A 72089-nucleotide genomic window follows, 5' to 3' on the forward strand; every position below is an offset into this window, starting at 1 on the left:
AACCATCACACCATGACTGCTGAGAGCAAGACGCTAAAATAAATATTCACACTAAGTGAACTCACAATCTCTTTATCTGATCTAGGACATAATAGCTCAAGGAGACGTCCTTGAGTGGGTGCTCGTTGTTTTGGTTTGGGGTTAATGTAGAGTATGAGGCAAGTCATGGGGAGAGAGGGAGGGGATTGTGGGAGCGGGAAGGAGGGTGTGATGGGGGCTGGAAAGAGACTCCGGGGAAGCTGCTGTTACACTACAAGTCACTGCACAACAGCTGAGTTCCTGCACACAGATGTTTCAGGACACAAACTGAGGAGGACACAAGAGAACGAGAGACATGTTAACCAAGGACCCAGGATCACCAAGGACTCTGGCCTCTGACCAGCTAGGATAAGGTTGTTGAATATATACTGTATATATTTTTTACTGATTGATCAACAACTGAGGTTGAAGGCTGCTGACTGTTGGGGTAAGAATATTGATCCTTCTCTCTGTTTTTTATCCGTTGACCTTTGACCTCAATTTCTTTCACTTTTTGGCTTAAACGTTTTCAAGAAAACATAGACCTATGATCAGCCCCTTCCTCCAACAGGTGAACATATTGCGTGTGTGTGTGTGTGTGTGTGTGTGTGTGTGTGTGTGTGTGTGTGTGTGTGTGTGTGTGTGTGTGTGTGTGTGTGTGTGTGTGTGTGTGTGTGTGTACACCTACTGTGTATATGTATGCATACCACACTGAAAGGAGGTACTAGTTCAACAGTTGTTTTAGTCAGTACAATCCAGTGCACACTGACAGACACAACCAAGGTCATGGTTACCAGGGTTTGTGTTAAAGGTGTGACACCTGAATGTGAAGAGAAGGATGTGGAACCAAATGGAAGATGGGAAACAGTCGATTTATGAATTATTAGAATTATATCATTTTAATTGAATTCAGAAAATCTGTGTAAAAATAAGAAATACGTCATTTTAGTTTCAGTAGTTATTAGTACCTTCAACATACTTATTACATGTCAACAAGTATTTAACTACTAATTGAGTACCATACAGTACAGTATGTTTTAGGTTTTCAGAGGAACAATGTTTTCAAACTTTATTATCTAACGATGGTAAGTTAGAGTGTTGTGTTCACTCGTAATTAAAGACAGTAGAGGCTGAGTACTTCATTATCTAAAGATGGTAAATTAGAGGGTTGTGTTCACTCATAATTAAAGACAGTCGAGGTTAACTAGTTTCTTGTGATATATCACATTCACACACACAGTGATTTAGATTATCATTCAAAACTGAGTTATATGGTTCTTCGGTGCAAGGGTTCAATTAACAATTGGCGGTAATTAAACTACGGTAAATTCAACCACTGGAATTTGTGACGTGTACATGTGTGTGTTTCTGTGCAGAACAGAGTATGTGTACATGTGTGTGTTTCTGTGCAGAACATGCATACAGTATGTGTACATGTGTGTGTTTCTGTGCAGAACATGCATTCAGGATGTGTACATGTGTGTGTTTCTGTGCAGAACATGCATACAGTATGTGTACATGTGTGTTTCTGTGCAGAACATGCATACAGTATGTGTACATGTGTGTGTTTCTGTGCAGAACATGCATTCAGTATGTGTACATGTGTGTGTTCCTGTGCAGAACATGCATACAGTATGTGTACATGTGTGTGTTTCTGTGCAAAACATGCATACAGTATGTGTACATGTGTGTGTTTCTGTGCAGAACATGCATACAGTATGTGTACATGTGTGTGTTTCTGTGCAGAACATGCATACAGTATGTGTACATGTGTGTGTTTCTGTGCAAAACATGCATACAGTATGTGTACATGTGTGTGTTTCTGTGCAGAACATGCATACAGTATGTGTACATGTGTGTGTTTCTGTGCAGAACATGCATACAGTATGTGTACATGTGTGTGTTTCTGTGCAGAACATGCATACAGTATGTGTACATGTGTGTTTCTGTGCAGAACATGCATACAGTATGTGTACATGTGTGTGTTTCTGTGCAAAACATGCATACAGTATGTGTACATGTGTGTTTCTGTGCAGAACATGCATACAGTATGTGTACATGTGTGTGTTTCTGTGCAGAACATGCATACAGTATGTGTACATGTGTGTGTTTCTGTGCAGAACATGCATACAGTATGTGTACATGTGTGTGTTTCTGTGCAAAACATGCATACAGTATGTGTGGAGCAGCAGGAGGGTAATTTTTACAATGATCGCCGTTTACCAATGATGACATCATTCCATCGGAAATGGCGGGCGGGGTTTCTCTCTCGCAGGGCCTCACACTGGCTCCCCCTCTGGCCTGTATCTATGCAGATCACTACCCACAAGCCCAAAACATGTTCCATATGAGCAGCACCCCTGCTCTCACTGTACATGTCCCTTACTATGAATCATGGGAGCGGCTGTTTCTGTTTCATATTGCAGACTGGGCTTGTTCATACCAGCATACTAATGAATATGAATATGACTACATCTCTTTCACTTGGTGTGTGTGTGTGTGCGTGCGTTTTGGGTGATACTTGGTTATACTTGTGCCAGTGCCACATAATTTACATCTAGTGGGGAGGGGAGTGACTCACAACTAGATGTGTGTGTTTGTGTGTATGTGTGTACGTGTGTGTTACTTGTGCCACATGGTTTACACCTAGTGGAGAGTGACTCACTACTAGATCATGCAGACTGTGTGTGTGTGTGTGTGTGTGTGTGTGTGTGTATGTGTGTGTTACTTGTGTCATATAATTTACATCTAGGGGGGGGGGTGACTCACTACTAGACCATGCAGATATAAATCAAAGTATTTCCTCTTCAGTGTCCATGTTTCAGGACACTCTCTCAAGACATTCTCCCAGTAGACACTTTATGTAATGGAAAGCAAACTATAAATACTTGTGAGCAACACATACTGTAGACAAGACACAACAGATCATTGTTGCTAACAGACAGAGACACAGCCACTCTACACAGTACACGGGCCACACATATATAACCACGCCCCCCACGTGCACACACACACACACACACATTATGGGCAGAGACACACAGGCAAAGGGCAGATGTCCAAAGCCAATATTCCTAATGTGAAACACTGTGATTCTACCTGTCTATCTTTTTATGCTCGCTTATGCCTGTATTTTTTACTGTTGTGAAGCACTTTGAACTGCAACCTCTGTATGAAAAGTGCTATACAAATAAAGTTATTATTATTATTATTATTAATATTCTCACGCCCCCATTGGCACAAACAGGAGGTAGATCAGGCGCAAACCACCAGCTAACCACATACTGTACATAAGACAACTCAACAACTCTGTACATTCTGTCTCCAGGGGTTTTACATTCATAGTTGACCAGCAGGCTCACACTGTTTTTAATTTCAATATGACATCCTAGGAACCATAATTGCAAACCACTTTTGCAGCAATTACAATGATTAGAAAAAGCTTGCCTGGTGAGGTTTGAGTAAAATAAGTTTGGCCTTGGTGTGCAAGTCATTATTAAGAGTTTATCTGGGTGATTTCAGGCTTTGGGTATTTAGCATCTGTATGGATGGATTCCAGAGTTTATTCTACCAGGGTCAGGATCTGACCTCTCATAGCAGCAATCGGTTGTTGTCCAGAGACTATATTAGCCTCCCCTCAGGATTTGTGTCCTTCCATTCCCCACCTCTGAATAATCAATGATAGAATTGGTATCCAAAGAAAAGCAACAACAACACTTCCCATGGGTCAAATAGCAGATGGTGGGACCATTTCTCTGTGAAACTCACTTGTTTCTGTCTTCAGAGGCAGACCGTTGTTTCGTGTTCAGGTTCCTCTGACACAATTGTGCTGGATATGATGTCACAACTCAGGAATTCCTGGGCCAAGCCAGACTTGGAACCGAGGCAAATGTTTCATCTGATGTCTCTGACAGCAGAGAACAGAGGTGTGTGAGGGTGAATCCTAAAATGATTGCCCCTCATTATGCTGTTAAGAGTCACATCTGGCCTCATGCTGTATTTTATCAAGGGTAAGGTCAATTTTGATTCCCGTTTTCTTGTTACTCCTCTTGTTTTAGGTAGAACAAAAAGTGTGTCATAATTGTGAGCAATCCAAAAACATATTTCAATGTTCATGTTTCCCAGACATTCCTGCCTACAGTGTCTGGTGCCAGAATGAGTTTATCCCCTCGTAGTTCACTATTTGTTCTACTTTGTGTTCACCTCAATCAACTGAGGTTACAATGATGTTTAAGAGACAACTCAGACAAGTTAAATAAGTTGTACAAAACACTGTTAAAAGTTACATATTGAAGCAGGGAGGTTTGTGATCATGGTTTTAAACTGTCCACAGGTTAGTAGAGTATTGATTTTTAGCGTGTGTTTAAGATCATTCCAAGAATTCAGACTGTGCTCGGGCAAGTTAGATAGGATCCAAAGATCCAATCCAGCATCATTGTGATGTAAGGTGGTAACAAGGGCTTTATAGATAAACAAATCCTACCAATGTCTATTAAGCCTTTCTGCCAGAGAAGACCAACCCACCTTATCATACAGGATACAATGGTGAGTACCATAGCTATCACTCACCAGTAATACATCTAAGTGCAGAATAATAGGGGTTTAAGAGTGGAAGGAGTAGTATTTCTATAAATTACATTGCCATAATCCAAAACTGATGAAAACAATCCTCTTTCTACTAATCATAGGGAAGCTGGTTCCGTTTCTGTAAAATAAGCCAATTCTTTATTGCAGTTTGCTGACAAGATTGTCTATATGGTATTTAAACGTAGTTTATCAAGCCAGATGCCAACATATCCATATTCAGTAACTCTCTCAATGTTCTCCATTCACAATGGATATATGCACACTATTATAATAAACATCTCTGGCTCTAATCTATTTGCATTAACTAACAGTTTAAGATTCACAAGCGCATCATAGAGCAAAAGGAAAGTTGCAGGTTCTCAATGGCTATTGTATCAGCAATACAATACGCAATAGTGTCATCAGCATTAAGATGGACTTGACAGCCACTCAATGAAGAGATAACAGCATTAATATGAATGGTGAACTCCTGGTATCAATGGCTTGCAACGTGTCAAATACATCACTAGGAGAGAAGGGCTTAATCTGACAACATTTTATGTGAGAAATAGGGTATACATTTCTTAATTCAATGCACTGCCTAGTTTGAAGGTAAACTGAGAAATGTGGTTCATTGTACATAGCCAAGGGCGTCACTTTATTTTGAGTGTTGCATTAATCCACACTTTAGGTCCTGGTTGTGGGTTTTCAGGTTAAATCAAGTTGAGTTGAGGTGGGGGCATGTTAGCATCGTCCTCCTCACAGGCTCTTTGCTAGTAACGGGAGCAGACTTTTGAAAAAGCTTGAGAAAAGTTACTCTAAGTTTTTCTGAAGTAGCACGTCCTTCTATCCTTTTGTTTGTTCTTCTTTAGCTACTCCACAGTTTTTTGATCCATTGAGTTAACTTTAACGTCTCTTCTGTCTTTCTCTGTAAGCTTTTAAATTTACACTGTTGCACCACAATTTGCCACAATGTGGTGGTGTAACAGGACCCAAGAGCAGACAAGTGGAGGCGGGCAGGACAGCAAGCCCAACGTTTTTTAATGAACAAGAATAATAATCAGAACAAGGGGAAAATTTAAACTAAACAATAAAAACAAAACTTCTCAGTAACAACTGGAAGAGGGGGGAACAAAGGAAAACACAATAACTAACATCTAACACAGGAAAACACTTACTTGAAACATGGAACGTGAAACAAGGACAGCGCAACATCGACAATGTAACAGAGATAATGGACCGACACAGAACAGGAAATAAGGAACTCAAATACACAGGAACAAACGAGAAACACCTGGGATGATTACAACTGGAGACACCTGGAAGGGGAAACAACACAATGAACTACAACTATGGACGACAAGACAAACACCAGACACTGGGATAAAACAAGTTAACCTAATACAAGACAAGAAGAGTAACACTAGACTAACAGGGGAACATGAAGAAGAGCAAGAGAGAGAAGAGGAGAGAGAGAGCAAGAGAGAGAGAAGGGAAAGAACACTGTTACGAAGGATCAGATTAAACCGAATATATATATTTATTAATTGATATATATTGCATAATATTTGTATATCGTTTGATATCCCTTGTGTATTCCTTGTACATATACACGGAATATCCCTTTAACCTAGTACAGACCATAATATTTCGTTCTCTTATTGGACAGCGGTCCCTTAGGCGCCACTGCCATACCCCCAAGGTCTGGTTCAAAGTCACCGCCAAAGACTTGCCTGGACATGAACGGCTCTGCGCAAGGATACGAGACAGGAATAAAGCTGGTACTAGTTTGTTCACCTAACGTATAAATACGGCGCAGGTGAATACAGAAGTTAAGTTACCCAATAAGTTGAAGCCTCACCCACGATACAACGTGCGGTGAAGTATGGCCTGTTTGGCCCCAAATAGAGCATTGAGACCGCGTGCGAATTAATAACTGAAGTATCAGAGTTTAACGCTGTACCGTCGAGTTCGACCTATTCTATTAATTCAGTAATAGTCTATTTATGTATAGTGTATCGTGCGGCTACCGTTCTACAGTGACCAGCATCACCAACGTTTCCTCGTACCAGCTAGTGTGCTTATCCAGGCTGGGCAGCTTACCCTGGCGCCTTCACCCGAGGAGCCCTAGACGAGGACCGTGTGGACATGTACACTGGATAACCTACCCGACGACTACATAGCCCTTTTCGGCTGGATTATATTTGCTTTGGTCCTGTAATTGATGGAGCGGAGAATCGTCTACACCCACAATTGTGTGGGATTTACCCTGTGAGGAGCAACATCGAGCCCGCCTCTCAGAAGCCTGAGGCTGGCTAGCTTTCTTCCATGCGGAGCTGCATGCCGGAGAACAGCTGTTATTCGTCTGCGGATCAAGAGATTATTGCACCGTCTCCTGTACTTGGAGTCTCCCTATTCTTCGTTGACCCAGACTCTGCTACCGACAAATCCTCTCCCCTTGCTGGCCTACAACCGGAGGGACCCTACCAGTATCTCCCGCTGCCTTACTAGTGTACCATAGATATAATTCCTAAGATACAGGTGGTATTCATTATCTCCTGCGTAATATGATAATGGACTTACGTTATTGATTTGCTCACGCACATTCTTTCGCCTTATAAGCGCAACCCTACGTAAAGTATTGTTATATACTATCATTGCTGCTAATAAATATTATTATAACCCAGTTTTGTGTGGAACCGTGTCATTGTGGGAAGTGTTCATCTGATATACCTGTGTACTGTATGGCCAGTAGTAATGTACATAAGACAGTAGTGGTTTAATGATACCATACTTATATAATACAGTCAGGGAATTGTACCCCTCAGTTACAATTGGTCCTTCGAGCCGGAGGGTAACTAGCGTAATATTAATATAGTAGTATTAATATTGACATGGCCGATAATGAACACTCCACAAACGGTTCTCCTAAAATAGATCGCCCGCAGCGTAGACGGCATCCACCTCAGTACTTAGAGGACTACGCTGCCAGTATACTACCTAGCTTTCTACAGACGTTAAACGCGGAAAAAGTAGATAGTAAAATTATGTCCAACCCTACCGACCAGGTTACCCCGCCAGTAGAGACCCTAGTGGGTTCTAACGTAACTGACCAAGCTCACGGGGGGGACCAGGAGGGACCTGACATGACTTTACCCCCCGCCAACGTCGACGAGGTAGTCCCCGGAGAGCTCCAGGATAAAGAAAGCCCTCCAGGGACGGAACCCGACCCACCACAAGAAGAGACGCGCACCCAGGAGATGGATCTCCTCGGTACGCGACAGGAGAACGGATCTCCAACGAGTACTACCAGAAGCCGATCACCTCAACTAGCGTCTTCCCCCAGCGAGGCGGACAAGATGCTGGCGCAGGCCTTTATCGCCAGCCTGGCAGCCTCAACCGAGCGCGATCGACTCCAAGCACAGACGCTTAGCGAGCGCGAACATTCTTCCATGGAAAGAGAACGCCTTCAAGCGCAGCAACGGAGTGACGAAGACCGCATACGCCTAGAGATTAGACGCCTCCAGACGGAAGAGAATATGGGAAGAGACCGCGCCGAAGCCCAGCGCGCCGCCGCCGAAGCCCAGCGCGCCGCCGCCGGTGCCCAACGCGAAGCAGAGCGCGACCTCGCTCTCACCAAGCGCGAAGCCGAGCGTGACCGATTACAAGCGCAGATAATGGAGCAGCTGATTACCAGGGTAACCCCCCCTCCCTCCGCACGGGGCTCCAGGGCCTCGTCAAGACAAGGGTCTAGGGCACCCTCCCCTACCCGATCAAGCGACCCTGAGCCCGGCCAACAGAGAGAGCCTATACCCTTCTCCGAACCCCTTCCCCGACCGGTCCAAGCGAGACCCAGCAACAGGGAAGAACCGGCCTATGCCGCGGAGAGGCTAAATAGACGATTACAGGATCTAGATGACCTGGCAGAGGAAGAAGAAGAGGGAGAGGAGGAGAGTCAAGCCCAACAGCATCACCGTACTCCACAGGACCAGGAGGTCCAGTACAGCCCAGACTTTACCCCCGCGGCTCTGCGCTACAGACCCCCGACTCAATTCACGGGTGAGTGTTGTGGCTGAGTAGTCGTTAACACAGCAGGAGATGATATTTCCAATTTCAACAAGCAATTTATTTAAGGAAAGAAAGTTTAACAGCAGAGCTATGGATCTAGCAGACGGTCACCACAGCTGAACAAAAACACTCTAACCTCCCAAACCCCCATGCCCCCCAGATAATACCTTCCCAGCCCTGCCCCAACATGACAGATATGATGACGTGACATATTATATCAGATATGACATGACGTACATTAAGATGACACATAGATTTAACATCGAAGAGAGATAAAGCTGGAGTCTGGAGTCAAGATTAGTGAAAGAGAAAATGAGTGTGTGTGAATGTGAAAATGAGTGTGTGTGTGTGTGTGAATGTGAAAGAGTATATGTGTGTGTGTGAATGTGAAAATGAGTGTGTGTGTGTGTGTGTGTGAATGTGAAAGAGTATATGTGTGTGTGTGAAAGAGAGAACAAGATGTGATGTACAAGATTAAAAGCACAAGATGTGATGTACTCGAAATGTCTATCTGTCCCTATCTGTCCCATACTTAAAGTTGTTTTAAGAACATCAGCCGGACTGTCGCCCTAGTGTCTTTCAGCACTGCTAATTGACCTATATTAAACTAGTCCACTCCATATACACATTTTCCACAACATTCCCCCATTTGGGGCTATTCCTAGTCCCACCCAAATCATATAACCAAGAAAATGTGAACGTCTAACTAAACGAGAAACCATATTTATATAATAAAAGTTTAAATGCCTAATCTAAACAAGAAACCTAGCCATATAATAAATTTTAAATGTCTAACTAAACAAGAAACCTTACTTCATTCACTGGACCCCTAACGGACCAACAAAGGCTGACTACCGTTCTCACAATAAACACAAAACCGCTCAAAACAAGAGTAATAATAAAACATAAAAAAAAAAAATACCCCAATTTATAATCCTAACCTGACAGACAAATCCCCCCAACCTCCACCGCTTACCAAATGAGCCACAGTTCCGGCCGGAAACCGCGACTCTCCTCAGGGAAAGGAGAAGTTGACCGTCAGAACTAAACATAGAACATCCCTCCCCAAAAAAATTACATTGTCTCTTCCATAACATTGAGTCCTAGTGTCCATCGCTCAGCCCCCCTTCCATGCCCACGCCATAGTCTCTTCACCGTATTGCCAAAAGTCACATTTTGCCAATACAGCAACCACCACGCCACACCTCCAGTCCCCGTAGAAACATGTCCCCATGCCGGGACGGGAGGCGCTGGTCCCGACCTCACAACGTGTCCCACCCATCTTCACACCTCCAGGCCTGTCGAAACATGTCACGACATGCCAGGACGGGAGGTGCCCATCTTGCCCACTGCGTCAGCCCCCCCCTTTGTCCGTTCAGTCCCCAGAACCGATCCCCAGAACACTTCTTCTCAATGCTTCCTCAGGCTCAGAACCGACACTCCGTACCATTCCATACCGATGCCCCTTCCCATTCCGGTTTGACCAGGACCATGAGTAAAATAAACCAAAATAATAAAAAATAAACCATCACTCAGACCATCCCCCGTCACTCTTAAAGGAAAGAACCAATACAAAATGTCTTCAAAAAACCTTTACATGTTGTTTTCTCTTTTTTTCTTTTTTTTTTTTCTTTTTTTTTGAAGTAAAAGGAATAAAACAAACAAAACTGAACCAAACAAAAAGAAAATGTCCCTTCCTCACCATACGCCTAGTTAAAGGAATAAAACAAACAAAACTGAACCAAACAAAAAGAAAATGTCCCTTCCTCACCATACCCCTAATCCTCTATCCCCTCGTCTCCCTTTAAGGCAGCATAGAGCTGAGGGCATGGCCCGATTGGTGGCTCAATCTCTTTCTGCCCCACCATCAGCATTCGGCTCGTTACGTGTGAAGTTACCAGCCTACCCAAGAGAGGCATACCACAACAGAAAAGGAGAACCAATATCAACCCTGCCACCCCAATGGATATCCCCGTCTGCATCATTATGCTTCCCCACTGTCCCAATCCTTCAAACACCCCACTCCCCCACCATTCTTCATTCCGGCCAGAATTCTCCCTCAACTCCTCCCTCAAATCCTTCAGCTTAGCCATGGCCTCGGAGAACTTTCCCCCTGGCCCCACATTCGCTGGAATGAATGTGCAGCAGTACTGTCCAAACATGGAACAGACTCCACCCTTCTCCGCCATTAACCAGTTCAGAGCCTGTCTATTCTGCCACGCCACCGTACTGGTCGCGTGCATCTGGTCCCCCATTGCATCCAACGCCTCCTCGGTGTAGTTGAGATACCGCTGCTGATTGTAAAACAAATAGTTGATCCACCCTGTGTTCTTATTGACCGATATCCATGGCAGAATAGACTCAAACCCTGCCGCAATCTCATTCTTAGCCATGAACTCGGCTGGAATGCCCCTTGGCTGTCCTATGCTGTCCAAATACACCCTTGGGTCTGCCTTGTAGCTAGGGGTGGGAATCATCAGTTTCATCACGATACAATACGATATCGATTCTTTGGACAACGATACGATATTTGCCGATATCACAAAGTCTGCCACGATACGATACGATACGATTCAATTCAGGTGCCTGCGATCGATATGAGGCGATATTATGTGCCCATTTAACACAATCAGTCACATTTTAGATCAACTAAAAAAAGGCTACGGAAATATCAATTGATGTATTTATTTTTGAGCTCTTCCAGACATTTAAATGAAAAACAATCTATTGTTTTTAATACAAATAGACCTCCCGTTCACTTTTGTTTTTATATATTGAGCTTTAACACACACACAGACACACACAGACACACACACACACACACACACACACACGCAGTCCCCCACAGCCCCCACCCCTCCTCCTTCCAAGTCCCCTCTTCACTCTCCTGTTCTCTCTCACGGTTAGCTGCTTAGCTTTTAAGCAGCCAACGCGACGTTCATTTAGATATTTAACGCGACGTTGGCATAAAGGAATGCCTGTTATATGCATTTGACCCGTTGCGGGGAAAAAACTGCACAGACTTATATCTGCTCGCAAAATAGACGCTCTGTAGTGCTTTACAGCAGACGCAAACACTGCTGTAATGTGTACACGGAGTTTCACAATATTATACTGGGCGCCGGCGGATATGACTCGCGGGGATTTTCAAAATAAGAGTATCGCAATATGAATCGATCTTTTTACGTTGCGTCGATCCTATTTGATTATTGATAATAGATCGATATATCGATCTGGATCGATGTATTGTCCCACCCCTACTTGTAGCTACGCTTTGTTCGAGAGATAGGAGACTCAGAAGGTCCTTCCGTCACTGATAATGGTAGGACCACCATTGGCATGATCGCCTGAACCCGAGCACATCTACCTGACCAATCTAAAGGAAGTGTATTCCTCAACCTCCTACCGCCGCAGAGCCAGTATTGGTCCGCCAGTGCTATATCCTGGACATGAAAAGGGCAAGCTACAGGCCGTGGGTTGGTATCCACTCCCTTCAACACGACCCCGTGTCCACACTTTCCTTCTTTCGTGCAGTTAGTCGTGATGCTCCAAATAGTAGTGCACCGCCCCTCTGCCACCTCCCCTACGTCCCGGGTCCCCTCCTTTTGCAAGCACTCAAAATCCTTGGTCAGCCATAGTTTAACACCTCTGGGTATTGGCAACCCCGTCGCTACCCCCTGCACACGTACATCCAATTTCCTACAACGTTCCCGCATAGTGACATCCTTGAAATCCGTGACGTTTCCTGCCGCCTTAAAACGACTAGAGCCGAGAAACCCCAAACACTCTGCCTCGCACCAAGGGCGACTATTATGGGGCCCCTCCCATGCCTCTGCGTCCCTGTCACACTGAGCCCAACTGAACTTCGTGCCCTTCACCAGCAGCCTATCCGGACGTGCCTTGGAGCAGACATAACAATCCTCTATCTGATTCTGCGCGCTCGTGTACTGGACCCACTTAAACCACTCATTCCCTAAAGCCGCCCTGTACATAGGGTCAGCCTCCGGGTCTTCCTCGTCATAGTCATAGTCGCCCCCATCTTGTTCCCCGGGAGGAAGCAAACCCCTCAACCTGGCCCAGAGTGAGCCCACTGAGTCCCTCAACGTTCCGGCTGTCCTCTGGAACATATCCTGTACCCCTACCTCTTCCGACTCAGTGTCCTTGACCTCCCTTTTTCCCCTCACCCCTGTCCCCTGTGCTTGGTTCGGGACAGGCTCAACCCTCCTTTCTACCCCCACCGCAGTTGCGCAAATGGAGACGTCAGCTCTCCCGTCCACGTCTACTACCTCCGTCAATGTAGCGTTGGCATATGCACGCACTATATGCCTCTCAGGACGGTCTATGCGCACCGTGCATTCAGCGGCCCAACATGAAACGGATCTTAAGTAGTATTTAGAGGCAGATGGTAGCGAGCAGAACTTCGTTGCCTCTTTTAGCGTCGCCGTCCACCGTCCCACCTCTAAACTCAATCTCATTCTGTTACGCTCTGCACTCCAATGGATGATGATTACACACATATTGTGATACTGCTGAGGGCGTATTGCTGACACCAACATTGACACCGCACATTTCACAACCCGATCCTCGTTAGTATAGTGGTAAGTATCCCCGCCTGTAACGGGGGAATGGTCAAAATCAAAAACATGCCCTTGCGGTCCTCCGGGAAACACCCCTTTTGATTGTAGTCTTATCTTCTCCCCACCTTCCTCGATGGGGGACAGAGGGGGCGCCTGATTCTGAGCCTGGTCATGAAAGCCTGCCGGTACTTGAGCCTGAGCGGGACCCCGTGGGACTCTTACCCACTCAAACCCGTCATCCTCAAGGACGGGTCGACCGTGACGGTTCTCAATGACGTCGTTGCCCACTGCTGCCAACATCTGCGGGAGCATCAGCAGGCACTGCACCTTCCAGTTGCCGTCTCGGGCCCTCCATGTCGGGTTCTGCATAACTGCGATCGATTGTATCCCCCAAGAGGTCGCCGCTGGCCTTTATGCAGTGATTGAAGTGGAACCAGGTCGCTGATCCTTTGACTTGGACTGCCGTCCCAGTTGATCGGATCACCTCGTACGGGCCCTCTCTCCGGGGTGATGACCACTTTCTCTTGTGGACCTTTACGAAGACCAGGTCCCCAGGGATCAGCCTCGGTTTGGTGGCTTCCTTCTCCGCCTCCTTCACCCCCCTTTTCTCCTTTCTCTGCTCCTGTCGAAACACAGCTTCATGTATTTTAGTCACTTGCTGAAGATATTTTTTCAGATCTTGCTCAAAAATATCTAATGCCGGGCCCCTAGCCAGGTGTCTAAATGGCGGTGCTGGCATGCTGCGGCCTGTAAGCATTTCATGCGGTGTTAGCTGTGTTTGGCGGTTTACGCTGCTTCTAATAGCCATCAGAGCAAGCGGCAAAGCATCAATCCAGTTAAGCTTAGTTTGCATACAGATTTTCAACAGTTTGTTTTTAATGACCAGATTGGCCCTTTCCACCTTTCCCTGCGACCCGGGACTATAGACACAGGAAAGGCGCTGTCTTATACCTAATTTCTGCATCAGCCCTTTAACCACCTTGTTGATGAACTCGCGGCCATTATCGCTTTGTAATATCGTGGGAATTCCAAATCTCGGAACGACCTCGCGACACAGGAACTTGATCACTGTGTCCGCGTTCTTGTGTTTAGATGGAATGGCCTCAATCCAGCGACTAAAGCAGTCCTCTACTACCAGGAGGTATCGTTTGCCCTGCACTGGCGTTATCATATCCGTGTAGTCCATAATCAGGTGTCTGAATGGTCCCTCAGGGAGGGGTGTGTAAGCCGCCACTGTCGGTACTCCTTTGCGCACATTGCCCTGTAAGCATGTTAAACACCTGGCTAGTGTAACGTCAATTTGTGCCTGAAGCTTTGGGGACCAAAATCCCATTTTCGTGATTCGTCTCAGGGTCTCTGCTCTTGCACAGTGATCAACACCATGAGCCTCAGGTATCACCAAGGACAGAAGATCGATGGAGGCGACTATCAAACCGTTATGACTCCTCCACAGACCATCTGCCCCCCTTACAGCCCCCCTCTCCGTCCACGACTGTTTCTCGGCCTGCGTGGCTGAGTCCTGAAGATCACTCAAATTATCCTCAGTTACCTCACTCGTCAGTTCGGCCGCAAACATCAGAACAGCCGTGGACGGCACCGCAGCCGCCGCCTTCGCGGCCTCGTCCGCCGCGTTGTTTCCCGTTGTCACAAAGGACAGGTCTTTTCTGTGTGCCTGGCACTTTACGATAGCAATGCTTTTGGGCAACTTTACAGCCTGAATAAGCGCCACAACCTGCTTGTGGTGAAGGATCGGTGAGCCGTCCGATTTCTTAAAGCCTCTTGCCTTCCAAATGGCCGCGAATAGGTGGCATACGCCATGCGCATAAGCAGAGTCTGTAAAGATGTTAACCGTGCGATCTTTAGCTATTATGCATGCTTCTGTTAGTGCTATTAGTTCTGCAAGCTGGGCCGAACATGGTTGCATGCATTGTCCGGCCTTTCTTGTTAGTGTTTCTCCGTTAGGTTTGCACTGTACGACGGCGTATCCTGACCTTAAATTTTCCCCCTCCCGATAGCAGGACCCATCCACAAAAAGTGAGAGTTCTGCTATCGCGAGCGGGTCGACTCCCAAATCAGGACGGAGTTTCACGAAAGCCTGTACCTCCACCTCGCACTCATGCGGTTGACCCTCGCTCGGGAGTGGTACCAGATCCGCCGGGTTACTGCCGTGGCATGTTTTTATCGTAACGTCCGAGTACTGCAGGAGCCTCATGTAAGCCTGTTGCCGTTGGCTGGTCAGAACAAATTTGCCTCTTTCAATCAAGTTTGCCAATTTGTGATGTGTCCAAATGCAAATGTCATATCCCATTGTCACGGCCGTTGCTTTCTCATACATCAAATGTGCTGCGGCCAGGGCCTGATAACAAGGTGGCAGACCCTGCTCTACCGGCGAAAGAGCTCTAGAGTAATATGCTATCGGTTGTTTTTTCCCACTCCCCCCCTGTGTTTGAGTCAGGACAGCTGTCGCATGCTGCGCTCTATGTGAGACGAATAGGTGGAAACACTTCTCATAATCCGGCAGCGCCAGGGCAGGGGCCTGTAACAACAGACGCTTAATGTTTATGAACGCGTCCTCCCCCTCCTCGGTCCATGTCAAGGGAGCGCGAAGCTTGTCTGTACCCGCCTCTTTTATCATCATCCTCAACGGCGCTGTCGCTATCGTATAGTCCTCCACCCACTCAGAGCTATACCCAGTCATCCCTAAAAACGTCATCATTTGTCGGACCGTCAACGGCCTAGGTGCCTTGGATACAGCTTCGAGCTGCGTGGGTGAGATGTTTTTTATGCCCTTTTGAATGACGCGAGACAAGTACTCAACTTTTGGCTGGCAGTACTGCAGTTTTGAACGGGATGCCTTGTGGCCTCCCATGGCCAATCCACTCAAAACTTTGATGGAGTCCTCATGGCACTGCTGACGTGTATCCGAGCAGATTAGAATGTCATCTGCATACAGTAAGACCGTGCTGAGTAGTGTGTCGCACACTCCTTGCAGGTCTTCCTTGAGCGCCTTCGAGAAGTAATGTGGCGAGTGCGCGAACCCTTGTGGCAACCGGGTGTAAGAGTATTGTTTCCCCCTGTGGGTAAAAGCAAACAGATACTGAGACTCTTTTTCCAATGGAACACTGAAGAATGCCTGCGTGAGATCAATGACCGTATAGTACTGCGAGCTACTCGGGATGTTTGTCAGGAGGGTGTGTGGATTAGCGACTTCCGCCTCTGGTCCAGACACCACGTCGTTCACCGCCCTCAAATCGTGTACCAGTCTGTACCTAGCCCTGTCCGCCTTTAGCACTGGGTGGATAGGTGTATTACATCTGGATTTGAAAGGGACGAGCACTCCTGCCTTTAACAGTCCCTCAATCTGATGTGATATAGCTTCCTCCGACTCTGGCTTCATTGTATATTGTCTGATAAAGGGTGGTCTACAACCCTTCTTTAACCTGACCTTCACTGGCTGTGCCGACAATATTAGACCCACATCTGTGTCGTGTTTTGACCACAACTGTTCTGGGGTGCGCGCCAACATGTCCTGTTCCAGCAAAGCGTCCGCCTCTGGAATAACGCAAGGGTCTCCTGGTAATCTGATTACTTGCGGTTTTGCCAAAACCGAAAAGGAAATCATTATTTTTATGAAACTCCCATCTGCGCTGTTCCAAATTAGCGGAGATTCCGTGGAGACCCACCTTTGAGTCTCGGATTCCTGTATCATTGAACCTAGATGTTCGGATTCGTAACCAGGATTTATTCTCAGAGTGATGTGTGGGGCGGCGTCTCTTAGTCTATGTTGTTCCCGTAGATACTTACTTGTGTTAACCCTCAACGCCGCGCCCTGTCTCCCTACAATTACCGTAGATGAGTTAATCTGCACCTGCTCGGGCTGTCCCTGCAACCATGCCTTGTTCCTAATTAGGTCACTATTCGTCAAATACTGTAGTGTGCAATGTGCCTCCATGTTTGTTTGTCTAGACTGAGGCAGTTGGGCCTTCAGAAATGGCTCCCAGGGGTCACAGACCCTTTGCAGCTCTGCATCTATGTTGCCCAGCCAGAACACAGTGGCCTCTTTCTCCCCTGTCCCTTGTAACATCATTTGGTACACGTCTTGTTCAATTTGAATCCCCTCAGGCGTACATAGGATTTTACAGCCTAGTTTACACATTGCATCTCGTCCCAAGAGATTGCGCGGGGTGCTGTCCGAAATTAATACAGGTATTGTTATGGTCTTGTTGTTAAACGTCATAGAGATTGGATCTGACGTGGGTATTAGTTGTGTTTTTCCCGAGAATCCGACCGTCCGAACATACTGTCCAGACTGGGGTAAGTGAGCGGCGTATTTTTGCTTTATGCAGGAAAAACCTGCTCCAGTGTCTGCCATCATCTCTGTTAATTTGCCCTCCACTAGGACCTGCAGAATAGGTTCTTGCTCAGCTCCCTTGGAAACCACAATCATTTGATTTCCCCCCGTCGCATTCTCTGGGCACCCCTAGTGATTACCCCCCTGATTTCGGGGCCCTCTTGTCTCCCCCTGGTTGTAGGGCCCTTGTGACTCCCCCTGGCGCACGGGTCTTCCATACTCCGAGCCGGGACGGTATGGTTGCCCACATCTCATTTCCCTGTGTCCCTGCATGCCGCAGTTCCAACAGTGGAAACGGGAAAACTGTTGTTCGTTCCCCGGTCCCTGTGTAATCCGTGGGCCTGATTGCCCATTCCCTGCCTGCCGCCTGGGCGCCTGGTTCTGTGAACTATAGCCATAGCTTCTCACTACCTGAGGTGCAGGCGGGGGTCCCTGGTCCTGCATGGGTGGAGAGGTAGCAGATGACACCATTACTGCCTGCAGCCTCCTTTGGGGCTGCAGTTGTTGCTGAGTTAACTTCCTTGCGTCATTTCTATCCTGATCCCTGACTTTCTGCTCCTGAGCCCTTTGCTTCTCCACACTATGTGTCACATGTGCACAGAACAAAGGATAAATCATGTCCATTAACCCCACCACGTCTTCCAGTCTATTCTTAACCACCTCTGGAAGCCCTCTCATCACACTTTCTCTAAACATCGCTCTCTGCAACGGGTCAATTTCTGGGTTGTGTCCTAGCTCACCTCTCCACTCCTTCAGTACTTTGTTCACATAGGCGCCAGGCCCTTCCGTCTCCATTATGGGGTTGCCTGCCAGTTTTGCCGGATTAATACGTGATGGATATTGATTCCTGAGTTTGTACCACAACGCCGCTCTATGCGCGTTGAATATGTCTCCATCATGGGCCTGCGTGTCGCATGCCACTCGCATCGATGTATCACCCATGATGTCCCGGCAGGCACCAACTCCTAGCAAACGCGTCAACAGGGCTTTGACGTCACCCACTGCTAGCAGAAAAGGTGACGTATTTTCCTCAAACTGCGTGATCCACCTGGAGGCTCCTTCTGAAAGGTCCGGTAGTCTTGCTATTAAGCCATCGATGTCTAGAGGTGACCATGGCATGTGAAAGATATCGTTCCCCTTTATTAGCAGGGGAAACTGGCCTGTGCTTGTCACACTTCCCATGAATGTAGGGGCGAAAGTCAGGGTTCCTGTAATGTTTCCTTTCTCCTGTCCTGGTTTCGTGTCGTTCTCACCTTCCTCCTCAGTCAACAGTTTACTGTGGCCACACGCTCCGTGTTTCTCTGATGTCTGCTGTGCCACATTTTGACGGGCCTCTTCCTCTATCTTCCTCCCGACTCCCTCCCTCTGCCTGCCCAGGTTCTCTACCTCCTCTTCCTCTGCATTATACAACTTCCGACGTGCTGTCTCGTTATATGCCGCCAGGACTTTCGGATAGAGATCCTGCGGGGTCAGTTTGGGGGGGGTATCTCGCCTAAGGGAGGTCTCTGATCTAGCGGGGGTCTCTGACCTAGCGGGGGTCTCTAATTCCGCCTCCTCATATTCTCCTCTTATTGTCACAGTGCCCACCGGCAATTGCGTGACATAAGGTGGGGATGTTGGTTTCCCTATATCCGTCTCTCTCTGATTTAGCGCTAAAGCTTCCTGCCTGTATGCTCTCCCCTTCTGGGCGTAGAGCTTCATTACCCCCAACTCTTCTGTCCTCTTTCTCAACCTCTTTTTGCTGTTGTCGCCTGCCTTGTGATTACGAATCATTACATTCATCTCTTCGCATAGGCCGAGATCAAAAGTACCTCCGGAAGGCCATTTTGTGTCCCTGGCCTTTGTGCGCCTCTGCCAACGGACACCTACCTTGAGAATTAGGTTTTTTAGGAGCGGGTTCCGGTCTATCAGTATGTCTTCTGCTGTATGCATCTTGATTGAATTTAGGACAGGTGAGGCACTAGTGAAAACAAACCGTTATGTCAAGTGTGTAGTTGTTCGTGTTTACTAACTTTGTATATGTCTTGTGTGTTTATTGCGTTGTTTAGTGTGTGCGTGTGCTTATTGTGTGTGTGTGTGTGTGTGTGTGTGTGTGTATGTGTGTCTGTGTGTGTGTGTGTGTGTGTCTGTGTGTGTGTCTGTGTGTGACTGTGTGTGTGTGCGTCTGTGTGTGTCTGTGTGTGACTGTGTGTGTGTGTGTGTGACTGTGTGTGTGTGTGTGTGTGTGTGTGTGTGTGTGTGTGTGTGTGTGTGTGTGTGTGTCGGTGTGTGTGTGTGTCTGTGTGTGTGTGTGTGTGTGTCGGTGTGTGTGTGTGTCTGTGTGTGTGTGTGTGTGTCTGTGTGTGACTGTGTGTGTGTGCGTCTGTGTGTGTCTGTGTGTGACTGTGTGTCTGTGTGTGACTGTGTGTGTGTGTGTGTCTGTGTGTGTGTGTGTGTGTGTGACTGTGTGTCTGTGTGTGACTGTGTGTGTGTGTGTGTGTGTGTGTGTGTGTGTGTGTGTGTGTGTGTGTGTGTGTGTGTGTGTGTGTGTGTGAAAGAGAGAATGAATGTGTGTGTGTGTGGGAGAGAGAATGTGTGTGTGAGTGAAAGAGAGAAAAAGTATGTGTGTGAGAGAAAGTGTGTCACGGCCAAGTGAATATTCTGATTATTATTCAGACTTTAGTGAGATGAATAAACATTCCATTCTATATGAAAGATTACATTTTTTGAAAACACATTTCCGTCACACAATACGGAGGTAATACGCTCAACTTAATATACACGACTGATTTAGAGTCTTGAGTTTAACTGCTGGTTATTGTGTGTGTGTATGTGTGTGTGTTCACACCACCAGAGGTCAGCAAACCCAAGAGAGAGAGAGAGAGAGAGAGAGAGAGAGAGAGAGAGAGAGAGAGAGAGAGAGAGAGAGAGAGAGAGAGAGAGAGAGAGAGAGAGAGAGAGAGAGAGAGAGAGGGGGAGAGTTATCTCTCTTGGCTCAACGCCCAGACTTAAAGCAGGGGCCTGCTTTTTTCCAGCCCTGTTCTTTTTAAGAACAGATTACCTTTGTCGTCTTCAAGTTCGACTTTGTCGTTGCGGTCAATCAGGTTTTTGTCTTTTCAGACAAACAGAGGGGGAAGAGGGATAGTAAGTTGTTTGTTTCACATGTATTTAACGTTTTACAGACAGTTCATGCTGACTAGTGTCACGTTTTAGACTCGAACGTGAAAAATGTGAAAGATATTTAAATATTACAACCGGCCGGTCGAGTATATAAAGGAAAGGAGAAAACAGTCCAGTCCTTTCTGGGTCCTTCAAAGTATTTATACAAGGTAAATATAGCTACTCTCTCAAACAAACAAACGCTGCCCTCCTTTTTCAAGGCCTAACAACAAAACAAACTAGAGTCTCGTCGGCCAAACAGGTCATAATGATGTCTGCAGGTCACATGACAATAGATGATCTACTAACATGCAAGTACTGAACAGGTCAAAAATAGATTGAATGCCAAGATGACGGTAGGTCTGAAAAACGTATGTAGATTCTCCCGACTCACAGTCCCTTCTTCCCGCCTCTTGCGAGGAAAACAACCCTTATATTACAGACCAATAAAAATGGAATTAACCCCTTAGAACACTGCCTTCCTTCACCGGCCCGTTTGTTTTTCAATCCATGTAGATAAAACCCATCTTGGTTTTTCTAAACACCATGGCTATGCACTATCTTCTATCTTCGTTCGTTTTTATTTGGCTTAAAAGATCAAAACAACCATGTGTGCACAGTGAACTCACATCTTTCTCCGGAGCGCTGTTTCTCCTAGATGAGAATGAGTGTGTATATGTGTCTGAGAGAGATGTGTGTGTGTGTGAGTGTGAGAGAGTATGTGTGTGTGTGTGAATGTGAGAATGAGTGTGTGTGTGTGTGTGTGAGAGAGTATGTGTGTGTGTGTGAATGTGAGAATGAGTGTGTGTGTGTTTTGAGGGTCCTATTTGTAAGTGTGTGTGTGGCGTGTACTGGTATATGCTTGTGTGAGAGGGACGGAACCTACAAAACAACCATGTGTGCACAGTGAACTCACATCTTTCTCCGGAGCGCTGTTTCTCCTAGATGAGAATGAGTGTGTATGTGTGTCTGAGAGAGATGTGTGTGTGTGTGAGTGTGAGAGAGTATGTGTGTGTGTGAATGTGAGAATGAGTGTGTGTGTGTGTGTGTGTGTGTGTGAGAGAGTATGTGTGTGTGTGTGAATGTGAGAATGAGTGTGTGTGTGTTTTGAGGGTCCTATTTGTAAGTGTGTGTGTGGCGTGTACTGGTATATGCTTGTGTGAGAGGGACGGAACCTACTAACAGCCAGGACACAGTTAACCTGGTTCTACTACAGCCAGGACACAGTTAACCTGGTTCTACAATGCTACAGCCAGGACACAGTTAACCTGGTTCTACAATGCTACAGCCAGGACACAGTTAACCTGGTTCTACTACAGCCAGGACACAGTTAACCTGGTTCTACTACAATGCTACAGCAATGCTACAGCCAGGACACAGTTAACCTGGTTCTACAATGCTACTACAGCCAGGACACAGTTAACCTGGTTCTACAATGCCCGACAGGTACCAGCCCACCACGACAAGTAAGAGGAGACTCGCCTAGGAGGCCTCTCCTCCAACGCTCACCGATGTGCCAGCCATCCATGGCATCGTACCTTGGCACACTGACGTTCCCGGACTTCACGCACGAGAACAGAGCACAGTACACAGAGCTACGAATGTGCTTAGAGACAATGATGTCTGATGTAACTGATGAACCGTACAAGTATGCTATCCTACTCAAGCACCTGAAGGTGCCCAGAGCGCACAATATAGCGCTGGCATATTCCACCTCTACTACCCCATACACCGCGGCGCTAGCAGCCCTCGACCAAACGATATGGACGCATATGGGACTACGTAATACAAGAGATAAGGAATATTGACCGTCTACCCCCAGCCACAGACAATCGCTCACTAGATGACCTGTCTATCAAAGTACAATCCCTGGTAGGGATGCTGGGGGCACAAAGGGAAAAGGGTATGCACGAACTGTATGCAAACTCTAATGTCGAGAGGATTTTAGAGAAGCTTCCGCCCGCCCGACAAGAGCGCTTCAGGCGGCAAAGAGACCACCGTGATCCTAACGGTCCCGAGCCATCCCTCCTAGACCTAGCCGACTTCCTGGCGAGAGAAGTCAACAGCCTACGGTTGGATACGTTCGTGCGGAGCACACCAAGCTCCAGAGAGGGACCTAGGAGAGCAAACGATGGCCGCAGGCTGGTGACCGTCATGCACCAAGCCGAATCAGTACCGAGCAACAAGAACCACAGTACCCCCCTCGATGAAAGAGAAGTGAAAGATTGTATGCCCGTACTGCGAAAAGGAACACTGGCTGTCACACTGTGACATGTTCAAGAAGATGACCGCCGACGAGGTGAGTCAATGGATAAAGTCCAACCGACGCTGTTACCGATGTGCGCGCAGTCACATGGCAGCCGAGTGCCGCCTAAAGAAGAGGTGTAGTCGGTGTGACGGAGCCCACTTGGACGTCCTACATGACAGTAACAGAAGAAAGCCTGCACCCTCAAGCAGCACAAAGGCAAGTGTTATGTACATTGACCCCGCCAGCAGCGGGGGCGCCCGGGTGCTCTTGAAGGTGGTCCGCGTAACATTGAGTTACGAAGACAAGGTCATGGACACCTACGCCGTCCTTGACGACGGGTCAGAGAAGACCCTTCTCCTCGCGTCCGCTGCGGCCCAGCTGGGGCTGCGGGGGAGCGAAGAAACGATGACGATTCGGACAATAAGAAGAGACCTGAAGACGATAAAGGGCGAGAATGTCTCCTTCACTATCGGAGCAAGCGGGCAGCCAGAGAGACGGTATAGGATCACTAACGCTTTCACCAGCCAAGACATAGGCCTGTCGCAGTACACCTACCCCATCGCCAAGCTGATGGATAAATATGTGCACCTGCGTCAACTACCTATACCGCTCATAGACGGTGCCACCCCGACCCTGCTGATAGGATCCGACCATGCACACCTCATCGTCCCGATGGACCGGGTCCACACTGGGCCCAGAGGCTGTCCAGCAGCAGTCGAGACCCGCCTAGGATGGACACTACAAGGCCCCCTCTCTAGGTCTCCTAACCGAACAGCAGCCACTAGCTGCCTCCACTCCAGAGTGACAGAAGAAGACACCACCCTCCTACAGCATGTCGAGAGGCTATGGACACTAGAGACAATACCCTTTAAGAACGAAAAGAAACACATTCGTTCCAAGGAAGACATTTATGCTATAGCCCTCCTCGAGCGGGGGACAAAGAGAGTCAAAGTCAACGGAGTGATGAGATACGCAACTCCACTCCTGAGGCGAGAGGGTATGCCTACCTTCCACGCCCCAAAAGAAGCAACGGAGCGGTATCTATCGAACACAGAGCGGCGCCTAGCCAGAGACCCCGCTCAAGCCACTGTGTACCGCGCTGAGATTGACAAGCTAATCACAGCGGGACACATAAAGAAAATTGACATTAAAGAGGCCGATCAGACGACCGAATCATGGTACGTGCCACACCACAAGGTCCACCACAACGGCAAGGACCGTATTGTGTTTAACTGCAGCTACCAGATCGGATTACAAAATCTGAATAAAGAGCTCTTGCCCGGCCCAACACTCGGCCCCTCTCTACTAGGCGTGTTGCTACGTTTCCGCCAAGACAAGGTGGCCATCAGCGGCGACATCAAAGGGATGTTCCTGCAGGTGCGACTAGTGGAGGAGGACAAGCCCCTGCTGCGGTTCTTATGGAGAGAGAGGATCGGGGATGAGCAACCATCCATCTATCAATTGGAAGTCCTCCCTTTCGGAACCACATGCAGCCCATGCTGTGCTACGTTTGCACTGCAAAAACACGTCGCAGAGGACCCAGCAGCTGATGAAGAGGTCCGACAAAGTGTAGGAAATAGTTTCTACGTGGACAACTGTCTGCAAAGCGTCTCGACGCCAGAAGAAGCCAAGGCCCTCCTACTCAAGCTCCGCGCCTCCCTGATCAAAGGCGGCTTTGATCTCCGGCAGTGGGCCAGCAGCGACCCTCAAGTATTACGCAGCCTCTCCCCAGAGGACAAGGCAGCAAGCAGCGAGACCTGGATGGCGACCATCCCAGGAGAAGCCCAAGAAATGACATTGGGACTAGTCTGGCGCTTCAAAACAGACTCGCTCCATTATAAACACACACCCCTGACCAAGGAGCAGGGAAGGTCGACTTCACTACCGACCACAAGACGGAGTGTATACAGAACACTTGCCAGACAATATGACCCGTTGGGATGTATTCTACCTTACACCACCAGGGCAAAGATGATTGTAAGAGCGTTATGGGACAAGGACCAGGGCTGGGACGACCCCATACCCGAACACCTTGCCTCCACATGGAGAGAGTGGGAGACAGAACTCAGCTCACTCCCAGGTGTCAACATACGCCGCAGCTACTTCCCACCCACAGTGAGGCCGGAGACGTGCCAGATGGACCTGCACGTCTTCAGCGACGCCTCCGAAGTAGCCTACGGTTCGGTGGCCTACTTGCGTGCCCGAGAGGAGGGAGGAGAAATACATACTGCCTTCATCCTGGCTCGCTCAAGAATAGCCCCCCGCAAGCAACAATCTATCCTGCGTCTAGAGCTCTGCGCAGCCCTAGCAGGAGCGCAACTCGCCACGTTAATCCAACGTGAACTCACCATCCCGGTGCAAAGAACAATCCTGTGGTCAGACTCCATGACCGTACTCACATGGATCCAGTCCGATTCGTGCAGATACAAGGTCTTCGTGGGAGTCAGAATCACAGAGATCCAAGATTTAACAGAAGCAGCAAGCTGGAGGTATGTGGACACAAAACACAACCCAGCTGACGTCATCACCCGGGGAATGTCCCTGGATGACCTCACCCGTCACAATCTATATAGTGACGGGCCCGAGTTCCTCAAGCTCCCGGAAGAAGAGTGGCCTACACCCACCCCACGGGAGGCGAGTGAAGAGGAGGCGGAGAAGAAGAAATCTATGTTCTGTGGGTTGACACACACACTCGTCCCCACAGACCCCAACATAGACGACTGCCTCACCCTTGAGAGTGCGCAGCTAAAGACATTCCTGTGGCACCACCCAGAGGTTCAGCCCACTACTGACATTACTGCAGCTAACTACGAAGAAGCAGAACTTCTTCTGCTACAGCGAGCCCAGAGAGACTCGTTCCCAGACGAGCTAGACTGTCTACAGGGATCAAAGCCAGTCCCGTCAGACAGCAGACTGCTCCACTTAGCCCCTGAGAGCGACGCCCATAATCTCATCAGAGTGGGTGGTCGTCTGAGGAGAGCCCCAGACTTACCGAATGACGTCAAGTACCCGATAGTCTTAAACAGCCGACACAAGGTCACAGAGCTTATCATAAAGAAATACGACGAGGACGTGCACCACGCCGGGGCAGAGAGAGTCTTCGCGGAGATCAGACGTCGTTATTGGATACTGCAAGGGAGAGAAGCAGTATGACGCTTCCAGCGGACTTGTCTAGACTGTCGTAAATGGCGAGCACAGCCCAGTATACCCCGGATGGCTGACCTACCCCCCTGTCGCCTCTGACTCGGCGACAAGCCCTTTCACTCCACCGGTATGGACTGTTTCGGCCCGCTGTATGTAAAGAAAGGAAGAGGGACTGAGAAGCGGTGGGGTATTGTATTCAAATGCATGACCACCCGAGCGATACACATAGAACTCCTTCCAACCATGAGCACAGACTCATTCCTTATGGCCTTCCGGAGATTCACATCGCGGAAAGGGAAACCGTCTATATTATTGTCTGATCACGGGACAAACTTCAAAGGCGGAGAAAGAGAGCTGAGAGAGAGCTTCCAAGCTATGGGCCCAGAACTTAAGACCCACCTCGCTCCCTCTCAGATTGATTTCCAGTTTAATCCCCCGAATGCACCTCACTTCGGTGGAACTTGGGAACGAGAAGCACGTTCAATAAAGACAGCCCTGTATGCCGTGCTTGGGGCCCAGACCGTGGCGGAAGAAGTCCTCACGACAGTCCTCACGGAGATCGAGGGAGTATTGAACTCAAAGCCCCTCGGTTACATCTCAAGTGATGTAGCAGATGTCGACCCAGTCACCCCCAACACTCTCTTGATGGGGCGGCTGGACCCCGCGCTACCACAGACAGTGTACAGGCCTGAAGAAGCGAACGGCCGAAGAATGTGGAGGTACAGTCAAGTATTGGCTGACAAGTTTTGGAACAGTTTCCTCCTCCACTATCTACCGTCTCTACAGACCCGCCAGAAATGGGTGAAAGAAAGAGACAATTTGACAGAAGGAACAGTCGTCATGATTATCGACCAGTCACTACCCCGAGCTATGTGGCCGGCCGGCCGCGTAAGCAAAGTGATCACTGGTGCCGACGGAAGGGTCAGAGCGGCAGAAGTGCTCGTCCAAGGGCGGACATACACCCAGCCCGTGGCGAGGCTGATAGAGTTGCCAAGGCTCCCCGACACTCTTGATGACGACCATGACTTTGTGAACTGCCCTACCCTCACAACAGACATTGAGTAGTGGACAGTGCGGTTAATCTGTCTCTGCTTATCTAATTAGGTGGGACTAATTAGGAGGCGGCTGTTACGAAGGATCAGATTAAACCGAATATATATATTTATTAATTGATATATATTGCATAATATTTGTATATCGTTTGATATCCCTTGTGTATTCCTTGTACATATACACGGAATATCCCTTTAACCTAGTACAGACCATAATATTTCGTTCTCTTATTGGACAGCGGTCCCTTAGGCGCCACTGCCATACCCCCAAGGTCTGGTTCAAAGTCACCGCCAAAGACTTGCCTGGACATGAACGGCTCTGCGCAAGGATACGAGACAGGAATAAAGCTGGTACTAGTTTGTTCACCTAACGTATAAATACGGCGCAGGTGAATACAGAAGTTAAGTTACCCAATAAGTTGAAGCCTCACCCACGATACAACGTGCGGTGAAGTATGGCCTGTTTGGCCCCAAATAGAGCATTGAGACCGCGTGCGAATTAATAACTGAAGTATCAGAGTTTAACGCTGTACCGTCGAGTTCGACCTATTCTATTAATTCAGTAATAGTCTATTTATGTATAGTGTATCGTGCGGCTACCGTTCTACAGTGACCAGCATCACCAACGTTTCCTCGTACCAGCTAGTGTGCTTATCCAGGCTGGGCAGCTTACCCTGGCGCCTTCACCCGAGGAGCCCTAGACGAGGACCGTGTGGACATGTACACTGGATAACCTACCCGACGACTACATAGCCCTTTTCGGCTGGATTATATTTGCTTTGGTCCTGTAATTGATGGAGCGGAGAATCGTCTACACCCACAATTGTGTGGGATTTACCCTGTGAGGAGCAACGTCGAGCCCGCCTCTCAGAAGCCTGAGGCTGGCTAGCTTTCTTCCATGCGGAGCTGCATGCCGGAGAACAGCTGTTATTCGTCTGCGGATCAAGAGATTATTGCACCGTCTCCTGTACTTGGAGTCTCCCTATTCTTCGTTGACCCAGACTCTGCTACCGACAAATCCTCTCCCCTTGCTGGCCTACAACCGGAGGGACCCTACCAGTATCTCCCGCTGCCTTACTAGTGTACCATAGATATAATTCCTAAGATACAGGTGGTATTCATTATCTCCTGCGTAATATGATAATGGACTTACGTTATTGATTTGCTCACGCACATTCCTTCGCCTTATAAGCGCAACCCTACGTAAAGTATTGTTATATACTATCATTGCTGCTAATAAATATTATTATAACCCAGTTTTGTGTGGAACCGTGTCATTGTGGGAAGTGTTCATCTGATATACCTGTGTACTGTATGGCCAGTAGTAATGTACATAAGACAGTAGTGGTTTAATGATACCATACTTATATAATACAGTCAGGGAATTGTACCCCTCAGTTACAAACACTAAGGGACAGAGAGATGAGAAACACATATACAGGGTCGGGGAGAGGTAGAGCAGGGGAGAACAGTTCTCGATGTATGTTCTCTTATTGTGCAAATAAACCTTTCTCAAAGTGTTTGCATTTATACAATTTCTTCATGCATGCTATTTCTCACAAATTCTTCAACAAATGATACTTTAAAAAAGTGGTGGGGACAAAATGGTCCATTTCAAAAAGTGGGGTTGATATGTCCCCAGTATAAATGACACCTATGTGCATAGCTGCATCTCATCTTCATCTTCCCAGCTTTCAGATGATACACCACTTCTATGTAGCATCTACTGTTGACCTGCTATCTCCCCCTAAAAAAGGCAAAGATGGGTCTCTGTGTAAGGGTTAATGATGTGTATGCAATGTGTAGGGTTAATAATGTGTATGCAATGTGTAGGGTTAATAATGTGTATGCAATGTGTAGGGTTAATAATGTGTATGCAATGTGTAGGGTTAATAATGTGTATGCAATGTGTAGGGTTAATAATGTGTATGCAAGTAATTTGAGATGCAGTTCTGCACCGTGTCAACTTATTCTAGTCATAAATCTGTAATACACATTGAATTTTGGTTTACGCTCCCATTACAATTTTGAAAGTTTATAGTGTATAAGGGCTTAGAACATTATGATTTAAGTGTATGATGTGTGTATGTCATTCCCATGCTCACTTATGTCTCATACGTTGTTGTAGCCATTTCTGGGCTGATACCATTTGTTACACAGATTTGGTGCAAAACGTAATCATTTCTGACCACTCGTGAATTGATAAACATGTTCCGAAATTCCTCCAAAATACCACATTAAGACACAGAGGCCTTGAGGAATAATTCATGTTGTGATTCTGGATGAAAACATTTGACATTTGGAGATTTCAAGAAGGGAATTTTTTGGAGATTGAATGGCAAGCACATCTGTTCTGGGAATTTCTCAGAAACCCGCCCTTATTATCAATGAACAAGTCATACATTGTCTGAATGCCCTAGGTCTCTAGGTTGTGGTTTTCACGCAACTGTGATTATCCTAGTGGTCACAATAGGTAATTTTATACAGTGAGGTCAAGAAAGAAAAACAAACATATATATATATATTAAACCTCTTCCACCCGTCCGTGCAACCTCTTCCATCTGGTACCGGACCGCAAATGACATCATGTCATAAATCATTCTCTCTAGACTGTCTGACATAATTATCGTTTTTTTTCTCCAAACATATTCAAGAGTAAACATCCTAACCATGTCATTGTCACAACAGCAGTCATGGTGTATATTTTCAGCAATACGTTCGTTTACCGATAGGTTACAGTGTTATTAATGAGATTTTAGTTTTTGAAATGTGTTTCGCGGAGATCAGCCATTTTGAATTAGCGGCCGTCGCTGAATGATGACGATTGTAGTCATTATGAGAAGAGGACATCCAGAGCTCTCAATGAGCGTTGGATTTTTTTTAAATGTATCTTATTTCTCTGGATTATATACTACAAAACTGAACGTTGTTGGCATATATTGGAGCGCAGTTAGTTTGTCTCCCCTATTGTGAACATTTAGCAACCATCCCTGTTGAAATCAAAATGGCGGAGCTGTCGTAAGAATAAAAAAACCTACTGAACATACAGTAGATTTCATTCTCTGTTATTCATGCATGCCTGCTGATACTAAATCCAAATTGAACGCTCCCATTTGAAAGAGAAGATTTGGCCCAATCCATAGATGTGCGAGTTGGTTATAATAAGGTCATTTATAGGCCTCATATTCTATATTCTATAATAATATTTCAAATCACATGCACGGATGGCAGAATTCAGTACTGTATCTACAAAACCTTCTGTTTACTCATCTTCCCTTTATTAATTTCCTTAGACCTTTTGTACATGTGATTTCAAGAAGGTACTGAGCGAGCTCAGTGGCAGTTTTTCATGTCTGGTCATTTTTAGCATGGTGTTACTCACTGTCAAAGATGCAAAGAAAAATCATAATTCATATTCTCCTTTGTTTCATCACAATTTAAGCAAGCCTATAGACACAATATTTCTGACACTGGGAATATATTCACTGAGGTCCATAGATGTCCCTAGATACCAAGAACATGCAAATGGACCAGTGGAGCAATCTTCCATTTACTTAGGTATGTATTTTAGGCGGATTTTCAGAAAGTAGGGCTCCGGGCTTAAGAGGTTAAAATGGTCTCACTACATTGAAATGGCTACTATGGGGATTAACATTATCACACATGAATACATATGAGTCTGCATGAGTCTCAGGCAGCTTTCATACCAAATGCAATTCCAAGACTGTTAAGGGACCTAAATATGCAGAAAGGTAAATACACCCTTTTTAGGATAGCCCATTTGTACTGCATGCAAGAAAAACTAAATGTTTGCCCAAAACTGCATGGGGTTAGCATAAAGTGGGCATGTCTGCATTTTATAAAGGAGAGACTTGTGGGTATCCATAGAACCCCTTTGAAATGGCCATGGCAGTTTTTAGCCTAAATCGTTGTACTGTACTTGTGCTGTATAATGACAATACATTTGAATCTAATCTAATCAAAATTTGGAGCATTGTTTAGCCCCCTTCTAAGGTTGGTACCAATAGATACCTTAGGTTGTCTAGTTTCATATGATAGCACTACCTTGAGCACGGCAGCCTCTGAAAGACAGTAATGTCGGCTGTGACACCAGCACTATTTAAGATTACTGCCTTCCAAACTTTTGCCAGGTTTGAATAGGAGCCAGTATAGTCTAGAGCAGACCTGGGCATTGTACGGCCCGCGGGCCGGATACGGCCCGCGGGATGATTCTGACCGGCCCGCGATAGATTACATGATAAAAAAAAATTAAAAAAAACGTTTTTCTTTTCATGTCAACGTTCACACGCACAATATACGCTTACCTAGGATTTGACTTGATTCAACAACAAAGCAGTCGGGGCAAGCCGAAAACGGTCGAAAGTGTGGTTATTTGATGTTTGGATTTTTTTTTTCACAACTGAGATAGGTAGATTCAATTTTTAGAGACTAAAGTACAGAGAAAAGGTACCGTTGGGTACCGGTATCGATTCACAGGTACCGGTACCGTATCGGTTCAAATGTGAACGGTACCCATCCCTACTGAACACACAACTGCAGGGCAAGGGCATTTTTGCTCATGAAATGCATAGCCATGTGAAAGCCTTCATGACAAAGTTGCAATTAATTTCAAGGCAACTAGGCAGCAACTATCTCAAACACATGAAAACCCTGAAAGAAGTCAAACCATCAGCTGATCACCGGCACAGGTACTCATCCATGTTGGGAGCACTGCATGATGAATTTTCAAGGCGTTTTCAAGATTTCAAAAAGGTTGAGGATGAAATGCAGCTGGTTTCCTCTCCCTTTACCTGCAGTGTTGATAGTTGTTCAGCTTGAACTCATTGACCTGCAGTCTGATTCACTACTGAAAGAGCACTTTAAGTCAGCATCACTGCTAGAGTTCTACACTGCTCTCAAGGAGGAGAACTTTCCAAACATGAGGAGACATGCTCAGAAGATGTTGGTTCTCGTTGGATCCACCTATATGTGAACAGACATTCTCAGTCATGACGTTTACCAAGTCCAGGTACAGATCCTCTCTCACTGATGAACATCTGTGCTTCGCATCTCCACCTCAGACATGCAACCTGACTTTGATGGACTTGTTAAAGCTCAACAGAGACTGGATTTCTCACACTGAATGAAAAAAAAATACCTGAAGAACACTAAAATGTGGAAATATAACAAGTGAAATGGGACACTTGATATTTTTTTTCTTTTTTTTGCACAGTTCTGAAAACATTAAATTTTTAATATAGGCATGTAAAGTAAAAAAGGCTACAAAACTGGGACACTTTTCTTTACACAGTTCAGTGACATGTCTTGTTTATTTTTGCTATAAGATGATGTGATGTCTTTAGAAAGCTAAGACAATCCTTGTTTCAATAGTATATGAAACTCAAAATGCCCTTTGTTATTAATGTTTCACATTTTGTTTATCATTTTGGAAATAAATTCTATTTGAATAAATGATATTTTTGAAAGCTAACCTCACCTTTTAATTGCCAAATAATAACATACACTCTTACCAGGGGTCAAAACAATGCCATTTACTGCTTTTTATATAGAAATAAAATGTATATTATGCATAATTGAGTTTGGAATTTTGGCCCGGCCCTCCAACATATTTTCAGTTGCTCATTCGGCCCCCTGGGAAAGATAATTGCCCACCCCTGGGCCCTCATTCATCAACATGACGTAGAAAATGTTCTATTTCCATACTTAAGCACAGAATTTAGAATATGTGCACGCACAAAAGAAACAGGATTTATCACACGTGCGTACACAGGTCCTACGCACACCTGTCTTGATAAATATGACTTTGATCTAAAGTTTGAGCTTGTGCACTGTTTTAAGTATTTGCATACCAGAACCGCCCCGATTAACCATATACGGTAATGGAATACCCCCATGAAATGTGGAAAAATGGACTAAGCCGAGGGAAGCGTGTTATGTGACAGGCTGACAGACGTGTACACGTACGGTGATGTCGGATATGATATCTATTAACCATTGCTGCCTGGGCAGCGCAAACACTAATAAAGACCGTGCTGGAATATGACTGCCTTTTCCCGTTTTGTTTGATTAATACCCAGGGATTAAAGTTCTCCTCAATTTTATTCCAAATCGCGACGGATTTTCCGTCAATTTTCTACCTGCTGCATATGATTTCTAGAGGCATACAATCTATTTTGATGTCAGTATTTATAGCCTATATAAACAATAATACGAGAGCATATACAAGAACAATGAATCTCACTGCCATGTATGATGTAGCCTATACGCCATGTGTAGCCTGCCTATGTGATCAATACAAACTTGAACTTGAATTCCATCATGTCTGTGTGCGGGTCACTGCGGGAACTCACAAGGCTGTTGTCACAATGTAAATAAGAACGTGCACTGAAAAGTTACAGTATGTAGTTGGTTGATTATTTGTATGACAGTCAGTAAACCCTTGCAAAAAGTATCCGTTTTATTTAATGAATTGAAAACATTCAGCATCGCCTTCCTCCCGGCATGCAGCAACAACATGTATCAGGCAAATGCGCATCGCAACATTGACTGAGTGGAATCCCTTTCTATTCACATAACTGCATTTGTGATGGAGCTTTGACAGCTACAGTAACAGTCTATTGCTCGATCCATCTCCAATATCACGATGGACCGTGCCGGTGGCAAAGACCCGAGGGTGGAGAGGACTTGAATGAATTCCATCATCATATTTATATGTTGTGTCTGTCCACTATGTTTGTTACTTTGTTATTCCCCCCCCCCTATCTATGTAAAGCGACCTTGGGTCTCTTGAAAGGCGCTATATAAAATGAAGCTATTATTATTATTATTATTATTATTATTATTATTATTATTATTATTATTATTATTATTATTATTATTGTTATTATTATTATTATCACATCTGTGCGGGAGCTCACAAATAGACTGTTAGTCTCAGTGAAGTTTCAACGGAGGTCATCTATTCTAACCAACAAATTGAAGTAGAAAGCATTTCGTGACCAATCTTATTTGGAAACATGACACACAAAATAATTCGCTTTTTATTTGAAACAATATTTAATCGCGTTTGGAGGTTGGTGTTTTGCGTCTGCCCCCCCGTGCCAAACAAGCAGGCCAACCTCTTGTTCGCGTGTGAGCCCGTTATAATTACACTACTGTCGCTATTTTACAATGAACTATAATGAATTACGGGTCATACAGAAGTTGAACACTAATGCACGGAAGCTTATTTCCGCGTTGAAACTAATGCAGAACTGAGGAGCGCCTATGCCGTAGTAACGATGTTCTACCACTGGGCGTCAGCTACGCATGCTCCGAGCTGTGCGTAAATATAAGCACGAAGTCAAGTTCAAGTTGAAATTGATGAATCCCACACTTTGCTTAGAAATGGTCGTACGCACAGATTAAGCACATATCTGTGCGTAAGTCACGTTGATGAATGAGGGCCCAGGGGTCTAGAGCTAAAACAAAGTCTAAATAATCATTTGTTTTGGCGTTTCTCACAGATGAAGTACATTTAATTTCTTGTCTAAATGATGCCCAATGGGATGGATCCCCAGAGTGTCTGGCAAGTGACCAGGCTCTGTTCCTTACCTTGAATAAAACTGATAACTTGTTACTTGGGTGAAACCCAATGGGTTGATCCATCTTTTATTCTAAGCTTTTTGAACGGTGCATGTTTGTCAATGACAGAAAGAATGGTTTTTGAGAGAACATCCAGTGCCATTTCAGATGTATAGTGTCTGTCACTGTGGAAAACATCAAATAAAAAGGCTTTGTCACTAAATTGTCTAAGATTTATCTTTGTAATCGCACAACCCGTATGCGATTTTGTCTTATTTGACCAAGTATTTCTAAGATGTACTATGGCTTGGTTCTAGTCTAATATCTGGAATGTAAACCTGGACTGTTTACTCAACTGTAAATCCCATGTTGTCAAGAAAACATGCAGATTTGTAAAGGCAATATGGCAACACGTGAGGAATCTTCATGAAAGCAACATCAGCTGGTCTCTAAGGTCCTCTCTCTCTATTTCCCTCTGCAGACCTGAGGATGTGGGCATTGATGGGCGCACTCTGTCTCTGCCAGTGTGTCTTTGGGCAACTATTGGAGGCCAGAGGGAAAGGTGTAGCGACCCAACGTTTGATCTGCAGTGCCCCAGGGATACCTGGAAAGCCAGGAAAGCCCGGCCACAGCGGGTCCCCCGGGGCTGATGGGAATCTGGGGATCCCAGGGAGAGACGGTAGAGATGGCAGAAAGGGGGAGAAAGGAGAAAAGGGAGATCCAGGTATAACTCTATAAAACACCCTTAAAAGGAACACGCCAACATTATGGGAAATGTGGTTACCTTCTTCTCCAGAGTCAGACAAGAATATATATACCAATTTCCTCCCTGTGTGTTCAGTAGAAAGCTACAGTATCTGGCTGCAAGCTAGCCTATCTTGGCACAGCCTAGCTTTAAACTCAGACCAACAGCTAGGCTAGCTGGTCTGTATCCGCTTCCATTCATTTGTGCTAAGCTAGGCTAACTTGGAGCCGGATAGCTTTCTACTGAACGCACAGAGAGGAAATTGGTATCTATCTTCTTGTCTGACTCTGGAGAAGACGGTAAGTTAATTTCCCATAATGTTGCAGTGTTCTTTTAACATTACTTTAATTAGCCTTGCCAATAAGACCATCCCACCACTTATACTGTATATCTTGATTTGAAAATGTACCTCATGTGCCAGCTGGAATAGATGTGATAAGCGAGTTGCAAAGAAAAGCACATTCCAATTAATACAATGTTATCCTAAAATGTGCATAGCTGTCCTACATGCAACACCCTTTAAATCTACAGTATACATATCAGGGTTGGGATCAATTCACTTTCCATTCAGTCAATTAAAAATATAAACATAAATTGCTATTTACCTGCTGATGATGGAACATTCATTCACATTTACTCGTTTAAAAAAGAAATGTAATTGAACTGAATTAATTTAATTGAAAATGAATCAGTCTCAACTCGAGTTATTATGACATGTGATGTGCATCAAAGTCTCCAAGTCCCAAGAACAATAATGTTCAGTCTCCAAGCTTCCAAGATCAAGATCAAGTCAAGTCAAGTCAAGTCAAGTCAAGTCAAGTCAAGTCAAGTCAAGTCATGTCAAGTCAAGACATGTATGGTTTGTAGTGTTTCCACATTGGTTGTTTGTGGTGGTGGTGGCTGGCCGGCATACACCAGATAGAAAACACTGTACATGTCATTTGTCATTTTTATTTGTTCTGTTCATGGTAAAAGTTCCATAAAAGAAGAAAGAAAAAAGTGTCTCATAATCAAAGCACATTCCATGAGTGAAAGGGAGCCGGGAGAAGAAAATCATATTTTGCCTGCCCAAATTTACTCCAAACAATAAATAAACAATAGAAATAGATGGTCTGTCAATTACAGATATTTAACATCAATCTCTCTTACAATAACATGAGAGAAAAAGATCATCAAAGTCAAACGGAAACATGTTACCCCTCAACTTCATGAAGTCCAATTGTTCTTTCATTATACATTTGATTGAACTGAAAGATTTGTGTACAGCTCTTTAAATCATTCTGGAGAGAATTCCACAGTTTCCTTCTATGGTTCTCATCCTGAAAACAAACAACTTCTGCACGCTTTCTGGCGATACTCTGCTTTTTGCCCTGGTAGTATGTTATATTGTGTCCTGTTTTGTGAGATCTACTTGTCTGTCTGATAATGTGGTGGGCCTCCACAAATAAATCTATGTACAGGAAAACACTGGCGTGTTACTAATTCCTTCTCCTTGCAATGACAGAAAGGGTTCATAGTTCACACGGGAAAAGCTGCCGTGAAGGTGAAAATATGGAAGAACAAACTTCAATCACTATCTCTGTTGCCGTCATCCAAGAGAAACATGGCGTTGATATCATCCTGCTGTCAGCGATCCTTGAATGCCATGCACCTGTGTTTTCCATTATGTGTGGGAACAGGAATTCAGGAAGAGACACTCATCTAAACACATGGCAGCAACACTCCCAGAATAGTCACATTTGAACACAAGCTGTGCATGCATCGACATGTATCATCCTCACAGTTTCCGAGCTCCAGGATACGTATCGCTTGGATGGATAAATTGGATGAAATAGTTTGGTTGAATATAGCCTATAGGATCATTTTTTAAGCCCACAGACTTTGAAAATGTCAAGGTGGCTGTGCTCCAAGGGTGACATAATACATTACGCTGGCTGTAAGGCTCTGTGTCCGTTTACTAATCCTTAAATGGTAGGGTTGAACAAGTGCAGGGCATAATCCTACGAATGTTGTAAAGAAGGTTGACAATCAAAGGTAATACAGTACATTGATAACAGTTATCTCTTCCAACTACCAAGAAGGCGTGAGTCAATTTAAATCCTGTCAGGTACAAGTATTTTTTGCAGTGTTCTCTCAGAATTCTATCCTGGAATTCTAGAGATTTATAGAGGTTTTCAGTGGAACTGTGTTGCTAGGCTAAGGATATAACTGTGTTCCTGCAACAGGAAATAAAACCTGGGCAGTTTTTTTTTGTATGTTTATGTTTTCAAGTTGAAACCATCTACTGTATATGCTTTCCAGTAGCCGGTAGCCATTGTTGCATCATTATTAGAAATGTTCAACTCTCAAAGGTTTTATTTCACATGTACAATGTTTTAAACATAATCATTCTGTTTCAGGGATAAAGGGAAGGGTTGGCCCGACAGGGAAAATCGGTCAGCGAGGTGAGCGTGGCCCTGCTGGGAAGCGAGGCCCCTCAGGAGAGAATGGAGGCGTGGGCCAACCTGGTCCCTTGGGGCCCCATGCCGAAAAGGGGGATAAGGGCCAACAAGGGCCACGTGGAACAGCAGGAATTTGTAGATGTGGCAGCCTGGTGCCTAAATCTGCTTTCTCTGTGGGGATCACCAGCAGCTATCCTGCGGAGAAATCTCCCATCAAGTTCAATAAGGTCTTATTCGACGAGGGTGGACACTACAACCCTAAGACTGGCAAGTTCATCTGTGCATACCCAGGCATCTACTACTTCTCCTATGACATCACGCTGGCCAACAAGCACCTGGCCATCGGACTGGTGCAGAACGGTGAATACCGCATCAAGACCTTTGACGCCAACACGGGGAACCACGATGTGGCGTCTGGATCCACGCTGGTGTTTCTGAACCCAGAGGATGAGGTGTGGCTGGAGATTTTCTTCGCTGACCAGAACGGCTTGTTCTCGGACCCAGGCTGGGCCGACAGCCTCTTCTCTGGCTTCCTTCTCTATGCTGACACGAACTACCTTGACTCACTAGCAGAGGACTATGCATAGCACCCAGGAATACTTGTTGATTTTATAACACTTGCAGTATGATTATAATTAAAACTGTATTTTTATACCTAATGTATATGTTGTATACGAGCTACATCATAATGATTTTGAATATATTTTTAGGGGTCATCATAAATTTATTTTCAAATGTACTATGTCTCAGGGTGTAGTAATAATGTGCTTCATTCATGTTGTTTTTGAGCCAAATATAGTTGAGCTAATGAGATTTTCTTTGATTGATTCTGTAGAATACAATTTCACCTGCAGAAAGTCACTGTAATAAATCCTTATAGTACCAGTCATTTCAGTTCAAATTGTGCAAACCCACTGATTAGAAGAATCAGTTCAGTTCAAATGCCAACCCAAGGGATTGGAAGGATGTAAACAGTTATTTAGGGATGAGTTAATTTATTGATAGCCTAAATGAAGATAATCTGAAGCTGCCTGTAAAAATAAACAGATTAGTCCTCATTAAACAGCCTTGATCAAATACCTATAAATAGAAGAACATTTTATCTCAATATTATGTCCCCTTTACCATTTTTGCTGGACCCGGAGGGCCAGCCTACAATAGTGAATGTCCCTAACTGTCTGACTGACTGACTGACTGACTGACTGCCTCCTCATTGTTGAAACACGTGGCCAGGTCCAGATTAACTAGGGTTGCCCAGTCTTGTTAAAGGGATAGTTGAGATTTGTGGAAATACTTGCTAGTAGTATAGTTGACACACCGAGTCCCATTGTCAGTGTAACTGCATGCAGCTATGGTTAACAGTTGGTTAATATAGTTATTTTCGTTTACAATTTTATGTGCTTATTTTTGTATATTAGTAATAATACACTCAATTGTATTTCACTGTATTTCTTATTGGTTTATATAAGATATATATTAGTGGCGCACTATTTTTCTATTTGTTTGTGCAATTATTTCATCTCACGAGACTTGGCACACCTGGTATCCGGTGACGTGTTTCCGCTCTCTTTCTCTTGAGTTGCGACAATGAACTTGGATGGATTATTGACTTACCCGTCAATCTTAATAAGCAAAGGACAATCCTTCAAGACAACTTAACAAGACAATCTTCCAAGATAAGGATCAAAGACATACTACCATAACGCATCGATGTTCTCCTATACTGGCACGCAGCCAATAAGGTATTGATTGTTTTGGATGATGATTTTGGTATATGTTACAGTGATGTTCTGACCATGGTTTTAATGGACTTTCAATGTTAATGGTATCTTTTGTATGCATTTGTATGTTATACAGATTTTACGGTTTGGATGGAGAATGAACAAGCTTCATTAAAATCAGTTCAAGAAATCTACTTGTGTTAATTGCGTCGTGCCCGGAGGATGTCACAGTCAGAGTTCTGGCCCGATTCTGAGCAAACCGGGAAGCTTCGGAAGGGCAGCAAACAGGGTCATGAGACCAAAAAACTTTTGCCTGCATGTTATTATGGTGTGGCTTAACACTTTTTGTCTCATGACCCCGCCTGCCAAAAACGTCCTGGTTCTCTCAAAATCGGGCCAGAACTCCGACCACGGGACTGTGAGTAAATGGCATTGCATCAACAACTGTCTGTGTGTGTGTGTGTGTGTGTGTGTGTGTGTGTGTGTGTGTGTGTGTGTGTGTGTGTGTGTGTGTGTGTGTGTGTGTGTGTGTGTGTGTGTGTGTGTGTGCGTGTGCGCGCGTGCGTGCGTGTGTGTGTGGGAGGAGGGGGTGGAAGGTAGTTGGGTAGTATCCTATTCAGCTGTCTCCCTGTTGACAGAGTCAGCTATGGGGCGACAATAATATGTTCATGAGGCATGGTTTCTCTCTTTAGCCATTAAACGGCGTGGTTTATTTTACATTGGTACACAGCAGTACATGAAAGTCCTTCTCTTGTGAGAGCGACAGTGGAAGAGACAGAGGGGGAGTCGACATCTCCTTTTATACCTCTATACCTGGCGGCAGCATTAGCAGCTCCGCCTATTAGCGCCCTCTTGTGGAAACAGTTAGACACAGTTAGACAGTTACTTGCGATGACATAACATCTAACTTTAACACTCCCAACAGTATAATAACTAGGGATGTCCGATATTATCGGGCTACCGATATTATCTGCCGATATCTGCATTAAAATGTGATATCGGATTTTTTTTTTTTTTTTTAACATTTCTATAACCTTTATTTACCCAGGCAAGCAAGTAAGAACAAATTCCGATTTTATTTATTGTCAAAAGTATGCATAATGTTGTGTTAATTCCACAACAAGAGATATGTAATGTTAATTACCTGAAATTATAAATAAATGTGGGGGGGGGGGGGGGGGGGGGGAACCCTGCATATATCGGTATCGGTTGATATCGGTATCGGAAATTAAGAGTTGGACAATATCGGTATATCGGTATCGGTAAAAAAGCCTGAAGCTGGAATGCAGAGTGTACACAACGGTTTTGGTAAAAACAAGACAAATTAAAAAGAAATGTTCATCATGTGAAATGTTCTGGAGCTTCATTTAAAGGGGAACTTCAACATTTTGGGAAATTAGCTTATTTAACATCTTCCCTGGAGTTAGACAAGAAGATACATACCTTTTTTGTCTCTGTGCGTGCATTTTAGCTTTGGGAATAGACGCTCCGTTAGCATAGCTTAACTTCATCACTGGAAGTGAGGCAGGACAGTAGCCTTACAGTGCCTTACAGTGTATTGCAAGGTCTGACATTGACCAAATTTGATATGCATGACCTTGGTGGGCTCTAGGTCAACTCCTGAAAAGGGGGTCAATGTCAGACCTTGCAATCAAAAGTTAGGGGGCGCACTGAAATTATGGCAAGGGTTATTAGCCCCCTAACTTTTGATTGCAAAGTCTGACATTGACCCCCTTTTCAGGAGTTGACCTAGAGCCCACCAAGGTCATGCATATCAAGTTTGGTCAATGTCAGACCTTGCAATACACTGTAAGGCACTGTAAGGCTACTGTCCTGCCTCACTTCCAGTGATGAAGCTAAGCTATGCTAACGGAGCGTCTATTCCCAAAGCTAAAATGCACGCACAGAGACAAAAAAGGTATGTATCTTCTTGTCTAACTCCAGGGAAGATGTTAAATAAGCAAATTTCCCAAAATGTTGGAGTTCCCCTTTAAGTCTTTCTTTTATCTGAATTGCACACTTTCTTTCTTTTGTTTTTCTTTATTGTGAAAAGGCCAGGGGACAATATACATACATATAAAGCCAGAATAATGTTCATTCATATTTATTAGAACCAAACAAAACATTCTCTAGGCATAAAGTGAAATCAGAGTCAATATTATCATATATAATAATATACACAAGTCCTTCTATAGCCTTTTAGTATGGATACAGTGCCAAAACAAATGAAGAAGTGTTTCTGGGAGTACATCACAAAATGAAGAATTTACATTGATATCCTTTTTCAACTTGACAAGATAATGATTTTCTGGGTAACATCTGTTTATCATTAAATACTTTGAAGGGTAAATTCCAAATGTATTTTCCAATGAAAGAAAGAATGAATTTTATTTGTATTGCGCTTTTCCAAACAAAGTTACAAAGTGCTTTACAGACATGTTAAAAACAGCAAACAGCAAACATCAGGAAAGGCGAAAAAATCGAATAGAAAATAAAACAAGAGAAAAAGAGACAAAAAAAACGTTCAAACAGGATTTGTAGGCAGATTGATAAAACAGCTTATGCAATCAGAGCTGACCTAGACCCATAACATTAGGAAACACATTTAAAAGTGACTTAAAAGAGGACACTGACTCTAGCCTAATATCCAAGGGCAAGGCGTTCCAGAGCATGGGTCCCCCCGGGTGACCAGGCTAGTTTTATAAGGAACCAGGAGGGCCTTACCCGCGGATCTAAGGCAGCGTTCCGGAACATGGGGTTCCAACCATTCCACAATAGCTGTAGCCAGTCCATGTAGGGCTTTAAAAGTAATCAATAAAATCAATTCTGTAGCTCACAGGCAGCCAGTGTAAAGCAGCCAGGATGGGTGTTATTATGGTCACGTTTCCTTGTGTTGGTGAGAAGTCATGCCGCAGAGTTCTGCACCATCTGGAGACGTGATATGGCTTTTTTGTTGATGCCTGAATAGAGGGAGTTACAGTAATCTAATCGCGGAGAAATAAAAGCTGGATGCCATGGTTCCGAATAATGTTGCCAATTGGCAACATATATATGGTGAACAGTAGGGGACCCAGAATCGATCCTTGAGGAACTCCGCACTTGAAAGGAGCCTGTGATGAAGATGCCTCCCCAATTACCACGGAGAAACTTCTGTCCGTTAGATATGAGCGAATCCACTCGAAAGCTACCTCATTTATGCCAACCAGTTTTTTCAGCCTTTCAATTAAAATAAAATGATCGACAGTGTCAAATGCCGCACTGAGATCTAAAAGGAATCTAATTGAGCAGTCACCAGAGCCGGCATTTAATAAAAGGTCATTAGTGACTTTTAAAAGTGCTGTTTCAGTGCTATGAACCCAGACTGAAATTTTTCAAAAACAGAATAAAAATTCATAAAAGTAATCAATTGGTGTGACAGGATTTTTTTTTTTTAACTTTGGCCATTCCGCTGGCTCTTTTTTGCGTTTATCGCATTTTTCTCTGGTCAAGAACGACCGACAGAAACAGGTTTGAATGGGTACAGATGGGGGGAAGACACTCTGAGAAAGATACGGCTGCAGTCCGGGAATCGAACTCGCTAACCCCAGATCCGTGACGAGCACGGTTGTCCCCGGCGCCGAAATAGCGCTTGAGGTACGCGGTGAGCTACTGGAGCTCCCCTGTGTGACAGGATTTTTTCAAAACATTTCGATAAGAACGGTAGTTTGAAAATGGGTCTAAAATTATTTAAAACTAGGGGGTCCAGAGATGTTTTTTTTTTTTAAGAGTTTGGACCAGGGCATTTTTTTAATTTGATGGGAATATGCCGGTGGACAGTGAGCAGTTTATAATAGATACAATAGTGGGGGCAACAGTCATTAAGTTCTCCTTCAGAAATGCGGTGGGAATGATATCAAGAGGGCATGATGAGGTTTTCATGTGTGTGACCATTTCCAGAAGTGCTGGTATTATGATTGGGTTGAAAGAGGTGAGTTGGGAAGGTGGCACCGGTCTATCATCAGGAACTGTCGGTACGGCAGACAAATGCTGTCTAATTCCCTCTCTTACCAACAAAGTGCTGCAGGAACTCCTCACACTTATCTGGAGAGGCTTCTTGGGGCTGACTGGGTGGTGGGTTTATTACTGATTGAATAGCTTGAATAGCTTGGGAGGCAATTAACTTCACTTCTAGCATCCTTGACAGCTGACTGATATTTGTGCATCAGATCTCTGAGGTTATTGTGTGAGGTCAGGAGCTTATCTTTTTTCCATTTTCGTTCTGCCTTTCTTTTTATTTTTTATTTTTTTTGGTCTGTTTGTTTTGCCAGAGCAAAGTCTTTGGCTTTGCGTATTTGGTTTTAAAAGGAGCAATGGAATCAAGGATTTGGGTACTGTTAAAATCATCATCTACTGGTGGTTGGACTCGCAAAAACTGGAAAAGCCTGTTGGAAGTGATGGTTGGAGTTAGGTTTAAATAATGAACGGGAGGAGAGGAAGGAAGGAAGGAAGAGAGGGGGAGTAGAGTCTGGGGGGGGGGGGGAATCTACGACATCAATATTGTTCAGGGAGACACCATGGGATCAAACTAAATCAAGAGTAATTTTATTGTCATTTTATGTGCGTGGGACCAATTATGTGCTGTACCAAATTAAAATATTCATAGTGTAATAAAATCAATAACCGAAGCTGATGACGGACAACATACATGAAAGTTAAAATCACCCAGGATACATAATACGATCATACTGAACCATAATAACAGATAAAAGCTCAGCGAAATCATCTAGAAAACCAGTGAGTTTAGGAAGCCTATAAATTAAAACACATAAAATGGGAGATTTGCCTTTGAGTATAATGCTAAACATCTCAAAGGAGGAAAACGTGCCTAAATCCAGCACATTTAAAATTATCCTTATAATGAAGGTCTTTTGTAAAGCTGTTCCAATAAGTAACAACATAGGGAATGGAGACAACATTCCCACTATGAATTGAAAATGGGGGACCCTGATGTAAACAAGACAAACGTCTTTCTCTGGTCTGCATCCCCTTAACAATTGTGTGTATTGAGCCGTACATTCAACTGTACTACGACTATGCTTGCACCTCATGGTACCAAAGCACCTCAAAGGCGCTAAAAACAAGATTACAAACATCACAAAACAAACTGGTCAGACTACTACTTGACCTTACTCCTAGAACCCACCTCACCCCTGCCCACTTTGACTACCGGATGGCTTAGAGTAGATGACAGTACAGCAACTTGCAATGGGCCTGGTCTACAAGATACACTATACGACTAAGGTACCCATGTACAGTACATGTCAAAATACTTCCCAAAGGTCAGTGAATACCACGACCACAATTGATTGATTGATTGAAAACTTTATTAACAGATTGCAGAATGGGTACAATACAGTACAGCTCAATACACACAATTGTTAAGGGGATGCAGACCAGAGAAAGACTTTCGTCTTGTTTACATCAGGGTCCCCCATTTTCAATTCATCAGGACATATATGACATACATGACATACAGATAGACAGTACTGCTACATCTATACATTTATGACATACCAGATTTGCAAATACAGTACTGTTTGTGATACAAAAAGAGTCAAGAAAAGGGAGTATATACATTTGATGTAGAAACTGTACATTGGAGGAGGTTGCAGGGTTGTGTGGGGGGGGGTTGGGTACATTGATATTGACAACCATACTGGGTAATTTACATTGGAGGTGGTTGGGGGGGGAAGAAACACTGTATAAACAAGCAAAACTGTACATTGGGGGGGGGGGGGAGACACTGTACAAACAAGCAAAATTGTACATTGGAATATTGACAAAACCATACTAGGTAAATTACTGTACATTGGAGGGGGTTGGGTTAGGACATTTACAGGGGCCAGTTTCGAATTGCAGTCTCCCGTAGGTGTCCCTTGAGAGTGGTTTTGAGAGTGGGTATGATTCACATTCCTTTACAGCTTTACAACACCAGAGGAAGCTCAACAAATCATGTTAAACCCAGATTCGGCTCAAACAAGGGACTAAACACGTTTAGCAATTATGCCACAACAATGTGGAACGCCCTACCCAAAGCTGTAAAGGAATGTGAATCCCTACCCACATTCAAAACCGCTCTTAAAGAGCACCTACGGGAGGCTGCAATTCGAAACTGGCCACCGTAAATGTCCAAACCCCCCCACCCCCTACCCCCACCTGTAAAGACAGTCCCCTTCCCACCGTATGTATATATTCTCTCCCCACCGTATGTATATTTCTCTCCCCACCCACCCACCCCCTCCTAATGTACAGTCTCATCCCCATCATATGTATACTCTCTGTCAGGATCTATGGGTAACAGTACTGTATATTTGCATATCATATATGTCACAAATGTAACAGTACTATATACCTGTATGTCATGTATGTCCCTATGCCATAAATGTCATGATGTCATGTTGTGTATGTCATAAATGTCACTATGAATTGAAAATGGGGGACCCTGATGTAAACAAGACAAACGTCTTTCTCTGGTCTGCATCCCCTTAACAATTGTGTGTATTGAGCCGCCCGTACTGTATTGTACCCATACTGCAATCTGTTAAATAAAGTTTTCATTCATTCATTCATTCATTCATTCATTCATTCATTCATTCATTCATTCATTCATTCATTCATTCACATCACTCTGAAAAAAACAAACTATCTGAACTGCACACTCCTACGCAGAGCTGTCACTACTGTACTGTTGGTGGGCAAATTCACAGTTGCCAAGTAGCCGCAATGATACATAGACCTGACCAGGCATAGAACTATATTATCATTTATAGATGAGAAGCATGCAGCTGCAGAGCCGCAGAGCCAGCGGCGCTCTCAGGGCCGCGCTCTGACGGCCGCGCTGTGTCGAGCACACTGCTCACGAATGAATTTCACGCGCGGCTCCCTCGTGACTCTCGTGAGATCGCGCGCCTGGTCAGGCACACTGGACCAACGACTTGAGCGTGCGGAAGCGAACCGAGGAAGGCACATTTACATTGGGACAGCTGTAAATGCCTAGTCTATATGCAAAGTCAGTCATTTTAGAATGATGATCAGTGTGACTGTACTCCTGAAAGAGCAGCGTGGAGCCCCAGCAGCAGCAAGAGCTCTCTCTCTCTCCCTCTCTCTCTCCCTCTCTCTCTCCCTCTCGCTCTCTCTCTCTCTCCCTCTCTCTCTCCCTCTCGCTCTCTCTCGCTATCTCCCCCCCCTCTCCCCCCCCCCTCTCTATCTGTCTCTGTCGCGACAGACAGGCAACCAGATATAGACAGATAGACAAACAAACAAACAAACAGACAGACAGCCAGACAGACAGGCAACCAGATATGACAGATAGACAAACAAACAGACAGACAGGGCAGGGTACTAACTATAGTAATATTGTTTATTTGTGGGGGGGGCGGAGCTGAGCGATCATGGAGTAGACGTGTTTTCACATGAGCTCCCTTCTACCGTGCTGAATATACGTTTCTCCCCATTAGTCTTTATTTTATTTTTATTTGTTTTTTATCTGTTTGCTAGGTCGTCGTGTTTAGTATACATTCATCAACTTTTTTCGACTTTCTACGATGGCGGGGGTGGAAACCAGAGCCATGAAAGAATTAGGCACGACACCGACACCGCCGAGCATGGCCGTACCGTCTCCCGCTGTCGGGGAGTTAAGCGAAGCTGTGCTCTTGGTCATGACCAAGCTACACGCAGACTCTGAGACACGCATCGCTGAAGCACAGAAGAAAGTACACGCAGACTCTGAGGCACGCATCGCTGAAGCACAGAAGAAATTGTTGGCGGATTTCTGTATCAGCCTCCGTCGTGAGATATCAGAAGAAATACGGCTGGCGGTAGTCCCGCTGACAGACAAGATGGAGACGATTCACGCTGCCTCATCGGCTAATGCTAACGAACTAGCCATGCTAACGACGGAGGTATCATCACAGTGTGAGAAGATGGCGGGTCTTGAATCCGCCCTGCTGGCTAGGCAGGCTGAAGTCAACAAACTACAGTCGGCGATGGAGGAGATGCAGTCCCGGGATAGACGCCACAACGTCAGGATTGTTGGAGTACCGGAGACCAGCGGTGAAGGCCGTCTCTCTGAGACCATGCCCGAACTGCTGCAGAAGATACTAGGGACGGACGTCCTCCCCTCGCCTCCTATCTGTGAGTCGGCCTACAGAGCGGGCAGGTTTTCTCCCGGCGTGAACAAAGAACCGAGGCCCATCATAGTCAAGCTGAACAGACTCCAACAGAGAGAAATCATCATGCGGTCGGCTCGTACCAGAAGGGGTACTCTGAGGCTTGGCGATCACAAAGTGGCCATTTTCGAGGACTTTACACCGGAGGTTCAAGCTCAGAGAGCCGAGTACAAGGTGGTCCTGACTAAGCTATGGAGACTAGGCCTGAGGCCCACGTTATTCGCTCCCGCGAAACTATCTGTGTTGGAGAAGGTCGGTGGTCAGCGTTTGTTTTGGTCGTTGGCTAAAGCGAAGGAATATCTCGCGAAGACACCCGAGTCTGTTGCTTGATATCTATGGAGGGTGAGTGACTTGGCGGTTTGGGCCTATATACATTGATTAGGTCGACTATTCACAAACACTTGCTGTCATGCCCAGACATGCTAACTGTCCTCTGCCCATCCAACTAGCGGGGCTTCCCAATGACTTCTGTTACTTGCTAAAGCTGACCTCATGGTCGTACTTGTGTATCGCCTCTTTGGAAGCTAACGAGCTAGCTGAACAATGTACATAGTAGGCTAACGTGCTATCCGGATTCGTCACTAGCTTACGCGCTAGCCTCGGGCTTCGACTATGGTCTGCGCTGAGACATTCGTTAATGGTTACGTATTTTGGTTGCTGTTGCTGTTCAAAGGGACATTGGTTTGCACAGTTCAAGGGTGACCGAGTCCCTAACTAACTTCTGGTATGCTTTTTATTTTTATATCCAGGTTGTTTTGAGCTTTGGTGATCCAAGTAGATGCCAAGGTCGGTTGAATATGCATAAACAATATTTGATAACAGGTTGGGTCGGGTATGGCTTGCACTTAATGGCTATATGGTTATATGGCTTGCACTCTAGCCATTACCCTCTCTTCCTTTCTTTTTTCTTTCCTATTGTCGCTGTTTTTATGTCATCTATATGCGCGATTTAAATGTGATCCGGTTCTACCTTGGACTAACTGCTGACTCGCCTTAATTTTGTTTTGAATTTTCCGTGAGGCACTTATGCTATAACGTTGATACATTAATATGCAGACTCCAAGGTAGATGGTTACAGGTTGATGTTGAGTAATTATATAATAATTAGTGTCGCTGTTTTAAGGGCAATTGAATGAGCAATTAACCTGTGACCCGAACCTGCCTTAGACTATCGGCTGGGATGCTTTAATTTAATTTTGTATTGAATTTTCCTATATGTTTTAATGGCATTTGAATGAGCAATTTAACTGTGATTCGATCCTACCTTGGACTAACTGCTCCGACCGATATCTTTATTGAAACAATGTATGATGACAGGTGGTGTCAGGTGTTGCCTATTACCATCCCCGGATTGATTAATGAATGATTGTGTTTAATTCTATTCTTACATAGGTTAGGTCATTTCAGCCGTTGTGCCTGATCAGAGGGACGGCTAAAGGGGTGCACTTTGACCATAACCTTTTTTTTTCCCTTCCTCCTTTTTTTTGTCATTGTTTAATTGACACTGTTCACACAATTTTGCACAATTAACCTGTGACCCGAACCTGCCTTAGACTATCGGCTGGGATGCTTTAATTTAATTTTGTATTGAATTTTCCTATACCTTTTTGGGCTATAACAATGTGATGTTGAAGCGCAGATTCGGAAATAGAGGGCTGCAGGTTGATGCAGAGTTATTATTTAATAATGGCTATTTTTACCATTATGGTTGTCTCATGTTGGGGCCAGGGCTCAGGTGGTTTTCGACCGATATCTTTATTGAATTTTATTTTATTATTATTTGTGTTTATTGGACTAGTGGGGGTTTACTCAGGGGTTTATCTAGAGGGGGGTGGGAGTGGGAAGCGTCTTATTGATCCATGTCTCTAGTGGGAAGTGATAGGAAGATGACCATCCTCAGTGGATGGGGCATAGGGTGGGGATTGGAGAGTGGGTATAGAGGAACTTATAGTAGGACGGGTGGGTTAGGGTTTAGAGTAGAAGGAGGGGGGGCTGTAGCTGGGGTGGTATTTTTATGTGTTCTATGTACTGTTGTCTTATATATGTGTAAGTGTTCCTCCTCTGAACTCCTGGGATTGACCGTCCGGGCCCGCCGGGATCGGCACCTCTGTACTCAGCCTGGCTGCACGGGTATGTTCTCTACGCACTTATACAAGCTCGACCATGGCTAAATTGAATATTTTAATTTGGAACGCAGGAGGGCTTAACGCCCCACACAAGCGTGCCAGTGTCCTTTGGCTATTGAAGAGGAGAAATATTGACCTTGCTCTCCTTAGTGAGACGCATTTAATGGTAGGTGACGTGTCAAGACTGGCAAATCGGCAATATCACGTTATCTCCGCATCCTCAGCCGATGATAAGACGAAAGGAGTAGTCATAGTTACAAGACGTAACCTTGATATCAAAATCTTGGATGTATGGTCGGACACGGAGGGAAGGATTACTATAGCAAAAGTTGAATTCTTGCATAGGAAGATGGCTATAATAGCATTGTATGCTCCTAACACATTTGATGCAGCGTTCTATAATACAATCACGAAGAATATGTTGGAACTTAATGGATACGCTCTCATTGTGGGTGGCGATTTTAATGCGTGCTGGGATGCGGAGATGGATAGGTCTGGGCCCTCTGAAACGAGCGACCAGAAACGGGCCTCTAAGGCCCTCAGGATGTGGGCCAAAGACACGGGGCTCTCAGACCTCTGGCGCTTATGCAACCCCACCCTCAGAGATTACTCTCACCTGTCAGCCAGACACAAAAGCTTCTCTCGAATTGACTATGCATTCGCGTCCCCTAATATGTTTGATAGTTTCGATGTCTCATTGGTTCCCTTGGCTCTCTCAGACCACAAGGGGATTTTCCTTACGGCAACCTTTGGCAGGCTCTCCGCAAGAGCTCCCAGATGGCGTTTTAATTCGACCTTGCTAAAGAACGATGACTTCTGTTCTGAGTTCAGGAGTAAACTAGCTGAATTTTTGCAGATCAACGTTGGCACGGTAGAAGACCCTAGGGTCCTGTGGAACGCATTGAAAGGATTCATCAGGGGTCATGTCACACTATTTGCCTCCAATTTGCGAAAATCCCGGTCAAAAAAGCTAGAAGGACTGGAATCATTATATGCGGACCTATACGCATCCTTGCAAACTGACTATAATGAACGACTAAACACACAACGTAAGATAGTCAAAAAAGAAATAAACTCCATACTTAAACAACAGTCTGAGTTCTTAATACATAGGACAAGACAAAATTACTATTTTCACGGCTCCAGACCTAGCCATCTATTGGCAATGAAAATACGCTCAAATGATCATTTCTCAGATATCCCCTCGATTAGGACGAGCCAGGGTGCAGTCACTACTGATTCGAAAAAGATCAATGACACTTTTAAAGAGTTTTACTCACAGTTATATAGCTCAGAGGGTAATCTGGATGACTCTAGATTTGAATCGTTCATTGGCGGGCTTGAGATACCCCACATTTCTGAGGAAGAGGCCAAGGAACTGGGGAGACCGATTACTCTCGTAGAATTGAGGGAGACTATTGTTGAAATGCAGAGGGGTAAGGCGCCAGGCTGGGATGGTATTCCACCCGAAGTGTATTTAGCTTTCTGGGACCAACTGGGTCCATTGATGCTCGATATGATCAATTACGCTATCGAACAAGGGGAGTTCTCAAGAGATGTCAATATGGCGTTGATTTCTTTACTTCTCAAAAAGGACAAAGATCCCAATGATTGTGGTAGCTATAGACCCTTGAGTCTTCTCGGGGCCGATTTAAAGGTGTTTGCCAAGGTGCTGGCCCGTCGCCTGCAGAGATTTATGTCTGTATTGGTACACTGCGATCAAACTGGTTTTATCCCGGGGCGTCTGGCTGCAGATAATCTTAGGAGGCTGTTGCATGTAATCGATAACAGTAAAGACAATACAACTCCATCCACAGTTCTGTCTTTGGATGCCATGAAGGCGTTTGACAGACTTGAGTGGTCATACCTGTGGAAGGTACTGGAGGTCATGGGTCTTGGAAAGAGTTTTATTCATATGATTAAAGTCCTGTATGCCTCGCCGTCTGCGATGATACTGACAGGCAAAAACTGTTCCACACTCTTTCCAGTCTCCAGATCTTCTAGACAGGGTTGCCCTCTGAGCCCGGGACTGTTCGCGCTTTCCCTCGAACCTTTGGCTCAATTTATTAGGCAATCGGAGGACATCGTCCCCATAATGGTCAACAATACTCCACACAAAATTGCTCTCTATGCGGATGACCTGCTGATTTTCATGGACGACCCCTCCCGGTCGGCCACAAAATTATTGAGGATAATCGACGACTTTGGTAAATTGTCAGGTTTTAAGATTAACTGGAACAAATCAGCCTGCCTACCTCTTAATGAACTGGCCAAGGCGGTACGACTACCAGCTGATATCCCCATAGTAGAACATTTTAAATACCTGGGCATAGAGATATTCCCCACGCTGAACCAAACTACTAAGTACAACTTCACGGGTACTTATGATAAAATACGCCAGGATCTAGACAGGTGGTCGTCCCTTCCTAACTCCTTACAAGCCCGGGCTTCCATAATCAAAATGAACATCCTGCCTAGGATAAATTTTATTAGCTCAATGCTCCCCCTGCCCCCTCCAATAGACCACTGGCGCAAGGTACAATCGATGGTATCTAAGTTTGTCTGGAATAACAAACGCCCGAGAATCAAAAGGGCTACTACTCAACGTAGGAAACAAGATGGGGGCCTCGCAATCCCTGATTTTAAACTTTATTTCTGGTCCTTTTCACTGAGACCTCTGATGTGCTGGCTAGACCCTGTAGAGGCTGTATCGTGGCGCTCCTTAGAAGCGGCGGCGGTGTCTCCGCTAAGATTGCAGGATGTAGTGTACTCCACTGTCTCTATTGCGAAATGCCGGCTGAGGTATGGACCGATCATAACTCACGTGATCCAAACGTGGCGTAATGTACAGAGGTCGTGTGGGGTTAAATGCCCTTGGCACCTGGACTCTCCAATTTTTAATAACCAGCAATTACTTGTTGGACACAAGCCGGTTAATATTCCTCAATGGCAAAGGAGGGGAGTGCATACTCTGGAGGATATTTATGATAAGAACGGCCTCCGTGCGTTTCAGGACTTAAGAGAATTTTATGATCTTCCCGGCGAGTCCTTCTTTCTTTACCTTCAACTAAGGTCAGCACTGAGGGCGCATGGCGTACCGTGGGCTCAAGCTTTGCAACCACACCCCTTCCTCAGGCTCATAGTGGACAGAACGACATCCAGAGGGTTTGTCTCAGACTTTTATACGCTCTTAATTCAATTCACGTATAAAAATTTATCATTGGATACAATCTGGCGTGTGGATATCCCGGAGTTGGACCCCGAGTTTGACTGGGATGATGTTTGGGCAAATGTGGCATTATCTTCCCGCAACCCCAATCACCAGCAAATTAATTTTAATTACATTCATAGGACCTATCTTACACCTAGGAAGCTATTTGCTATGGGACTGATAACCGACTCTCGGTGCACTTTGTGCTCTCAAAAGGCCACTGGCACTTATATGCATATGTATTGGGATTGCCCACCAGTGGCCCGTTTCTGGAGGTCAATAACGGACAAACTTTCAGATCTGTGTGGCTTAACTATCCCATTCACAGCTGTTACGCTACTCCTGAACGATATAACGACACTACCCGCGTCCGTACAACTGAAAAGGGTTGTCCTAGCGGGCGTCACAGCAGCGAAGAAGCTTATAGCAATGAGATGGAAGGAGCCTGAGAAGCTGACAATGATCAACTGGTCCCTAACTCTATTGGATGTGATTTATCTTGAGATATCCACGGCTCGGGTGATTGGGGTGGGGCAGGCTGGCATTGACCTGTGGTTCGCAGCAGCTGAGAAGGTAAAGACCGCCGTGTGCGGCTGAGCGGGGTTGGGGCGCTTGATCGGGGGGGTCCGGCGGTCTCTGGGGAGGGGGAGGAGGAAATGTCTTGTCTGTCTTGGTTTTTGTCTTGTCCTTCTTAACTTTGGCTGGGGGGATTTTAGGGGGGGTTGGTATTTAGCTATTCTGCGCTATATGTCAATTCACATGCCATCTCCCCAAGGGACTAATATTGGCAGACTGATTGACCTGTCAACCAACTTGGAAGAGGAATTTCTTTCTTCTTACACTTTACCGTCTGCGAGTTTGGCAGTCTTGAACATGTGTAAGGGACCTAGGCTATCTACAGTAAATCTGCGACAACACTCTCATAAACAATCTTTTAAGTCACTCCACTTTGTAAAGGTGGGGAAAGGTTGCCATGTCTTGAAGACCCCTTTTTGTTATTGAAGTAGCCACCTATATTTGATAGGTTGGACGCTGTTTCTTTTTCTTTTTGTCTTATAATTTATTATTCTGTATTATTATTGTTTGTTATTCTCCTGTGAAGTTATGTTTTTTGTTACTGTGGTTATTGTGTTGTCCTGTTTCATGTAATTAATAATAAAAAAAATTTGATCAAAAAAAAAGTAATATTGTTTATTTGCATTGGGAAAGATAGACACATTAGCTGGCTGAACAACATCTATTGAAAGATAGAGAGAAAACGAGAGAGAAAGAGAGAAAGAAAGAGCTGTACTGTAGTGTATACCCATTCTGCAATCTGTTAATAAAATATACACTGATAAGCCTACTGGTTGCTGTTCAATCATAATTAGCTGTCAGGAAACAAATAAAACGTTTGTCATTATAGGTGACAAGGTGGATTGACTTAATGACTGCTATATCCTGCTGTTATTATTATTATTATTATTATTATTATTATTATTATTATTATTATTATTATTATTATTATTATTATCATTATTATTATTATTATGCAACATTGTAATAGTCAGTGGTGCAGTGGCAAATTGACAGTAGGTCAAACGCTCCACGCGCGTCTGCGCGTGCGCGCATGCACAGTTCTTTTTGGCACAGATTTTTTTTTTTGCCTTGAAATAGAGAAGCTGAAAAAGGTAGCAGCGTATGAAACTTTTGTATCACAAACAGTACTGTATTTGCAAATCTGGTATATGTCATAAATGTATAGATGTAGCAGTACTGTCTATCTGTATGTCGTGTATGTCATATATGTTATGATGAATTGAAAATGGGGGACCCTGATGTAAACAAGACAAAAGTCTTTCTCTGGTCTGCATCCCCTTAACAATTGTATGTATTTAGCTGTACTGTACCCATTCTGCAATCTGTTAATAATGTTTTCAATCAATCAATCAATCAATCAATCAATCAATTCAGCCATTGGGTGGGACGGTCATGTGACCCAAATCAGCCAATGGAAGCGAGGGTCCTTAAAGTGTGGGTCCTTAAAGTGTTGCGGTCCTGAGAGTGTTGGTGCTCTCGTCCTGCAGCTGGATACTATTGCCTCACAGCGCGGCCGTCCAATAGGGTCGAGCTGCAGACTCGGAGCCTCGAGGTCCAGATTGGTACTTCGCCCCATAGATATATATAGAACCCCATAGATTCTATAGATATCTATGCTTCGCCCTGCCACAGGACTAATGCGGAAGTATCTCGAAGTACGTCTGACGTAATAGTCCTGTGGCAGGGCTATGCGGAAGTATCTCGAAGTACGTCTGACGTATCTCGAATTACGTCTGACGTTTCTCTACGTTAGCTAAGCGAACATTAAACGTTGTATTCATAAAATAATATAAAATCAGCAGCATGGGGAGGGCCGGGGGGAGGGGAGGTACAGGTAGTAGAAGACATAGAGGTACAGGTCACATAATTATAGTACAGTGGAGAAGTAAAAATGGAATAAAAAGGCAGTGTAAACAATATACAATATTATTAACTCTAATAATAACACGCCTCGCGGGCTCATTATAATACGAGAGCCGTGGGTCTGCATTGTATAGAGCGGATCCCCCTGCCGTATTCAAGCGCTGGAGCGCTTTGCGATGGATCAAACTGTATTAATATAGTAGTAATAATAGTAGTTGGCTAGTTGCGCGCTTCTGGCCACCTCCCGCAGTGCGCGCATACACACATACTGTCTGTAGCCTATACAGTACGTGCAAAATTAATTGTCAAGAGCCAATCGCACAGGTTGCCTCATCTCATCTGGCTCTGCAAATAGATCTAGAGTCTGAATATCATATAATAGCCTGCTGATGATCTCTCTCTCGAGTCAAATCCATTCTGAGAACGGAATGCAGTGCCCGCGACGAGGGTCTTGATTGATTGATTGATTGATTGATTGAAAATTGTATTAACAGATCATGCTGGACCTACAAAAGGCCTTTGACACTGTCAATCACTCGATTCTTGATTGAACATTTTATTAACAGATTGCAGAATGGGTACAGTACAGTACAGCTCAATACACACAATTATTAAGGGGATGCAGACCAGAGAAAGACTTTCGTCTTGTTTACATCAGGGTCCCCCATTTTCAATTCATCAGGACATATATGACATACCAGATTTGCAAATACAGTATTGTTTGTGATACAAAAAGAGTCCAGAAAAGAGAGTATATACATTTGACGTAGAAACTGTACATTGGAGGAGGTTGGGTAGGTGGGGGGGGGGGACTGTACATTGGAGGTGGTTGGGGGGGGGGGGGGGGGGGGGGGCGGGTAGGAGGGGGGGGGGGGGGGGGCACTGTACAACTGTACAAGCAAAACTGTACATTGGAATATTGACAACCATACTTGGTCATTTACTGTACATTGGAGGGGGTTGGGTTACAACACAGGAGCAGAGTATAAACAACAGTACAGTACTGTTTCTCATTCCTGTACTGTTGTTTATACTCTGCTCCTGTGTTGTAACCCAACCCCCTCCAATGTACAGTAAATGACCAAGTATGGTTTTGTCAATATTCCAATGTACAGTTTTGCTTGTACAGTTGTACAGTGTCCTCCTACCTGACCCCCCCCCCCCCCAAGGCGAAAGTCTTTCTCTGGTCTGCATCCCCTTAACAATTGTGTGTATTGAGCTGTACTGTACTGTACCCATTCTGCAATCTGTTAATAAAATGTTCAGTCAAGAATGGAGTGATTGACAGTGTCAAAGGCCTTTTGTAGGTCCAGCATGATCTGTTAATACAATTTTCAATCAATCAATCAATCAATCAATCAAGACCCTCGTCGCGGGCACTATATATTGTTTACACTGCCTTTTTATTCCATTTTTACTTCTCCACTGTACTATAATTATGTGACCTGTACCTCTATGTCTTCTACTACCTGTACCTCCCCTCCCCCCGGCCCTCCCCATGCTGCTGATTTTATATTATTTTATGAATACAACGTTTAATGTTCGCTTAGCTAACGTAGAGAAACGTCAGACGTAATTCGAGATACGTCAGATTAGTCTGACGCATTAGTCCTGTGGCAGGGCGAAGTACCAATCTGGACCTCGAGGCTCCGAGTCTGCAGCTCGACCCTACGTCAGCGCGCGGCCCAGAGAGCGCCGCTGGATCTGCGGCTCTGCAGCTGCATGCTTCTCCGGGAGTCCGGTTGGATAATGCCATGTAAAAAGTCGCATGCCTGACATATCGGCATGTAACTCGAGAACCGAGGCACGGATTTTGGCGATCCAGATGGCATTCGAACGGCAACGAATAGCGCTTTATTCGGTAATTTATATGTTCGGCGAAAAATGCAGCCCCGAGCCTTCAGATGCTCGCAAAGGGCCGTGAAACTGAAACTGAAACTGAAAAACAGTGAAACCCCGGACATTTCGATGAATTAATAACCCCCCCCCCCCCCCCCAGTGGCGGCCGGTGGGTACTTCGCCACTAGGGGCGCTATACCAAATATTTTGCAAACATGTACAGTACAGTACTGTACCACGCAAGACTCATGGCAAGACGTGAGCGATTCGACTCACGCTCACGGCAATGAATCGGCTCTTATGAACGAGTCGCTCAGCTGTTACTACAACAACACACAACCAGTCAAATAAAGTATAGTCTAGACTCTAATTCACAACTTGAAACACAATATAAATAGAAAAGTTAGAAACAAAACTCGCCCGTCTCCAAACACAGGCAGATCTCTCCCTCTCTCCTTCTCTCTCTCACACACAGCGCGACGTGGAATCGATTCGTTACACAATCAGACCTATTATATACCAAGAATAACTTCAGTATGAGTACAGGGCTGTACACATATTTTGCATATTGTTAAACGAGCCAAGGCTAGCTATTAAACTATCGATATGAATCGAAAATCTGGGACCCTGATGTAAACAAGACAAACGTCTTTCTCTGGTCTGCATCCCCTTAACAATTGTGTGTATTGAGCCGTACTGTATTGTACCCATTCTGCAATCTGTTAATAAAGTTCTCATACATTCATTCATTCAAACATAGACGATATTGAACAAGCCATAATCCACGTATTTTCAATCCGAGAGAGCTGCAGTAGTTAAATCAATGAGCCATCGACATAGTCAGTGTGGTAAGTAACGTTATTATTGCATCCAAGATTGATACACGGCTGGCTAGGCAGTTGGTAGTCATAGTCTTGTGTTATAAAATAAATAAACAATCAGCAATGTCTCGCTTCATGAATGGCCAGCAGTAGTACTGCTCCTAAAAAAAACTATTTACAAACGTTAACGTTAAGCACAGAGAGAGAGAGAGAGAGAGAGAGAGAGAGAGAGAGAGAGAGAGAGAGAGAGAGAGAGAGAGAGAGAGAGAGAGAGAGAGAGAGAGAGAGAGACTCACTGTTTAGTTGAAACGTCCAGGGCAGGAGAGCTTGATAAACGTGTATAATCCGCCATATAGCTTGTTAGCCAAGTGTTAGCTGAGCTCGTTAGCACAACACTCAACAAGTACATTCCTTTGTCCATTTCCGCTCGAACAGACTGCAAACTACCTGGCTTTCTATCGCCATGCTCTAAGACAAACTCTAACCTTAACCAACTTTGAAAGAGTGCCTAAGCTTAACAGTCTAAAGAACTTGCAGTCACGGCACGCTCGACAAACAACCTAGACGGCTAGACCAACCTAGGAACCAAGCTAGAAGCTAGAATTGGAACATTAGAAATTGGATTCGGCCAATCAGAGATCGTCTCTGTGAAATTCTGCCATGGAAAAAAATACTGGCGTCGGCCAATCAGAGAGCGTCTCCGCGAAATGCGGCTATGGAAATTCTTCACGGAAGTTCACGCTGCTGCCTAGACCGCTTCAAATCGCGCTCGGATTCCAACATAATAGTCATATTTCAACGCACAACGCCGTATGCACTGATTGGCAGTGACGGAGACAGCGATCAAACTGTGACGCGCACTCAGAGCGCTATCGCTTCTAGCCCGGGCGAGAAATACGAAAAAATTTAAAAAAACGTCACTTCCTGCTCATGAAAACGATGTTTTTTTAATTTAGATAATAACGTTATATTGTGCATTGGAAATACAAACATACTTAAAATGAGTAAATATGTTTATATTATTTATAGGGCTATAAAACACAAAAACGAAAAAGTTTTATTGTCTTCTTCTCTGATTTAACAGCAGCTGGCCAGCAGGTGGGTCGGCGCCCTTGCGCCCCTAGTGGCGAGCCGCCACTGCCCCCCCCCCCGGACGCCCCGGACAGGGCGTGAAAAGAGGACATGTCCGGGCAAAAGAGGACGTTTGGTCAGCCTACTCTACCTGTGCTTTTGTTATGTAAAAACGGTGGCCGCGGGCCGAGCCGATACTTAGTTACAACGAATGGGAACAGCGGATTTTTGTGTGCGTGACTGCGCGTACACGCGGGAACATATCCGTGCGCGATTGCGCGTACTTCAGCCTCAGTGACCGAGGTAAAACGCCGTTCCAATCAGAGAGGGGTCTGCAGAAATGCGGCTACGAATTGTAGAGACGCGTCATCCCCTACATTGTCCATTGGAGTGCAGCTAATGCTGCTACTTCCTGTCTGAGCCCCCCTCCGCGGGACCCTCCTTGCCCCCTGTGATCTTATTCTGGGCTGCTTGGTCCCTCTCAGCCCCCTCACCCAATTCCCTAACCACCTCCTCCCATTTCAGACCTTCCATTCCCAAATGTTGAACCGCTTTCTTCTTGACTTATTTACTTGTCATAATAGAACATTCTAGAACATTTGTGATGTCACAGTATGATGTCATAATCAATCAAACATTCTAGAACATTTGTGTATCTATTCAACAATTCTCTCAGAAGATCTCATTGTGCATCTTGAAACAGTGAACAGTACTGAACAGATAGACTAAACAACATAGATTGAAGCCTGCATTTCTCAACCAAGGTGCATTGCCGACCATTTTGCTGTGGAAAGAGACAATACAGACCCTCTCCTGTTGGCCTGTGGTGCACAGGCACCATACAGTAGGCTACTGTATTTGCTGTATTTGTATATAAATCTGGTATGTCATAAATGCAGTACTGTCAATCTGTATGCCGTGTATGTCAGATTAATTGAAAATGGGGGATGATGATGATGATGATGATGTATTGAGCTGTACTGTACTGTACCCATTCTGCAATCTGTTCATAAAGTTTTCAATCAATCAATCAATCAATCAACAGGCATCACCCACACTTTCACAGTTTCCCCGCGCGGAATTGTCTAGTTTTTTATTATTATTTATTTTCAATTTATGTTCGAAATAAATAAACGCATTAATTCAAGATATCTGGCCTCGCGCGATCTCACAGCTGTGCCCGCACGCACAGTGCAATACTCCAATTAATTCAGCCATCGGCGCTGGTCAGATTTTTACATACGCGCGAAAGCCTTGCGGACGCCGTAGAAAGCAGCTCAGTGATGACACCCACTTTTTTGATTGACAACGCCTTGGATGAATGGGAACCCTAGAATGAGCAGGGAGAAAATACAAGCTAGGATGCATCGTGCTATTTCTATCAAGGTAGGTTGAGAAGTAGTTTATCTCTCGTTACTAGGCAGCACACCAGCAGCACCAATAACAGTAAGTCATTTGTACGCTGTAGTAGTGCAATTATTTGCATTGAAAACTGTCCGAATGCACGAACAACGCGTTTATAAAAGTGTTTATAAACAGCTTTCCTGGCTTGTATTACAACCACGAATACCTCAACAACAACAATGGCCATTGTCTGACGACTTTCTGCTCTATAATTATCTAGTCTAGTTTGGGTATCATTCGCGTGATAGCCAGCTATCATTTTCACAACATGCATTCTGTTGCAGTAAAGCGCAGTTTGTTTATTGTTACGTCGTGATATCTTTAAGTGTATACATATCATGTTACAAGTAGTAGTCTACTAGCCTGTATCAGTTACAATGTGTTTCATGACTCAGAAACGTTGTGCCAGAGAGGAGGATGCTGCTGCTGAGTATGGGATTCTTCTGGATTTAGAACTGGGCCGTTGTACGACAACTGCTCATCTGTAACATGGCCTCCTCATCAAGGTAGATTATCCACACCCTCTTCAAGCATCAACAACTTTGATTAGAATGATACTATGCTAATTTTCATCCATTCAATATTCTGTGTGGACAGAGGATATTTATTCTAAATATCCATGGGTTTTTATTCCAGTGATCTGAGAGACAAATTACGAAAGAAACGACGTGCTTTTCAAGAAGCATTGGTAAAAACAAAAGATGATGAACAGGTAAATAAAGACATCCAGGTAAATAAAGACATGTCACAATGGGACACCCAGGTAAATAAAGACATGTCACAATCGGACACCCAGGTAAAGTAAAGACATGTCAAAATTGTTTTATGTTATTTATTGCAATTTACACTCTACCCCCTTCAGTGTGCATGTAATACTTGTACCTTATGCAGGCCATAATGAAACCAATAAAGGAAGAGACAATGGGTCTCATTCACAAACATTGCCATAAGATTTCTCTTACGACAACCACCTTGGAACCACCTAAGATAAACTCGCCGACAATTACACCCGGATTCACCAATGTGTGGAGAGCCTGTTTCCCCATCTAGCTATAGCTGGGCCAGCTTTCCATTACATAGTTTCACTGTGCGTCACCTTGTTTGTAGAGCTAAATCTATATTTTATTTTATAGCTATGGATGCAATACCATGGTAATTTGACAGTAACTATCTTCCGTTCAAGATGCAAAAAAGAATAAATTTTTTCATGAATACGTTCACAACACAACCTGTGGTGAATATAAGTATAATTTCTGAACGATCCAGGCTAATTCCTGGGAGGCCGGCTACAGGGCGCAATGTGAATACTACTAAAACCATTGGCGTTTCGTCCCTGGACACGGTACTATTTTCAAATCAAATCTATATCATAGGTATTATGTTTCATCATGAATGCATGAAAGGGGAGGGGGGTCGTTTCTGATTATTTGAAATATCAAATATCATTCGTTATTACCACAACACACGCCGATCAGGGGGATGGGTATGATAACCTTGCACGATCAAGCTGAAATTGATGTCAGATTGTCCTTACCTGTGGTCGGTGGTATTCCAAAAAGAATATTCTAATTATTTGATCGCCATCTGGTCCATCCTCCATCTGGTCCACAACATAACCCACCACAACATATGGATCGGGGGCCCCGAAAACTATTCAATGCGATTGGGTGAAGCCCTAGGTTTCCCATTACTAGAAAAGTCTGTCCAGAGCGGGTTAAACTTAGCACCCAGTCTGGAACAGGGTTTACTGCACTCTCGATACTGCCTACTAGCAGGATCTGGCCGGTACTGCACCTTCAGAGTCCCAGTATGCCTTTTAACGGGAACATACAGGTCCCTGACATTGAATAGGATATTAAAATCGAAAAAAGGGAAAACGATCAAAAAACGTATATATTAGAATTATACGTTTTTGGCCGTTAACCGCTGGCGCCCCCAATAACGTATATATACGTGGTTGGCCGTGAAAGTGTTAAGTGGCCAAAATTATCACAGCTGCGATGCCCACAATGAGAAACGTCACTCATTGACAAACATGAACGTGCGTTCCCGTTTACTTCATTTGCATACAGACACACCTGTCCAGCTCATTATAATGCAACTGAACAACTGAAACTGTCAAGAAGCATTTCAGTCATGAGTAAAGTAAAGCACATTCTGGATAGAAAATCACTCTACATTCTCTACTGTTCACTAGTTTTACCATATTTAAATTACTGTGCTGAAGTCTGGGGAAACACTTATAATTCTACACTACAACCACTTTTTATACTCAAAAAGGGCCATACCATTACAGGTTATCGTGATCACACAAACATATTATTTTTAAAGTCAAAAACATTAAAGTTAAATGATCTTGTGGAATTTAAAACGGCACAATTAATGTATAAAGCAAAAGGTCATGTACTTCCAGGAAACATTCAAGAACTGTTCTTTGATAGGGGTTATAATCTGAGGGGAGAACTCAATTTAAAAGTTCTAAATGTACGCACTACCATGAGAAGACACTGCATCTCAATATGTGGAGTGAAACTGTGGAACAGTCTAAATGTGGTGCTAAAGCAATGTCTAAACATGAAACAATTCAAACTGATGTATAAGGAAATGATGTTCACGAGGTACAGGGATGAGGAAGGGACTTGATATTCACGGGTGTTTACATTTTTATTTTATTTCTTTCATGTTTTACATATATCGTTTTTTGTTTTTTTTTGTTATATATAGCCTATTTAGTTTTTTTTAATGTTTTAAATTAGTACACTCATTTGAGTAGTGGAAAAGGGGTAGGATTAAATAAGTGTATACTTCTTCCTACTCCTTTTCAAACATGTAAATTGAGTTATGTTTTGCTTTTGTTTAGTTATTATTTAGTTTGAGTTATGTTTTGATTTTGTTTAGTTATTTATTTTGTTTGTATTCATTTACATGTTCGAAATAAAGATTTCAAATCGAATCAAAGGGCAGAGCGGAAATGGTGGCTGATATAGGTAGTGGAAGAGCTTTGCGACAGATGAAAATGAGATTAATATATTGTCAGCACACAGCTCGTGGCCACCTGCAGTAGCGCGCGCGTGCACACACATACACACGCGCGCAGTACTGTATAGTCTACGTGCGTAATGAATGAACTATGAACGCAGTAGGCTTATATTAATCTAATTACTTGTTTTATTAGGAGATCACAGATACTGCGCTGCAATAGTAGTACAGTACACATCTTAGCGTTACATCTCCACAGAGTCCAATCCGCTCACAGTACGCCCGACTCTGGCGGCCTTAATATGTGTACTGTACTTAACTGTACATATAGGGCAGAGCATATAGTATCTACTAAATCCTAATGAAACAAGTAATTAGAATATAAGCCTACTGTTCATTCATTAGACATGTAGGCTATAGTGTGCGTGTGTGGTGCAACAAGACGGTATAAATAGGGAATATTAATACAGTCTATTCCACTATAGATATATCCTCGCGATTTGCTTTAGTTCTTATTTATTTATCCACTGTCATTTGCAGTGTTGGTGTAGTAGGCCAGTGGTTCCCAAAGTGGGGGTCGCGAGCTGCCGCGGGGGTCTCTCTCTCTCTCACACACACACACACACAAACAAACAAACAAACAAACAAACAAACAAACAAACAAACAAACAAACAAACAAAGGGAGCCGCATGTGATTGGTGGAAGCGGGACCCAAACAAAAAATCCATCAAAATCAGTGTTGTTGCTAATCATTGACGCATGCTAGCCTGTAATAATCCCCCCAGAAAAATCTACTTTGCATTTGATATATTGCAAATATATGCCATCACACACACTGGCATGTAAAGGGTATTAGAATTGTAAAATGAATATGTGGTGTTATGATCAGGGCTGAAGTTGAATAAAAAATTGTATTATTTTCAATCTGACATTACAAAAAAACAGAAAATCCATCAAAAGCAGTGTTGTTGCTAATGCTAATCATACATATGCTAGCCTGTTTTTTAATAATAATTTGTGATGCCATCACGAACACTGGCATTCAAGTTCAAGTTCTTTAATAGTTGTCATACAGAAGTACAGAATACTTTCATACAAAATGCTTCTTACTGTTAATAAAATAAAATAAAAAAAATAAATAAAAAAAAATAAAAAAATTCCTGCACCAGAATGCAGGAAATTAAGTATTTTTTCCTGGTGGGGGACCCCCAGACCCCCCCGTTTAAAAAGTGGCCTGACTGGGGCTATATTTTGCACTATATTTCCTGGCCTGAATGATTTCCCCAGTCCGGCCCTGGTTAAAAGCCTCCAATGCTTATTAGTGTGTGTGCGTTTGAACGTTTGCATGTTTCAACCATACATTTCCATTTATAAAAAAAAAGATTATAAAAAATTTTAAAAATTATAATAGTGGGGGTCGCGCCTCTCTGACACCGTTATTTCGGGGGTTGCGGCCTGAAAACTTTGGGAACCCCTGTAGTAGGCTACATAGTGTATTTCAATATCTGTTTAATTGATTAATGATATATTTGAAAGAATGCAGGTCATAGCTATATAAAACGACAAATGTCTGTCCCATTGTACCAATCAATGGGATATATTGCATGTTGGCTATAGCCTGCATTCTTTCAATGTATAATTAATCAATAAAACAGATATTTAACAAATAAGAAATACAAATGCCACAGAAGGCATTAAATAATTATTATTTTCAATCATTTCACAATAATTGCATATCTGAGTAATTATACATTTGTCCAAAATAGCTGGTTTAGATATGGTTAACCCTTTCTGCGCCAAAAACGAGTTAACTCGTTATTGCCGTCCAATCGTTGAGTGCCAACAACGAGTCAACTCGTTGTTGTGATCGTTATTTCTTTTATTCACTATTTCCATTCATAATTCATCCAGCAAGGCTCTGGGAAACTCTGGCACTCTGTCTGAGATTGCAACGGCCTGATACCGCAGCCTGGTGGTATTCGGCTGATGTTGCACTTACTTTCTGCAGGAAGCATGGCTCTGTGCGTCTGTGAATGTCGTCCGGGCGCAGTTATCTTGTCGAGACGCAAGAATCAATATGCTTTTGGAGTTTATGGCGTCGGCCAAACGGAAATACGATCTAGCAGATGGCAATCAAATAATTGGAATATTCGTTCTGCAGTCTCATCGGCTAGAGGTAAGAGCAATCTAACGTTAATTCCAGCTTGATTGTCCATTTCTATCATTGCAATCCATCTGATCAACGTATGCAGTTGTACTACCGAATGCCGTTATTGACAATCAATTAATCATAAACGACCCCCCCCCCCCCATTTCTTGCATGCATGATGGGACATAATATATACCGATCATATGCATTTGAATTTTTTATTGTAGCGTGTATAGGGACGAAATGCCAATTGATTAAGTATAATATGCATCACGGCCTATAACTAGCATTCTAGGAATTACCCCAGACCACTCTAAAACTATACTTATATTCACCACGGTATAAAACGACAATGTATGAATGGAAAAAATATTACTTTCCCACATCTTGAACGATAGATACCCAATGTCGAATGGGCCATAGTATTGCAGATATAGCTATAATATAGTTATAGCCCTGCAAACAAGGTGAGCGACTCTCACCGTTTACAGCGTTGGCGGTAGAGCTATATGATGCTGATATTGCGTGGCAGATATTGTGTTAATCCAGCTGCCCTGTGATCAGATTAATCCATATTATTTATTTTCGGGCATCAAATGCGTCATTGAGGCATGACTTTAAATATAAAACGTAATTCTTTATAATAATAATATACCTTTTATTTGGTGGCGCCTTTCAGGACACCCAAGGTCACCTTACAGATCATAGAGAAAATAAGAATAAAAATAAAGAACACAAGGCAGTTAAAAGTCAAGGTTAACAATAAAACAAGCAACAGGAAGTATAAAAACAGTGAAGTTAAAATAACAAAACAAACAAACAGCAGGGGGTATAGGACAGTGACATAGGTTACAGTGAATATGCGAGTTTGAACAGATGGGTTTTCAGTTGAGATTTGAATGTTGATAGTGAGTCTGAGTCAGACTGTCGGATATGTGGGGGCAGGGAGTTCCAGAGTCTGGGAGCCAAGCAGCTGAAAGCTCGGGCACCCATGGTGCTGAGGCGTGAGCTGGGGATGGAGAGGAGTCCAGTAGATGATGAGCGGAGGGTGCGGGAGGGGGTGTATTCCTGGAGGAGGTCAGTGATGGGGGGCTAGATTGTGGAGGGCTTTGAAGGTGAGTAGGAGGTTTGTTTGGATGAGTTGGTGCAGGTGATGATTATCATACAAGTATTGTCATATTTATTTAAATTATGATAAATTAATTCCAAGGATGCCTGTAGAGTTGACATGAAGGAATCACTATGATTCCTCCCAAATAAAGCCCTTAAGAACACGGCGCACACCAGTCTGTCAACTTACGACTGCTATTCAGGGATCCTAAATCCTGCTCGACCGAATCCAAGACAAGGGACGGGTGGTGAATCCCAAAATCGGCCCTAAGATGTCTTAGTGGCGCTAAGACCAAGATTTGTCAGATCTTTTGTCCTAAGTCCATTGGTGAATGAGACCCAATCTGTACAAGACTGTACAAGACTAAACAAGACCTGAAGGAAAATATCACACCATAGTCTACACACTGAAACACACACACACACACACACAGAGAGACAAGAAGAGAGGCAAATAAGGCAGGATATATCTAAGCATTATGATCTATCTGGTAGGCTCTGGTTCCGACTGCCAAGTCGACTAACGATGGAGGACAAGCTTCAATGGAGGTTGGTGTGTGTGTGTGTTATCCAGCTGCCTCTCATTGCTGTAGCTTAGCTTGTAGGCTTTAGCAACCTAGCGTGCTGTTATTGTGTGCTGCTGTCTCCCATGTTTCCAGCCCCCTGCTCTAAAGACGTGTTCAGACGGAGCTCCTGTCCTTCCTGTGTAGTAGAGCTGTAAGCTCCTGCTGCACAAGTTCTTGTGTTCTTCCTTCCATATACGCTTCACCCTTTTCTCCTGTCTAGCGTTAGTAAGCTGCAGTGTGAGTGTTCTTTGTCCGAAGTAGATCTGCGCGTTGCTATTGGTTTTGAACAGTGTCTGTGTTGCACTAGGAGCTGACGGGTTATGAGGAGGACCCTGGGGAGACCCTGAAGCGCAAGCTGAGGGCTCAGAGACAGAGACGAAAGAAAAAGGTACTACGTTCAACCCTCACTCTTTAATCCCTCTATCTCACATCACCGTAACCACTCCTCAGGTATAATAACAGCCCAAAACATATGGACTGCATTTATATTGCGCTTTTGTCCAAAGCATTTTACAACTTGTGCCTCACATTCACTCACACATTCACACACCAGCGGCAGAGGCTCCGCCTCCTGAGCCACTGTCGCCCCCCACAATACATTGTTGTCGTCGGTTGTGTTGTTTTTGTTCTCATTTCTTTCACCCCCTAATTAAGGTGCTTGAAGAGGCCTCTGCTACGGAGCCTGATGAGGATGGCGTGGAGGAGATCACTACCAGTCAACACAGTGGAGATGAGAGATCCCCTGAAAAGCCGGTGGTGCTGCGTAGACCGCCATCAGGCTCTCGGAAAGGTGAGGCTGGCCTTCATGTGATGTCAGGGGAAAGTGTATCTCCAAAAGAATATTGAATGCAGGGGGGGGGGGGCCTTGTTTTTCAGATTGCCACCCATACGTTCTGAAATGATGTCATGTATTTTGAATGGATTTTATGGGGGTTTATTGGGATTTTATTGGGAAGTTGATGCCACATTTCTGGGGCAAGCTGTCGTTTGTAGAGGATCACTCCTGTTGACTGCGCTCATTGACAGGTGGATGTTTGGGTTAGAAGATGGTTTGGAAGTCTTTGATGTGTGAAAAGCTGCCACAGAAAATCTCACGAGCATCACGGGACAAACCGCCACTCTTCCTTTTCTCTACGTTGTAATTTATTTTTGCAGTTTTAGCGATTTTTCAATGGAAATTGATGTAAGTACCTCACCAAAGATGAGTCTGGCGTCCATAGCAACACGTAGCAACTGTCTACTTTGTGCAGTGAAAAGCACCTGACAGCAAAACGCTATTTGCTGCTGCTATGTGATAAATGAAAGGTACTCGTTTTGTTTTCTAGGCCTCGCTCCCTTGCCTCAGCCCTCGCCCAGCTCCAGCCACTCAGAGAGACCTCCGCTTTCCCCCAGCCAGAGCTCCTCGGAGAGATCCCAGCACACCCCCGGCTCCAGCCACGCAGAGAGACCGCCGCTTTCCCCCAGCCAGAGCTCCTCGGAGAGAACCCAGCACACCCCCGGCTCCAGCTACGCAGAGAACGCCATGAGGCGGCGCATGGAAGACAAGCTGAAAGCAGCCAGGGTAAAACCCAGCCTCTTGCATTTAGTCTTTGATGAGATTTTGAACAAGATTGATTTAGATTCCTAAACAATTAAATAATTTGGGTATATTAAATGCAATTCCTGTTAAATTAAGCATATTGTACCTTCACACGATGGACTCCATTTTGTTCCAGTCGAAAGCCGAGAGTCTTCTTCAGCAGGAGGCTTCCCTGGAGCCAGTCAGCCGCCTGCAGGGCCTCCGAGACAGAGACACTCTCACCAGGTTTGACAGAGAGGTGAGGGTCTAGCTCCGTCCACCACACACACCCTGTCCAGTGTTTCCCCTACCATTGCCTTGAAGGCGCGGCCCGCCCCGCCAATGGAACCCCCCGCCCCTCCTGAAAGCTTAAAAAAACGTTTGAATAATAAATGATGATTTTATTTATTTTGTAAATAGTTATGAGTGTTGTATGTGCCTCCCTGTATTGTAAATAGTTCATGTGTGTTGTCACTACTGTATGTATAATTGTAAATAAGTTAATTTATGTGTTTTAAATAAATATTGTTCATATTTATTTACCTAATTTATGTGCAATCGTTTAATTTCAGCCCAGTGTAGAGAAATGCATCGATACTAACAACCACCTTACTGCGCACGTCTATGACGACACTGTTGACACCACGTATCTGTGAGACACGCGCCCCGCGGCAACACTAGTAGTTTCAGGGGGCCTACCACCCCCCCTGAAAAAGATCCTATGGGAAAAACTGCTGTCTACATGGTTCAAATAATTTCTGAAATATTTGAGAAATCCAAATGGAAAATTACCGTTTCGGTTTGATACTGTGTCACACTCCCCATTACCTCCCCATGGATGTTGACTGGGTGAAGGGGCAGGCTTGGATCTTCGGAAGTCCACGACCACCTTGGTGGTGTTCCGTAGGAGGCCGTTCCTCTCACTCCAGTCACCGGAGGCTCTCGCAAGGTCCCTGTACTAGGGTTGCATGGTATACCGGTAGTATAGTACCGCGGTACTAGAGTATTCAAAATGATACTATAGTGCATTTGGGGGGTAACTGTACATTGGAGGGGGTTGGGTTAGGACATTTACAGGGGCCAGTTTCGAATTGCAGTCTCCCGTAGGTGCTCTTTGAGAGTGGTTTTGAAAGTCGGTAGTGATTCACATTCCTTTACAGCTGTGGGTAGGGCGTTCCACATTGATGTGGCATAATTGCTAAACGTGTTTAGTCCCTTGTTTGAGCCGAATCTGGGTTTAACATGATTTGTGGAGCTCCCTCTGGTGTGTTGAGCTCCCTATGCTAGCTCTCGTGACTACAGTTACTTATATACGATCATTAGAAAATGTCCACAATGCTATTCGCAGGAATAGAAAATAAATTGAAAAGCCTAATAATAAGCTATACATAGCCTACACTGCCATGCTGAAAGCTAGCAAACACAGCATCCCATGTTGCCTACCCACAACCATCGGCAATCGCAGTGAGGATCTTTATTGATTAGCGTTAGCTAGCTAGCTAACCATAATAGTCTCAGCTTTAACTAAAATTACATAGCTAGCTAACGTTATATAAGCTAACGTTAGCTGAGTTTATTCTATGCAAACTGTCTCTAGATGTGCTAGCTAGCTAACGTTAATCAATAAAGATCCTCACTGCGATTGCCGATGTATGTATGAAAAGTATCGAAATTCATATTGGTATAATATCGAAACTAAAATGTTGGTATCGTGACAACCCTACCCTGTACTCCCCCTCCTGTCCACTCCGCACACACACGCCACTATAGCTGTATCATCAGAGTATTTCTGGATGTGGCAGGACTCGGTGTTGTAGTCGAAGTCTGATGTGTACAGAGTGAACATGAATGGAGCCAGAACAGTTTCCCTGCGGAGCCCCCATGTTGCTCACCACCTTGACACATGGTGAGACATTTCCCCAGCCTGACGAACTGTGGTTATCCTGTCAGATAATCTGTGATCCAGGAAGTGAAGGATGGATCCACCCCCATCTTTTTGAGCTTGTCTCTCTCTCTCCGAGGGGTCGGATGGTGTTGAAAGCACTCGAAAAGTCAAAAAAACATAATCCTCATATAACAACCTAGCTCATCTAAGTGAGAGTGCGTGGTGGAGCATGAAGAGGATTCATCCCCAGTGTTTTGCAGGTGGACCCAGATGGGGCGGGAAGAGTTGACGCCGCCCCGCCTCACAGCAGCAGGGTGAAGTTCCGAGAGGCATCGAGACGCGTAAGGCCTGGCAGGACAATGAGAACACAGAATACAATATACTACTCTTAATGTACACTGGTTGTATATCCCGGGCCAATCCATTTCACTTTTGTTTGTCTTGCCAATTTAGGCAGAAACAGGTTTCCCAACAGCCGAAGAGGCCTACAATTTCTTTACGTTCAACTTCGACCCCGAGCCACAGGACGAGACGGGGAAGAAAAGACGGAAAAGAACAACCGGTGGGGACGGAGAGGGGAGGGGGGACACAGAGGAGGAGGAGGAAGAAGACACGGAGAAAGAGAGGGAAGACGATAGTGAAGACGAGGAGCGGGTGAGATGATTAAAGTCAATTGATTAAAGAATTCAGTCAATTTCAGCTTGAACTTAAAGTCAAACTATAATTGTGCATTTTTCCCATTAATTGTCTAAACGGATGGACATTTTTGTCAATCAGTAAAGGATATGAGGCTTTTTTTAAACCGTCAGTTCAACCTTCCATAGTTTATGCTCTTAGATAAATAGTCAACTTTAGGCACCATTGACCATATTCACAGGGCAGCCATTTTGCTCATTTTTCTCTAAGAACATGCCCAGCTATCATCACTGTCCTTCCATTGAAAATACTGAGAAAAGGGCTCTCTAAAGAAGAAAATATTTACCGTGGACACACAGCCTAAGTGCCAACATTGTTTAAGTCTAAAAACAGTCCAAGTATACAGTTACAGGAATCCCATGTGAGTCAGT

The 72089-nt window shown here is 44.5% G+C and overlaps 2 protein-coding genes across 3 annotated transcripts in view; both read left to right on the forward strand.

Moving 5' to 3' along the window:
* Window positions 1–251: 251 nt before the first annotated feature.
* Window positions 252–39803, forward strand: c1qtnf7 (C1q and TNF related 7). 2 transcript variants are annotated; one of them, XM_084309329.1, is made up of 3 exons: window positions 252–392; window positions 35228–35470; window positions 37891–39803. In XM_084309329.1, the coding sequence occupies exons 2-3, from the start codon at window positions 35236–35238 to the stop codon at window positions 38517–38519; spliced, it is 864 nt and encodes a 287-aa protein (XP_084165455.1). In that variant the 5' UTR covers window positions 252–392; window positions 35228–35235; the 3' UTR covers window positions 38520–39803. The 2 variants fall into 2 exon arrangements, with proteins under 2 accessions (XP_084165455.1, XP_084165454.1); XM_084309328.1 differs by having other exon boundaries at window positions 291–466.
* Window positions 39804–60761: 20958 nt separating this feature from the next.
* Window positions 60762–72089, forward strand: part of LOC311223632 (coiled-coil and C2 domain-containing protein 2A-like) — a gene marked incomplete at its 3' end in the record, with an annotated part of 17741 nt that continues 6413 nt past the window's right edge. Inside the window, exons 1-10 of the mRNA XM_084308407.1 lie at window positions 60762–60816; window positions 61170–61280; window positions 61411–61486; window positions 67509–67562; window positions 67887–67967; window positions 68234–68369; window positions 68905–69140; window positions 69295–69396; window positions 71283–71363; window positions 71476–71676. Of these exons, the coding sequence (XP_084164533.1) occupies window positions 61264–61280; window positions 61411–61486; window positions 67509–67562; window positions 67887–67967; window positions 68234–68369; window positions 68905–69140; window positions 69295–69396; window positions 71283–71363; window positions 71476–71676 (984 nt within the window). The 5' untranslated portion in view covers window positions 60762–60816; window positions 61170–61263. The remainder of the gene's footprint in view (window positions 60817–61169; window positions 61281–61410; window positions 61487–67508; window positions 67563–67886; window positions 67968–68233; window positions 68370–68904; window positions 69141–69294; window positions 69397–71282; window positions 71364–71475; window positions 71677–72089) is intronic.

The sequence above is a fragment of the Notolepis coatsorum genome (assembly GCF_963971535.1).
Source record: "Notolepis coatsorum genome assembly, chromosome: 2".
In the NCBI taxonomy this organism is placed as follows: domain Eukaryota; kingdom Metazoa; phylum Chordata; class Actinopteri; order Aulopiformes; family Paralepididae; genus Notolepis; species Notolepis coatsorum.

What these genes read in the sequence shown, in the direction of transcription:
- c1qtnf7 (XM_084309329.1), top strand. Translation starts at nt 35,236, where the DNA reads ATGTGGGCATTGATGGGCGCACTCTGTCTCTGCCAGTGTGTCTTTGGG. An exon ending in AGGAGAAAAGGGAGATCCAG is followed by an intron (nt 35,471 to 37,890) that starts GTATAACTCTAT and finishes ATTCTGTTTCAG; the next exon opens with GGATAAAGGGAAGGGTTGGC.